This window comes from Manis javanica, chromosome 5, assembly GCF_040802235.1.
Source record: "Manis javanica isolate MJ-LG chromosome 5, MJ_LKY, whole genome shotgun sequence".
NCBI classification, from domain to species: domain Eukaryota; kingdom Metazoa; phylum Chordata; class Mammalia; order Pholidota; family Manidae; genus Manis; species Manis javanica.
Window position 1 is genome coordinate 42,998,343 of NC_133160.1, and position 72,089 is coordinate 43,070,431.

The following is a 72,089-nucleotide window of genomic DNA, read 5'->3' on the forward strand; positions in this document are numbered from 1 at the left end:
TTGTATTTGTTGTATTTTCAAAAATATGTATGTTTTTGGGAGTAGATTTCTGCTGTCCTTTTCATGCCGCCATCTTGGCTCCATCTCCCAGTGGCAGCTTGCCTGGATGCTTTTGGTAGAAGTCTTGAGTCATACTCCTCAGGCCTTTTATCCCCATCATGGGGATCAAGAGGGGATCCAGCTTCCTTAGACCTCCTTGGCTCCATGGACCGGGATTGGGAGAGATGCCCTGACCCCATCCATATCTAGACCCAAAACTCAGCCATGCTTTGACTACTTGCCTCAAATCCAGGACTTAGGTCACTGTGCCCTTTCCTCATGGTTAAGAAGCCCCAGGGGCCCAGCTCACTCCTCATTTCCTGCACTCCAATCTCATAAAAGCTCTGCCCATTCCTTGTTCTGTCCTTTTCCCAGCCACTCATGAAACTTATCTTCCCCTGTATTCTCAATGTGTGTGAACGGTCCTTCCCTTCCTGCTCTGGTGGAAATCTGACTCTCATCTGAGGACATGGTATCCCCTGTAACCCTCTCAAGAGTGGCTGTTCTTCTTCCTACACTGGGCTGGAGGTGAGGTAAGCATCCTCCCTGCTCCTCTTTGCTGCTTCCAGATCATTCTCCACTCTCCTCCTAAAGCCTCAACTTTAGATATCCTCTATGAGTTTGTGTCACCCATGACCCCACTGTTATTGCCATCTGTTCCCCCTGAAGCACCCTGCCACCTTATTTCTTGAAAGTTTTAGCTCTTGGCTCAGAATCACTGTCTCTAGTATTATTCCTATCTTAATTCTGGGTGATTTCAATACACGTGCAGATGACCTTTCCAGCCTCTAGCCTTTCACTTTCCTGGACTTTTCCAGTGAGTTTGACCTTTAATCCCACTTCAGCCACTTTTTTTCCTGTGGTCACATCCTCAACCAGCACTTCTTAGGGTGGGTCATGGACCAGTGCTAGTGGGTGAATTTCAGTTTTCTATAGCATGTTAACCTGGCTGTGACATCCAACCATGTCATCAGTGCTTTTTGATCAATGTGTTTTATATGTGTTTTCAAAATTTTTTCCATTTGTTCTAGGAGAGAGAGAGAGAGAGAGAGAGAGAGAGAGAGAGTGTGTGTGTGACATATTGCGTAAGGGAAAGAAAAAGATCTGGTCCATCACCACAGGTTTGAGAGGCCCTGCCTAGACCTTGTCCTTACCAGTAACTGCTTCCGTGACATAGTCTCTGCTTTCATGCATTCCATTTCTGACTACCAACCCTATCGTATCTCCGACAATCATTTAACCCACCAGAGCCCCTAATCCATTAATCCTGTCCCTTCTTCACCATCTCTCGCCCTTTGTTGAATCCCCATCTGGCTTACTGTTCATGACCAGTAATGATCATCACACCCTCTCCTCCATATCCCTCCTCAACTTCATCACACTCATTTGGCAAAAACCTCAAAACTGATGAAATCCACCTCTCTTTCTGTTCTGGTTTGTGCCCGTGGATGGAGCCGAATAAACTAAAGGAAAACACTTTAAATGCATGTCAAGAGCTTCTGGTGGATCCCTGAGGCTGCCCAGGATTCTTATTATCCTTCCCTTGTCCGTTCCCTCCCCTGTTCTCCTAGGTAGCTAATTCACACCTTCTCCTTTCTCCTCACGCAGCCAACCCCTCCTTCTCTATCTTCACTCTCAATGGACACCTTGCTTCCTACTTCAGGAATCTTAGAGTGTAGCTTCTACACTGTCCTACTGCCCCATCTACCCACATTTATGTCTGCACCCACATACTCTGTTTCCATAGATGCTGCAATCACTGTTCATGCTCTTCTCTAAGGCCAGTCCCTCACCCTTGTACATCAGACCCCATCCTCTCTTGCTCAGCCAAAGAAATCACCCAAACGATTTTTCCCTTTCTTCCCACACCATCAATGTCTCTCTGTGGGTCATTCTCATCTGGACACAAGGAAGCTGCTGTTGCTCACACCTCTAAAAACAAAATGAAACAAAAACTTCTCTTAATTGCACTTTAACCATTACTTGCCACCCTATGTCTTTACTTAGCAGCTAGACACCTGTGATAGGTTGTCTGTGTTACCATCATCTGTCTCCTTCACTCTCTCTGGAACCCACTCCAATTTGGCTTTCACACCCCCAGAGAAAACCTTGGATGCAATTCCTTTTGTCACTGCCCATATAACCTCCATATGGAGAAATCCAGACTTAGTCCTTTTCTTCCTTGAACTATTAACTTTGGGCTGAACTGGTCTCTCTCTTCTCCTTCACTGCACCTTGGGACATCTGGTTTCCTTTCTGCTTCATTGGCCATTGTCTCTCAGTCACCTTTGCTGGTTCTTCATCTTCAACCATGTTTTGCTGGAGTGTCCTAAGACTCTGTCCTCGGTCTTCTTTATTTAAACTTATTTCCTTGTTGATGGCATCCAATCACTGACCTCAAACTCCATGTATATAAAAATTCCCAAATTTATATCTCCAAACAGATTTGAATGTCAAATTCCAGAGTTGTGTCTCCACATGTTTGTTCAACATCTCCATTTGTCTAGTACATACCTCATCTTACTGTGTACAAACTGAACCACTGACCTTTGCCTGCAAGGTCCTGTATCCACAGCTTTTCCCATCTCACTAAATGGTGACCTCATCCAATTGCTCAAGCAAAAACCCAGGAGCCATACTTGATGGCCTCCTCTTATACCCCAAACCTAATCCTTCAGCAAATCTTGTTGGTTCCATCCTCAAAACCTATCCAGAACTCACCTATATCTCATCATCTCTGCTGCTGCAACCCAAGAGCAAGCAACCACCGTTTCTTGTCTGGATTACAGCAGTAGCCTTCTGACTGAGCTTTTGCTTCCACCCTTGACCCCTACAGTCTATATCAACCCCGCTGCCAGAGTGATGCTTTTAAATGGTAAATTAGATTGTGCCAGCTCTCTTCTGAAAACCCTGCAGTGGACCCCATTCCATTCAGAGTAAAAATCAAAATCCTTCCTGTATTCTGCAGGGCACCACATGATTTGGTCTACCATTACTTCTCTGATCCCCTTTCTTTTCATTCTCTACCCTGACCACTCCACCCTAGCCTCACTGCCTTCCTTGTTATGCTCCAAACTTATCAGGCCCTTCCCAAAGCCTTTGTAACTGCTGTTTCCTCTGTCTGGAACACTCTTCTCCCAGATGCCCATAGGGCTCCTCTTAGCTCTTTCACATCTTTGCTCAAATATCACCTGCCCAATGAGGCTACCCTGGTAATCATATTGATGATTGTGATCTGACTGCCTCTCCCCACTGGCATTCCTAATCCCCCTACCCTGCTCTGCTTTTCTCATCACTTTCAAACACAAAATGCAAGCTCTCTATTCATGTCTATATGCATTGTCTCTTTTCTCCACAAGAGTCCCTTAAGGCAAGACTTTTATCTATTTTGCTCATATACATATATCCCAAGTACCTAAAACAGTACCTGGCACATAGTGGCACCAAAATTTGTTGAATGAATAAATGAATGAATGAGTGAGTGAATGAAGTCAGGGCTGAGTGAGAAATCACCAGGGAATTCTTATTTGTAGAATCAGTCTATCCATGAGGTTGGGAAATATGAGAAGATGAAGACTCCCACTTGTAAGCAGTGTCAATCTAAGGAGAGGAAAAAGCTCAAACAGTTCACTAACCATGATCTCATGTCATGAGAATTTCTGATGTCCAATATTATGTCCTGATGCTTTTTCAATATAGTTCTCCCACAAATACCACCACAGAGAACTCACTTCATTCAAAGATGAATAATGAAAAACTTAAAACTAATAACAATAAAAGAAGAAATGAGAAAGGATCACAAATACAAGAAAAAAGGATGAAAATCACAGAAAAAACAAAAAGGCAGATGAAGAGTTCTCTCCAGAAAAATGTTACCCAGGAGTAGATGAAAATTTGACCATTCATATTGTCATGACTTGTAACCCTCAATGAAGAAATCTCTTCTAAAAGTTAAGAATACAAAGTAGAGCCATAAGACATTAAGGGGGCTATAATTAAACAGCAAAAGAAAATGAAGAGACTGACATCAGTAAATTGGTAGACTAGGAAGCTCTACTTCAGGAATTTTACTTCTTACTTCAGGAATCTGACTTACCCACAGAAACATTGAGAAAACAGCCAGAATCTGTCTGAATAAACACCATAGGAGCTCTAGAAAACAATCAAAGGTTAACAGCAACCCAGCAAACACCCAATCAAGAAAAAGCCATCTTCTAAATGGTTGGAAAATTTTATGGAATAGGTAAATACATGAGCAAATATAAAGTTAGCATTATAGTGCAATATGTTCTATTTTATAATTATATTAAACTATAGTATTTCATGTTTTATAATCATAATACTATAACTCCAGTTTTTATTTTCTACAGAATTTAAGATACAAATGCATAAAAATAATTATAAACCCATGTTAATAGTTATAAAATAATGTAAAAATGTAATTTGTAATATCAAGAACATAAAGAGTGGGGATAGACCTTTATAGGAATAGAAATTTTATGTGCAATTAGGTTAAGTTGGTATCAAGTCAAATTAAATAGTTATAAGATATATGATGTAGTCCCCAGGGTACCACAAGGAAAATATTCATAGAATATATACCAAAGGAAATAAAAAGGGAATAAAAATATGTCATTACAAAAAAATTAACTAAACATAAAAGAAGGTAGTAATTGAAGAAATGAAGGAAAAAAATTATGAGACTCACAGGAAATGAATAGCAAAATGACAGAAGTAAGCCCTTACTTATCAGTAATTACTTTAAATATAAATTAAATGGATTAAACTCTAATCAAAAGGCATAGGTTGACAAAATGGATAAAAGACATGATCAAACTACACTATGAGACTCACTCTAGATCTAGACAAATAAATTAAAAATATAACAATGGAAAAAGATCTTTGATGCAAATAATAACCAAAAGAAAGCAGCAGTGGCTGTATTAATGTCAGACAAGATAGATTTTAAGTCAAAAACTGTTACAAGAGACAAAGAAGGACATAATGATAAAAGGCTCAATTCTCCAAGAAGACATAACAGTTATAAATATATGTGCACCAAACTTCCAAATATAAGATGGAAAAATTGGAAAAAATTACTGGTTAGAGAGAAAGAGACATTTCTACAATAAGAGATTTCAACTTTTAAAAACAATAGATCAATAAGGAAATAAATGACTACAAAAATGCCATGAATCAATTAGACCTAAGAGACATACACAAACTACTCCACTCAAAAATAGCAGAATACACATTTTTCTCAAGTGACTTCCTGAACATTCTCCAGGGATACCATACATTAGGCTATAAAACAAGTCTTAATGAATTTTAAGAGATTGGAATCATATAAAATATCTTTTCTGGTCATAATGGAATAAAGCAGAAAATCAATAATAGAAGGAAAACAGGAAAATTCACAAATATATATATATGGAACAACATGCTCTTAACCAATCAATGGGTGAAAGAAGAAATCACAAGGGAAATAAGAAAACACCTTGAGACAAGTGAAAACAAAAACACAACATGCCAAAACAAGTGAGATTGAGTGAAAGTAATAAAAAGAGGTATATTTATAGCTGTAAATGCATACATTAAAAAAGAAGAAAGATCTCAAATTAATAACCTAAACTCACATTAAAAAGAAGGGCAAAGTAAACCCAAACCTAGCATAAAAAAAGGAAATAATAAAGATTAGAGCAGAGATAGACAAGATAGAGAGCAGAAAAACAATACAAAAAAAATCAATGAAACCAAAAGTTGGTTCTTCAAAAAGGTCAACAAAATAGACAAATCCTTAATTAGACTGACTAAGATTCAAACCACTAAAATTAGAAATGAAAGTGGGGCCATTACTACCAATTTTACAGAAATAAAAATGATTACAAGAATACTATGAATATTCATATACAATAGATCAGGTGTCCTAACTGAGCTGAAATGGACAATCTAATCCGAGAAACATACAATCTAACAAAACTAAGTAATGAAGAAATAGAAAATCTGAATAAACCTAAAAAAGGAGATTAATCAATAATCAAAAGCCTTCCAACAAAGCAATACCCTGGACCAAATAGTTTTACCGGTGGATTCTATCAAATATTTAAAGAAGAATGAACACTAATGCTTCCCAAACTCTTCTAAATACTGAAGAAGTATCACTTCCTAATTCATTTTATGAGGCCAGTATTATCATGATACCAAAACCAGACAAAGACATTACAGGAAAAGAAATTTACAGACTAATATCCCTAATGAATATTAATGTAAAAATTACCAATAAAATATTAGCAAACTGGATTCAGGAGTGTATTTAAAAAGATTATATACTTTGACCAAGTGGGATTCGTTCAGGAAATGAAAGCTTGGCTCAATATGCAAAAATCAATCAATGTAACACACCACATTAATAGAATGAAAGAAAAACCAACGTGATCAACTCAACTGATACAGAAAAGCACTTGACAAAATTCAACACCTTTTGTTGATTTAAAAAGACACTTAATATGCTAGGAATAGAAGGCCATTTCCTCAACATAACAAAGCCCATATATGAAAAATCCAGAGATAACATCATACTCGAAGGTGAAAAACTGAAAGCTTTTCCCCTAAGATCGAAAAAAAGACAAAGATGTCCACTTTTGCCACTTCTATTCTTTTGAATTACTGGCCAGAGCAATTAAGAAAAGAAAAGCCACCTAAAATGGAAAGGAAGGAGTAAAATTATCTCTATTTACTGATAACATAATTTTATATGTAGAAACCCCTAAAGATTTCACACACAATAAAACAGCTAATAAATTCATCAAAGGTGTAAGATACAAAATCAATGTACAAAAATCAGTTAGTTTCTATACACAATGAACAATCCCATAAAGGAATTAAGAAAACAATTCCATTTACAATAGCATCAGAAACAATAAAATATTTAGGAATAAATTTAACAAAGGAGGAGAAAGTCTTGTACACTGGAAACTCAAAACATTGCCAAATAAATTAAAGAGGACATTTAAAAAAAATGGGAAAACATCTCTTGATAAACTGGAAGACCTAATATTAAAATGATATTACCTAAAGTGGTCTGCAGATTCTATGTAATTCCCATCAAAATCCAGTAACATTCTTTGCAGAAATAGAAACACCAATCCTAATATTCACATGTGATCTCAAGGGACCTGTAACAGCCAAAACAATATTGAAAAAGAAGAACAAAGTTGGAGTGCTCAGATGTTTTGATTTCAAAACTCCCTATAAACCTACATTAATCAAAACAGTTATGGCTGGCATAAGGACAGACATATAGATCAATGGAATAGAATAGAGAACCCAGAAGTAACCCCTCACATATACGGTCAATGATTTTCAAGAAGCGTGTCAAGTTCACAACAAATGATGTTGGGAAAATTGGGGGAAAGGAGAATCTTTTCAACAAAAGATTCTGAGAACATTGGATATCCACATGCAAAAGAATAAAGTAGTAACATTACCCTATATCATAATCAAGAATTAAGTCAAAATGGATTAAAGACTTCAGTGTAAGAACTAATATTGCAAAAATTCTTCAAAAAAAACCTACGGGAAAATCTTCATGACATTTGATTTGGTGATGATCTCTTGAATATGTGACATCAAAAGCACAGAAAAGTGACAACAAAACAAAAAGTAGATAAATTGGACATAATTAACGCTGAAAATTTGTATGCACCATAAAATTCTGTGTGACTTCATTAATAATTAAGGAAATGTAAATCAAAACCAATGAGGAAGCACTTCAAACTCTTTAAGATGGCCATTATGAAAAAATAGGAGAAAGTCAGTTGTCACCTTCCTAAGCAATTTGCAAAAGCAGTTTTGACTGCCTTTTGCCCTACGTGCTAATGGCTGATTTTAGAACCTAAACCTTGAGCAGATAGGGCCCAACAGGGATATATATATACATTTTTTCCCAACAGGGATATTAACTGCCTGTTACAGCTCACTACAGGGCCATACATGAGGCAGGGCTCTGCATTTACTTTTTAAATAAACACAGTGGTGCAGTGCTTTATGGGGTGCCACATGGAGAGATGTTTCATGTTTCCGCAATCATTTGGTGATGAGATTGCAACGTTTACACACAAGCAGGACACCGTGCCAATTCAGCCAACACCCTCCACCTTCTTCCTAAACAAACCACTCCCCCCCTATCTCTTTCTTTCTTAGCCTCATACAACCTTCTAACTCACTACCTTATGCCTCTGCCTTCCCCTGTTATGCCTCTATTCCACTTTTCACCTATGGCTCTTTGTTAATACCTCCCACTAGAGAACTACGATTAATATTCCCTAAGACAGAAGTGGCTTGGAAATCCAGCTCTCCCATAAAGCTGTGAGGACCTGGCCCTGATTCAAGCCCACATAACACAAGCCAAATTACACACTCAGTGGTGAAGGCATTTTCTGAAAGCCCGCCCCTTTATGAGTTCGGGTGGAACAAGCATTGTGTGACCCCATTGTTCAGACACGTGGAGATGACTGTACTCCCCTCCAATTAATTTTCACTTCTTGGTTCTTCTCCAAGCCCCTAATTTCCAACTGTACTTCTTTTTGCTGTTTCCTCTTACTTAGAATGGGCTGAAGGGAAGGGCAGAGGATAATATGCTATTCCAAAGAGTCCGGAACTTTATCCTATAGGAATGCGGAACCGCTGAGAGGTTTGTACGGTCAGATTCAAAGTTTTGTCTTAGAAAGTAAGTCCAATCTGATGGCAGTGGTTATGTCTCCTAGAGATCTTACATGGGAGGATTGATTGTACAATGAACTTCAAAGGGACTTCAAGGTTTGAAAACAACTCAGCGAGGGCGGGGCATCTTGAAACTCTCAATCTTGCAATATACCTGAGTTTGAGCTGACTTACTCCTGCGGCTTCCTGTTTTAATGTCACCACCAGCCCCTTCTCCAGCTCCCATCAGAACTGATGCTGAAGGGACAGGAGCTGAATGACCATCGTCCCCTCCAGAAGAGCAGTGGTCCCTCTGGGCACAGTGGGGTCAGTCCCAAGTTAAGGGGGCAGGAGTTGATGTGATCTCAGGATACCAAGACACTAGAATAAAGGCAGATACACAGGGTTCAGTAAGGAAATGTAAATCAAAACCAAAGTCCTGACCTACAAAACAAATAGTATTAAATTAGCCAAACTTCCCTTTTCTCCATTGTAATAAACATAAAAAAGGATATTTGTATAGCTCACTGGGGTCAACTTGAGTTTTGTGGATAATGATCTTTTCTTTTTTAATTATTCTGATAACAAATAGAAATAAAAAATCTATGACACTATGTAATTATGAGAAGAAAAATTAAAACAAAGTATTTGGGCAGATTTAAATATTGAATCTATATACACTTTCCTGATAACAAGTCTGTGATTTTTTAAAATAAAAAACTAGAACTTGCTTCTCTGTGTCTAACTTTTTTTTATCAATTTGTGTTTAAAATGTTTGCACATAATTCCCGATCAAGACATTTTAAATGATAACCTTTTCAGTTCTTGATAGTCATCATGGAGAAAAAACTTTCTTGGTACAAAAAGTGATGTGATTTACAAAATATAAAGCCATTTTTATAGAGTTCATAATTTCACGGAAGATTTTGCATAGAAGTAGGTCATGCATGAGCACAAAATCTCTGTGCCACTTGATTAATTTGCACAAACACCCAGTAACAGCAACCAGATCAAGAAACAGCATGAACCCAGCCTCCCAGACGCCCATTCATGTTTTCTCCCAGCAAACATTCTCCCCGGACTCCCAATAAGGTAACCAACATGCTATGCTAACTTCTGCAAGTGGAATTTATACAGATACTTGCATGTGTCATTTGGCACCCGCACACATGCAATTCCGCTGGGTCTATCTACACTGGGGGGGTGAACTTGCTGGCCATGGGGTTCACACCATTCAGCTCCAGCAGCTGCAGCTGCAGTCGTCCCACTTCCCAGTGCCACCTGGAGTGCAGAGCACTCCAGCTGTTCCATGTCTTGGTCAATTTGTGGTGTCATTATTTTTAACAATGATTCATAAATTTACAGCAGTTAAAATTATATTTAAAGATTCTAGCAGTTCTTTCATGAACAATGGTAATATTGACATTTTTTTCTGATAATGTGACTAGATTTTGAATCTAAAATCTCAATCATACCTAGTATTTTGAAATAACAAATAACAAACTCTAATCCACAGCTTGGGCACATGGTGAGAATGCTCAAGGCGACATCAGCTGGGATGTCACTGAAAGGCCCACTGGGCTGCAAATGAACAGACCCTTCCTATATATGTGAAGATGAGGATTCAGGGCCACTGCCAGTAGCAGTGACAGGAGCCCTCCCTGTCCCCCCAGGGCCAGGGGATCCCTGTCTTATGACTCACAGGGGACCCCTGGAGGCTCACTGGCTGGGATGCTCCGACTTGCATGATAGCAAGTGCCTGACTTTTAATTTACATGCTCCTAGCTAATGTCTCCACCAGAAAGCCAGGGAACTAGCAGACACATCATTGCTCCATAGCACAGAGGAGGCAACTGAGGCCCCAAAAGCTAAAGGACTGTCCCCTGTGTGAGGCCAGAATACCTGCTTCCCACCTTTTCACAGCTGTAGAACTTTGTTCACAAAGGCCAGCTTCTGCGAACAATCCCCCACTGGAGGGCTGCAGGGCTCCGCTATCAAAGGGAGGAATGGAAGAACCAAAAACAGAATTCCAAAGGGCCACTGAGTGGGGCGTATCTCTCAGAAGTTCATTTCCAAGTGAACATCCCCGTGAGGTGAATGCTATGACCTCAGAACCTACTCAAGTCCCTGTCTGTTTTTCTGTTCCCTTGTGTTTCCCTTTCTCCTATCTCTGTGTCTAGTTATAACTCTCTCCCCTTTCCTCTCCTCCCTCCCGTGCTAGTCTCTTTCCTCCCATTTTTTAAGAAGCTAACATATGGAATTGGAAGATTCTAGATATACACATTCGCCTTGTATCTAACTGAAGATATGTGTTCTGTTTTAAACTTTTAAATAAGGCGGATTTAATCTTTTAGGTCTTTTGAAAACAAAACTAAAAACCAATTTGGTCACCCAGTGAGTTTCTGGATGTGGGCTCTGAGCAAATTACCTCCAAAATGGGGATACTAACAGCACATATTTCATGCTGTCATTGTGAAGAAGTGAGTTGATACATATAGACAGTTTTTTTACCTTCTTTTAATAACTTTATTGAAATAATAAATATATCATAAAATTCAGCCTTTTAAAGTGTACACTTCAGTGGGTTTTAGTAGATGCAGAGTTATGCACCTGTTACCATGACCTAATTCTAAACATTCTCATCTTCCCATAAAGAAATCGTTAGCAGTCACTCCCCATCTCCCAGACCCCTGCCCTTGGCAAAACGTAATCCACTTCCTGTCTCTATGCTAAACATTTTATGTAAATGGAACCATACAACACCTGGTCTTTTGTGACTAGCTTCTTACACTCACTATAACATTTTCAAGGTTTTAAGGTTTGGCCATGTTTGTAGCATGTATCACTACTTCCACTTCTGTGGGTTTTTGGGTTTTTTTTGAGTGTGAGTATATGTGTATACAATTTATTTTTTATTCTTGGTGCTTTAAAAATTTTTCCTAAGATAGCTTTTTTCTCTAGCATTTTGAACCATAATTTACACATAAAAAGTGTATATATTTCAGGTGTACAATGCGATAATTTGATAACCTATACATTGTGAAATAATTACTACAATCAAGCTAATTAACACCTCCATCACTGCACATAGTGAAGATTCTTAGTATTTTGAAACAACAAACAACAAATGGACATAATACTTTTTCTGTGTGTGGGGAGAACAACTAAGATCTACTCTCTTGACAAGTTTAAAGTATACAATAAAATATTATTAACTGTAGTCACCATGCTGTACATTAGATACCAGAACTTACTCATCTTACAACTGAAATAATCAACATGTATATGAAAAGTGCCCAACCTCACTAATCATAAGGGAAATACAAACCACTACCACAAGGAGCTATCACTTCACACCTGTTAGAATGGCTGTCATCAAAAAGACAAGAGGTAACAAGTGTTGGCAAAGATGTGGAGAAAGGGGAATCCCTGTCACTGTTGGTGGGAATGTAAATTGGTGCAGCCGTTATAGAGAACAGCATGGAGGTCCCTCAAAATATTAAAGATAGAACTACCACATAATCCAGCAATCCTACTTCTGGGTATATACCCAAAGGGAATGAAATCAGGATCTTGAAGAGGTATCTGCACCCCTATATTCATTGCAGCATTATTCACAATAGCCAAGACATGGGAATAATCTAAATGTCTATTGATAGATGAATGGGTAAAGATGTGGCACATATACACAACAGAATATTATTCAGACATAACAAAGAGGGAAATCCTGCTATTATCGACAACATGGATGAACCTGGAGGGTATTATGCTAAGTGAAATAAGCCAGACACTGAAAGACAAATAAATACTGCATGATCTCACTTACATGTGAAATCTAAAAAAGGTGAATTCTCAGAAGCAGAGAGAGGAATGGTGGTTGACAGGGGCTAGAAATGGGAGAGATGACAAGCTGTCCGTCAAAGGATAAACAGCTTTAAAATGTGTGTAGCACTTTAACATGCTGTTTGCCATTAACACCTCTTCATTGGCTGCTCTGTCATATACTTTACAGTTTCTGGAAAAGACAAACCTCTTTCTCCCGCAGGGAAAAGTGAGAATTATGCCTTGCACAATGCTATTCGCTATTCCCGACGGCCTTTTTCATTCTATCATGTATTTTCCTAATAACGTGGGAATCAGGAATTCTATCTTACTGATGCGGGAACTGAGGGTCCAGGATGTGAAGGTGATCTAAGGATCAATCACACGGGAATCAAGCTGACCAGCGCCTTTCCTATCAAGAGACAAATAGGTGTCGCTTCCTGGTTTGTATGCTCTTTAAGCCAGAAGGCTTTTCGATTCTAAGAAAAATCAGAGCCTGACCAAGCATCCCACGGCGTCAAGAAGAAAGCTGGCGACTGTGTCTACAACGTTTAGTTGTGTATCTTCAAGCAAAACTCTATCTACTGGTGGCACCTGCCCCGCCAAAGGGACACTGAGGGCTGTGCTCAGTGAAGTTGGTATGGAGCAAACCTCCATGCTGTTTTTTTTCTTTTTGGTCAACACCGGATCAGCATCGCGCTCAGAAGAGGCAGGTGCCAGACAGCGCTCCGCAAAGCACGGCAGTGGGAATCCCACACCCGGGACGCTCCCACCCCTGGGGGTTTGGGGGTTAGAATGCCAAGGTTCGGCTTGGAACTCCCCACCCTGGAAATATGTTAGGGCCAGCTCCGGGCCCGGGCTCTTTAGAATTTAAACTGGAGTGTTCTAGCCCGCAGGGCAGGGAGCGCGCGCGCAACGCCCGCTTTCGGCCGGGTAGTGATGCCGCTCGCTGCTCAGCTCTCGACTGCTCCTGCCTGGCGGCGGCAGGAGACGTAAGCGGTGGCTAGGGTTCTGAGCTCGAGGGGTCGAGCCTGCCCGCGCAGGCAGAAGCGCGCGCTCGGAGGGGGTTGGGGGCCCCTGGCGGTCGTGAGCCGGCCGCTTCGGCAGGCGTTGGGATGTCGAGGAGCTCGAAGGCGGTGCTGGGTTTGTCGGTGGTGCTGACAGCGGCCACCGTGGCCGGCGTGCACCGGAGGCAGCGGCAGGACCGGCAGGTTGGTGTCACGTGACTATACATTCGGGGCTGCGCGGCGTTTTGGGCCCTGTGGCCCCTCGCGGCGTGGGTCCGATTCCTGGTCTTTCCCCTCGCTCCGCGTCTCCGCGGCTGCGCGGCTCCGTGCACTGGGGTCCGGGGGGTCTAAGGCCCTCCGCGCGGCAGTTGCTCAGCTCCCGCGAGCGCACGCCCAGGGGTGATCACGGTTCGGTTTTCGAGTCACAGCCACCTTGCTGTGACGAGGATCTCTCAGCATCTCTCCTGGTCGCTAGAAAGGGGAGGCGGGAAGGGGTTTCCTTGGGGTGCATCCAGCAAGTTGACCGCTCCACAACGCCAGGCCCAAGGTTGGGTCTCAATTCTAATGTGTTTAAATGCTGAGATTTTATCCCCCAGGATAAAGGACGCTTCCCTGCACTCACATTTCGTGTCTCTGGCCAAGGTAATTTGGTGGATGCTTTTTTTTTTTTAAGAGGAATTCGTTGCTCCGGAAACTGGATTCTGAAAACCAGCCTCCAGATTTTCTTTTTTCGGTGCTTTACTTTGTGGAAATATCCGTGATTTACTTCATCAGTGTACCGAACGGCCGGCTCTTTGTCTCTCAGTTCATGTTCTCTTTCTTACTCAAATTGGCAAACGTTTAGTGACTGATCGGTGTGCCAGGCCCCACACTAGGCACTTTGGGAAACAAACATAAGGAAGCATAGCCCTTCCTGAATCTGCAATTGATTCACATTAATGCTGAATGTTGAGTGTGAGAACTGGTAACTAGGTCGGTGCAGGTAGCAGGGTTGAGTCTATTTTGCCAGAGGAGGAAAGGAACTGGGTGGATCAATAACAGTGGTTTCTTGCATTTGGACTGTGCTGTGTGCCCGGTATACAGAGAAGAAACAGGTGAGGTCTTTGTGTTTGTTCACAACCTGTGGAAATTGGAGAAGGTGTGATGGTACAGAAATTTTTTGGGGGTGGGATGACTGATGATGACAGGGCATGGTAGTGATAGATTTCTGAATAAAGTATGGGTTCCCAGGGGTAGCTTTTGGAATAGAGGCCCGAGAGTTAACTCCTCTAAGAAAGAGAAAGAAAAGATGGTGATCCAGAAAAAAATTAAGATGGAGTAGAGGGTGGTATCTCAGATGTAGCTCTGAGGTCAGTGAAGGCAGAGATTTTCAGAGTATGGGGTAGGAATGGGTAAGAGCTTGCTTGGTTCTAAACACTAGCTACCCATCTCATGCTCCTGGGAGGTTTTACAATATAACAGTCTGGGTCCTACTCCAGACCTATTAAATCAGAGTTTCTTAGATGGGGAGTCATTCAGACTTAGGTATATTTTAAAAGCTACTCAAGGGATTCTAACAAGCCACCAGTGTTGAGAATTGAATCATTGTGTTAGGGTGGAAGAGCAGATAGCTTTACATATTTGGAAATTAGAGATAAAGAAGGGGTTGACCAAAATAACTTGTTTAGTTTACATCCAATCATTCATTTTCGACTTACTTTGAAACAGTGGGAAAGAAACAGAACAAATGATTGACAGGGCAGGTGTGTCTGAATGTTCAAGGAAGTTAGAAATAAAGCAAAGAGTATTGTTTCCCATCATTTCTTGACTGTCTACCATGTACCAGTGACTGTACTTGGCACTTTGTATACATGGTCTTTAGTTCTCATAGAAATCCAGCAAAGCCAGTAGTACTGCACAGGGAGCTAGAGTCTAGGTGTTAGAGTTGTGATAGTGAAGAGGTCTTGGTGTTTAGTCAGGAAGACAGTTACAGAAGGGATGTGTGAGGCAATCAGCATAAACATGAAACTTGGAGATAGAGTCAGTGATGGATGCAGAGCAAGTCTCTCCACCTGTGCTGAAGTCTGAGAAAGGAAAGGGGGGATCTCAGCAGGTGTGGAAGGAGTGGTTCCAGGGGATGGTGTGGGGTCATGGTGTAGGGGTGTCATGGTGTAAGGCACGCAGGACTGGAACAGCTGGGGAGGGAGGAGAGGAATGAGCATCCCCATTTCTGCCTCTGGAGATCTTGCCAAGGGTGCAGGGTTCAGGAAAGTTGGTTTTCAGTTGGGTTACCAATCCTAGGACTCCTGAATTTCCCAACTTCCTCATAATAGCAAACAAAGTTCTAGGCCTGGAGGAGGTCCAGCAATTAGGTACTTGGTGAGTTTTAAAATAGATACAATAATAATTTTTTTTAAATACCCAGGCTCTGGGTATCTTACTTTTATTTTACTTCACAAGGCCACTGTTGAAAACTTACTAGAGTATTTAGTGACGTATAAACTATAAAATGTTAATTATTAGTAATGACTGGGTTGATTGCTTTAAAAAGTCTCATCTTAGGTGCCAACTCCATGGTGTGGAATTTTCTGTCTTTTGTGCTTATCCAAGTAATGACTGCAGATGGGGCCTTTAGTTCTTCCACTAGTAGTAGCCATCTTTTTTTCCTTCTCTTACTATTATGTAATTGATTGGTAGTTCTGTATATAATTTTTACTTTTTCTCTTTACATACCAGAAGCAGCCAGCTTATTTTCTTTCATCTTTACAGTTTGTTCATATTTTAGTAATCTTTCCTCTTTGATGTTTATTATTCAGCTAGGATAATTGCTAAAAGGATGGTAGTTCGTTCATAGTGTTACTATAGTAACTCGTCAAGTATTTAAAGCCTTATATGTCATTAAAATTTTTTTTAAAGAAATAGAGCTTTATTTTCTCCACATTTTGACTGTATTTACTAAATTCTTACTTGAATTTAACAATATTATAACAGGATGAGGATAGGAAAGAAATTTTGCCATCTCAAGTGCCTATAAAAAGATTCTCATAAATATTTGTAATGCTGCCTTCAACAACGTGAAAACTGTTTGCCATGCTCCCAAAAATAGCTTACGGGCTTTCACCTTTGTTAGCACCATTAATCTATTTATTTATTTACTTGCCTTTTATTTATTTTTTATTTTGGTATCATTAATATACAGTCACATGAGCAACATTGTGGTTACTAGATTCCCATATGTCATTTAAATTTAAAATTCAACATGGAGTTTTTTCTTTCTTAATTGTTATTTCCCATTAACTTTTCTATGCTTAATGTTCAGGAATTTAAGAGTATGGTAAGAATTCATTTTAGTAATAACACTATAATACACTACCAAATTAATTTTATGGTTTCTTTATTATATTTTACATTGATACAGAAAGTTAAAATAGTAATTGGGTATTTGGAATCTAAAAGTTTTGAGTATATGTAGGTAACACTGTTAGACTTGAATGGCACAAGGATGGGAGCTGCCTTTTCTGGGAGTTACCTAAATTCTGTTTCTTACATTTTTAGAGGCTTCATGACGGAGTGATCAGAGACATTGAGAGGCAAAATCGGAAAAAAGAAAACATTCGTCTTTTGGGAGAACAGATTATTTTGACTGAGCAACTTGAAGCAGAAAGAGGGAAGACATTATTGGCAAAAGGATCTCTAAAACGTTGACTTGAAGTGAATGTGAAATATCAGTGGGACAGATAGTATTGAGTCTGCATGTGTGTGTGTTTTGATGGAGAATAGCTTAGTGGGATTTTCAGACTTTTTTTGTTACTGTTCTTTTAAACCTGAACAAATGAAAGGACAGTGAATCATATACTCTGAGTTACTGCTTTAAAAGTCTCTTGTATCTTTCTGAAGAACTGGGCACACACTCTTTTGAAGAGTTTCTATTTTTGTGTGATCCTGATAGGAACCTCTTCAAGCGTGGTCCAGAGTTTAGGATTATTAATGAAAAGCACTGAGACCCTGTGAGAAAGAAAGGATGGATAGTAACATCCACCTGAGTAGTTTGATAAGCCGACATGATGATGAAGCCACAAGAACGTCTGCCTCAGAAGGACTGGAGGAGGGTGAAGTGGAAGGGGAGACTCTCCTGATTGTTGAATCGGAGGACCAGGCATCTGTGGACTTATCTCATGATCAGAGTGGGGACTCCCTCAACAGTGATGAAGGAGATGTGTCCTGGATGGAGGAGCAGCTGTCCTACTTCTGTGATAAGTGCCAAAAGTGGATACCAGCCAGTAAGGAGTTTTTCAATTCCTTTATTTGTCAATTGCTATGTGAAGGTTTGTTTTTTTACCTGTGAATGAATCATGAATGTAAAATAGACTTTGATAAAAAGATAATTATTCTATTTATTATATATTTTAATTAGTTTAGTTGATTACAGATTTATATGAAACACACATTTATGCTAATAAAAATTACTGTCAATCCCTGCCATGTTGTAAAATTAATGTTTTAAGTGTTAACACAATAAAAATTAAAAATTGGAAATCCTGTGTTCCTTAAAGAATTAGCCATGTTTTTCTACCAATATCATGTTGTGGAGTTGGGACCAAATACTCTGTCCAGTGTAGAATTAAAGTTCAAGTTCATAAAAATTACTCTGTTAATATTTAACTTACACAGAAAACTATTGCTGTTATATGCTGAAGTAAATTGGAATTAGCAGATTAGAAGTATACTGTGCCCCTTTTCTAGGACTGTTCGTGTGTTCTACTTGCTGGCCACCTTGATCTGCTAGCAAGAAATACATACACACATATCCCCCCGATATTTCAGTCTTTCAGTTCAGTGTTTTCAACTGCCAGCTTCCTTGCTCTCAAGGAGTACACTTTACCAGCCATCATGAGTGTATCAAAACAAAGAATTTTCCATTAGTCAGAGAATAATGGAAAGTGAAGACATATATACTGGAGGAATTCTTTGTGTAAGAGATTTGTAACTAGGTCAGAGAAATTTTTATTTATACATAATTTTATAATTATGAAGTGGGTTGTTTACTGGTGTGTGCAAATGCTTTTAAGACATTCAACTGTTCAGACTAATGGTTACTACTAACAAATTAATCTGTAACACTTTCACAAAAAACAAAACCTAGAACTTAACTATGTACTAGCTAGTTTTTGCTTTGGGCTGTCTCTTTGCTTGTTGATTCAGGGTCCAGCCTGAAAATCTCAGTGTTTTTCCCCTTGTTCTTGCAGGACGCATTTTAAACTGCCCTCCATGATCAGGCCCTGCTAACTTTTCCAGTCTATCTCCTTAGTGTCTTCCTAAACCACACACATAAACAGAACTTTGCAGTTAGATTTTAATCCTCCACAAATTCTTTTTTTATCCCTGGGTCTTTGCATATTTTAATTTTTTAGAATATGTACCTCTGTGGCCACTGTACCCTCTCCCATACACATAAACACCCCTCTTCCCTGGCCAATCCCAGATACCCTTCAGGTCCCCTTTCCTACCTTCCTGATAGGGGCTGGGCACCCTTTACGTACCTTCACACTGATCTACAGCACACATCATATTTCTCTGCAGTGATTGTCATGTCTCCCGAGCATCAGCAGCACCTGGAACTTTAAAAAATGCAGAGACCTAGGCCCCACTTCCAGGGATTGGTTCATTTCATGTGGGTGTACTCAGGCATATTAAAAAAAAACTTCCTGGTGATTGATACACAGTGAGGATAGAGAACCCCTGTGCTGTTGTGACTTTTTTTCTCATACGTAGCCCTCAGAATCTATAAACTGCTGAGAGCAGACATAGTCTGTCTTGGGCAATCTATTCTCAGTTCCTAGCTCAGTGCCTTATGTGATGAGAGCTCAGATACTTTTTGAGAGACTGAAGAGACCTATAGGAGTCAGGAATGTTAACAGTTGGAAAATCCAATGAGAGCAATACCTGCTTTCCCAGTCTCTTTCCTAAGGAACCATAGAACAGCCGGCATGTACTTGCTGTTAGAAAAATAATAATCTCTCCTCTACTCCCCATGCTCTCTTGGGTTGGCCAAAAAAGAGGAAAAACACATGGGAAACTTGGAAAATCTGGTTGATATCTGAGTAAACCGTTGGGTTACTGGTGCTCTAGTAAACCTATTATTTTGTTTCTGTTTCTCTCCTAGGTCAGCTGAGGGAACAGCTCAGTTACCTTAAGGGTGATAATTTTTTTAGGTTCACTTGCTGTGATTGCTCAGAAGATGGCAAGGAGCTGTATGAAAGGTTGAAGCTGACATGGCAGCAAGTGAGTAAAAGGTCTTTCTCTAGAATTGTTGAGGTTGGGCCCCCAAGGAATTTATTGGAATAAATATCTGAAGAATGAGGAGCTTATGTATGAGCTTTTGAGTTGTTCTGAGGGTCACTTTTTATTTTGCAGTGAAAATTATATACTGAAAATATGGAGAAAGGAGTAAAAATACTCACTAACTTAGTGAATTGGGTTTGGGATTCTTGAAAATCTCACACACACGATTTCATTGATATATAATACCAAACTGATTTTCATTGAAAATGAGGCTCACATTTTTCTAGCAGCTGTTTATAGAATAAAACCGTTGTCAAAAATGTAAAGATGATCACATTGGAAATAGACTTGGAGGATGTGGCTAATTGCAGAAACCAACATAATCCAGCTTTTCTGCCTTTGAACTCTGACATGTTTGAGTATTTTCTGCTTGATGGATATTTGTGTCCACATTTAACCATCTCCAGTACCAGTGCCTTCATCCAAGCCATGTGTAGTCTGAACAATAGCTTTTTACCAATTTTCAGGTTGAGTTAATTTTTTTATTTTGTTTTATATTAATATATCTATAACATGGCACTAATGTTTATGCAGTCTTTAAAAATGAATTACACATTACTCAGTTGTTGTGTTTATTTATTCAACAAAAAATGAGTGTCTGTGATGAAGTAGGCACTGATCCAGGTCTAGAGATTTACTGTGATGAACACAACAGTTACGACCCCAGCCCTAGGCAGCTGACCTTCCAGACATTTATTTTAGACAATAAGCAAACAAGTAAACAAGTTAGTTACCCATAGCACATTTTTGTTATGAAGGAAATAAACAGGGCAATGAGAAGAAGATTTTAGATTATCCGAGTTTAGTCATTTAAGGTGTTTTGTGTAAATTATAGTGGCTTTAGCAGTCTCAGGCTATTATTTTAATTATCTATGCTTTATTAGGAGATGTCCTAATGATATCTGTCAGTGGTGAATTGAGGGGGCCTTTCTTGACTTACCTGGAAAGATAAGTAGAAAATGAAACGAATGTTGTAATTGGGCTATTTTTCTCAAAGTGTACATGGGATATACTGTGTCTAGGCAAGGTCAGGTTAATATTAATAGATTATTCTGATGCATACATACACAGGCAGATTTGCATTCTGCCTGCAAGCAGCTTCTCATAAAGCTGTAAAATGGAAGAAGAGAAAATACATAATCTATTTTTAAGAATATGAGTTTTGTGTGGAAGCTCTTTTTAGTAGAAAAACTGGCTTTTGATTATATTGCTCTGAATATGTAATATTGGTCAGTTTGCACGTTTAATGGACTACCACTACTTGAAAATTATTTTTTCACTTCCAAAAGACATATTAATGGTGGATAATACGCTGGTGTGATGAAGTGATAACTTCGATCTGACACATCTGGTTCTTGTTAAAGTACTGACAAGTGCTTTTTGTTGCATCTGAAAAACTCAGTCTCATGAAAGACAATCAGTTGGTCTTGCATAGATTCCATTGACGTCACCAAATACTTAATATACTGAAATGTGAGTTTCTGTCTCCCGACATCTTTAATTTTGTATTTGGTAATTTACCAAAGTAAAAAGTAGACATGCTTGTTGTATTACAGAATACAGAATACAAATAGCAAAGGTCTCTTTCTTCCAAGGCCCCTTTCTCTGTCCTCTCCTCAGTGACTTGTGATCAAGTTTAAAATGTAGGAAGAACTTCATCATGCATTTGGGAAGGATAGGGTATTTTTTACATTCTTGTCCTGGATGCTCTTTCTCACATTGCTCGTAAAGAAATATACCATGATCTGTGCTCATTCGGTTCCTGAGTGTTCTTCCACAGTTGCCTGGGAAGACCCTGCTCTTCTGGGCCAGCCCTGAGCTAGGCCTGGGGGCACATCTGGTTCACAGAGCTGGCCTGCTTCTGATGGGCTTGGTCTGGTAGTGGGAGATTCTTTTAGATCACAAATTCAAGGAAAGGCAGAAAACCATGTCCTTCATGAAGCTGGGTTTGTAGTTTGCTCATTAAGTATTAATAATAGAAAAAGTTGTTTTCAACTAAATATATTTAACTTTTTAAAGTCATGAAGTATTTCAAATACACAAAAAGGTGCTGGCATTAACAGATACTTATGTATCTACCCCTGAGATTGAAACCTCAGGACTCTGAGAGTAGGCAGAAGCTCATTTCAGTCTTTCATTAAAGTATTTCTCAAACAATAACTTTTAAAAGTGTTTAAATATAAGTAGCATAAATTTTACCATTTAATTATTTTTAAACATACAAATCAATGCAAAAGTAAGTTGAGGAATTTGAAAAATCTGTTGATGAGGTCATTTGTTTGGTAGATCATCTACAGGTTTTACGAGTTTAAGGATGGTGGAAATTGAAGTTTGGGTGGTGGAGTCATCAGAATTAATGGGCCCTTTTGAGTCATAGGTTTTCCAATTGGACCAAAAGTTCTGACTGAGCACAGGAGTTGGTAGGGGCATGAATCCAGTTTACTACACTCCATAAACCTTTGTGATACTCCTTGTGGAAAGAATTATTCTGTCCCCTTCTCATTTTCAATGGCCTGAAATCAATCATTATTTTTATCAGGTTGAAAATACAGCCTTGCATAGCTTGTACAGTTTTGTCCATTTATGTAAAATTATAAATAACAAAATTGCATATAGATGTAAAAAATGGCTGGAAGGACAGTCACTGAAAATGTTAAGAATGATTATTTCTCGATGGTAGATTTAAAGTGATTTTTACAACTCCTTTGCTTTTTCTCTTCACTAGTGATGCCCTACAGTAAGCATGTGTTATTTATATGTCTAGAAAATACTTCCTCATTTGGGGCCATGATTTCATTACTTATAAAATAACAACATTGGACTAGATTAGGGGTTTTCACAGGCAGCAGTTGGAGGTGTGTTGGAGCCCTCTGAGAATGGGCTTTCCAGTTCCCTGCCCCTTGCCTAATGCCAATTTCATTTAAAGAAGGGTTTCCAGGGCTAAAAATGGTTAACCACTGAGTAGATGGTATCTAACATACCTTCTAGCTTTGACATTCTGAGAGTTTTTTGTTTCTGCCCTCTAAAGAGCTTAGAAAAGTAAATATGCAGGGTGACTTTCAAAATATCTAATAAAGGGTAGGCACCTTCAGTCAGGAAATGCCTACAGTGGGCCCTGGAGGCCTCCTGATGACCAGCAGGTTATACTTACTTAGTGCTTGCTGCATTGTGGGGATGGATGGATCCTGGGACCCAGGCATAGGTTGCTTAGGAAGTGGTGATTTATCACAATCGTTTCAACTACACATCAGCCCTGTATGTGTGATGCTTAAGGACAACTGCATGTAGTCAAGTTCGTTCATGATATTCATCTAATAAAAGCAAAAATGGAGTAAAACTCCATATGAGAATACAGTGAGATGCTCTCCTTGCTTTTTCCCTCTGCTCCCCACCATTCCTGCTCAGAATATAAAGGAAACTTTTTCCCCAAAAGTGAACACCCCAGTTGTGCTCTTCTCACAGCCCTTGTTCATTTGTATTTCAGGTGGTCATGTTGGCGATGTACAACTTGTCTCTGGAAGGAAGTGGGCGTCAAGGGTATTTCAGGTGGAAAGAAGATATCTGCGCTTTCATTGAGAAACATTGGACTTTTTTGCTAGGGAGTAGGTAATATGATTTTTAATAAATTTGTATTTGAGTGAAGATGTAAAGAATGAAGTACATGAGATTTAAGACAGCTCAATACAGCTCTTTAGAGAATTAGAGTATTTACTTGGAGCAATGACAAAGAATTTTTTAATTCCAGAAAATGTTACTTTTTTAAGTTAAAAAATTTAGGGAAAATCAAAGTGGAAATGTTTCCTTTTAAAATGTTAGTTTCCTTAGTTCTCTCCTCTGACTTCCAGAATAAACTGTTGGTTTCTACTGAGCATGAAAAGATTTTGAAGAGATACTTAGAATGTTAAGAAATAGAGTTTGATTAAATGAGGCTGTTCTAATAGTAGGATGAGTAAGTTATTTAATTTGAGGAGATAGGATTTTAAAATGAGTGCTTTTTAGAAGGTCAGAGGAAGAAAAATAATGGCAGCTATTGACTGCACCCATTTTTTTATTAACTGAAAGGTAGAAACCATTTCCTACTTCTTGGTAGTACAGTACTTAGCAAAGTATAGGCATATTAATATGCAGATGGCTTATTCATTCATTCTTTTCATGATAATGCTTTGATTTTACTGCTGAACACACCTCCTTGGCAGCTTCTTTGGCTCATCAGACTTTGGGATGCCAGTGCACAGCCATTGAGACCATATGCTTTAACTGAAAAGGTCCATGTGGATCTAACATGACTCTTACTGCTATTAGGGATTCGTGAGTTTGCAGCTGCATTGGTGAATTATTTGAGATTCTAATTGTTAGTTGCCATCTGAAGTTCTGTGTGAGGCTCATAAATCTTGCATCATTACATCAGTGTAGGCATGCTGCAGGCTTGGCTGCTGCTCTGCTCATGTTGGGTCAGAACTGGGGGTTTGCATCTGTCCTCACTCTGAACTCATGGCAGCCTCTCTTTCTTTGGGTGCTGACAAGTCCCAGCTCTGCCAGCAATGTTGAGGGCTCAGGGACAGTGGACGGGAGGTGTGACCTTCTGAAGGCTGGCTGTGAGGAATAAATAGGATAGTTCAGTGCTTTTTTACAAAGGGTTATTTTTGTTCTTGAGTTATTTAGTGGTACTAAGAAAAGAATTGACAGTATAACTGATTCATTTTTTTGAAGAAAGGAAAGCTGTTGTCTTAGTGCAATGATTTAGCACTATTTATAGACCTTATTATACCCCATTTATAAGGGACAAGAAAGAGAAAAAAGGATAAAATTAGATCTTGGAATGTTTTAATGATCTCCCTGTGCTGTTCTGTTTAGTGGATTGTCTGGAAGAAATTGGATTTAAGTTGCCCATTTTTAAGGGTTTTGCTCTATTTTAACACAAGTTGTACAGTTGTTTCATTTGTTCATTTCCAGAGCATGTTAGGAGAATAATCAGCTAAGGCTCTTTTCTTTTTAATACTTCTACTGAAAGGCATTAATTACTTTCCAGCTTTTATGTAGTTTAATTTTAACCATTGAACTAGTGGGTTTTGGGCATATTAGTATATCACTTGAATTATCATTTACTTATTTAAATCATCACTTAAAAAAAATCATTCATTTTAAAAAGAAACTTCACACCACCATGGAAAATGGAAAATCCATATCATTTGCCATAAATAGAATTAAACTATAAAAATAAGTACATTAAAAATAAAACAATGCAACCTAAGTGTCCATCAGTAGATGAATGGATAAAGAAGATGTGATACCTATACACAATGGAATATTATTCAGCCATAAGAAGAAAACAAATCCTACCATTTGCAACAACATGGATGGAGCTAGAGGGTATTATGCTCAGTGAAATAAGGCAGGTGAAGAAAGACAAGTGCCAAATGATTTCATTCATCTGTGGAGTATAAGAACAAAGCAAAAACTGAAGGAGCAAAACAGCAGCAGGCACACAGAACCCAAGAATGGACTAACAGTTACCAAAGGGAATGGGACTGGGGAGAATGGGTGGGAAGGGAGGGATAAGAGTGGGGAGAAAAGAAAGGGGGCATTATGGTTAGCATGTATAATGTGGGGGGGGTGTACAGGGAGGGCTGTGCAACACAGAGAAGCAAGTAGTGATTCTACAACATCTTACTACACTGATGGACAGTGACTGTAATGGGGCATGTTGGGGGAGCTTGGTGATAGGGGGAGTCTAGTAAACATAATGTTCCTCATGTAATTGTAGATTAATGATATAAAAATTAATTAATTAATTAAATAAAACAATGCTATAAATTACAGCCCAAACCTATGACCTATAAAGGCAATCCAAGGCCCTCTTTCTTGATCACAGAGGGGGACTACATGTGTTAATGAGTATTTAGGGCAACAAACTTTCTCCTTTATCTGACCAGAAGGAGCAAAATAAAATTAAAAATTATTCTTTGACTCCTTGTCCTTCAGTTTCCTGCCTCAGTGCTAATCTTCACTTTGGGAACTGCTTTAAACATCAGTGATTTAGAAAAGCCACCTGAAACCACTCTCCTGAGGTGGTCACCTCGTGCTCAGACACCTCTTGTATAAGATACACAGACACACCACATCCCAGAGAAGCGGCCAGCAAATAGCACACACTGTTAAACTGTTTTCATTGCTAGTAGATTTTAATTCTGCTCTCCTTAAAACAGACTTTAAATTCTTAACAGTGATAACCATTTCTCTTTTGTCACAGGATCTAAGAATGCTATACTGTGTAATGAAGTTCTAAATTTGAATACATCTTCTTTCAGATGTTTACAGGTTTTTCTTTTTGCCTCTAATGTTTTATTTAAGTTTAGACCTGTGGAGGTTTACATAGGGCTAATCTAAATAATGTTATGTACCTACTGTAGAAACAAGTTAAAGAGTATATAAAAGTTTAATTAACTGCTGCAGTTTAATTGCCTTTGCCTGTGTGATCATTTAATCTGCCCTTATAATCCTGGCCTTGAATTCTTCCAGAAGGTATAGCTTTGATTAGTGAAGAATAGTTTGAATACTTTTGGCTATTACCGTATTTCATTGACTTTAAGATGACAGTTTTTCAAATTTTGACATCTCTGATGGCTGGATACAACCTGCAAGTGATGGTGTGTTATAATTTAATTGATAGCTAGTTTCTTTCTTGTTCATAAAATGGTTATCTTAATATCAGTGGATCTTACATTTGATAAAATATAACAAAACACATTCATAGTATTTAAAATTTTTTAACTGTATGACAAGGATCCTAGGAAGATGGCAGAGTAGGAAGAGTCAGAAATCTGTTTCCTTACCTAGACAGTAACTGCAAAGGCAGAATCTGTTTGATGTAATAATTTTGAATCTCTAAAGTCTTTTGAAGGCTTTCAACTTCCAGGGGGAAGGCTTAGAAGTTAAATTGCAGTTAATTTTGGTCAATTTCAGCACTAGCACAGTAGCTTCTGCTAGTCCCACTCCTTCAGCTTGGTAGCAGGCAGCTGTGCCCATGTTTCCTGAGCACTTTGCACACAGCTATGGGAGCCGGGATAGACAAGAGGGTCTTGTACTCCAAATAGCAGGAATCTACTCTGATCACTGCTGGCTGCCTCTGAACACAGAAGTTCACACACATACCACACGTACTGTTGCAAGTCTCTCCCCTTCTGGCTGAAATAACATTAAGGGGACTTAAAGGGTCCCTACTTTCCTAACCCCTCTTCATTCTCCTTACCTCCTTTTTTGGAGCCAGACATTGAAAACTAAGACATTCAAAAGGAACGACATATATAGGGTACAATATAATGATTTATATGAAATACATATTTGGTCATTCAGAGAACCAAAATGTATTTCTGTGATATATTTGGTCTTCATCTGCAGTTCCTGAAAATGCTTCAGAGTCATAAAGGTGAAATGGATGTCTTGTTATGTTAATAAGGTGACTTTTGGTAACCCAAGGGCAAGGGCTTGTTGCCAGGAGGACCAACCACATCATTAGAGGGTAGGAACTTTCAGCCCCCACCTCCTCAACCTCCACAGAGGGAAGAGGGAAAGGGAGCTGGAAGTTTAATCAGCCAATGGCCAGTGACCTGGTCAATCATGATTATTCAATGAAGCCTTCATAAAAACCCATGAGAACAGCATTTGGGCCCTATTTTTTTAATCTTGTTTTCCTATTTGGACAGCTTCCACATTTGAGGAGCCAGAACACCACATGCCACTGAGGCAGGCCCCAAGCTCCATGAGGATAGAAACTCCTTTATGTGGGACCTTACCATGTTTATTTCTTTATCTGGCTGTTGACTTGTATCCTTTATTAAACTGGTAAATGTAAACATTTCCCTGAGTTCTGTGAGCTACTCTAGCAAATTAATCAAATCTAAGAGAATGTCTTTGGATTTCCTATGTGCAGTAGGTGGGTCAAAAGCACAAGACCAGCCTGGGGCTTGTGATCAGCATCTGGAGTGGGTGGTGAAGGGCAGGCTTGTAGGGTGGAGCCCTTAACCTGGGCAATCTGATGCTGTCTCTAGCAGATAGTATCAGAATTGAGTTGAGTTCTCTAACATCCCACTGGTGTCCAAGAAATAGAATTGCTTGGTGTTGTGCATGGGGAAACATCCCCACCCTAACCCCAACACACATACATTGGAACTGGGTCCAGGAACTCTAAAGGAAGGGGAAATTAGAAAGTCACCGTGCATTCCCAGGGGAAGGCACAGGCTCAAAAATGACCTGAGAAGACTGGGTTTATACCTCAGGCTGATCTTTGGCACAGAGATAGTCTGCAACAATCAAAAAAGCAAAACTTATAAACCTTAGGGAAGGAAAATAATCTGATATCCAGAGTAATTACATTAGATTCACATGTTCAATTTTCAACAAAAAAAAATTACAAGGCATACAAAGGAACAGGAAAGTATGGCCTATTCAAAGGAAAACAACAACCCTAACTACCTCTGAAAAGACCTAATGGTGAATCTATTAGACAAAGACTTCAAAACAACTATCTTAAAAATGCCCAGAGAAATAGGCAAGATGTGGAGAAAGTCAAGAAAACAGAAATAACAACAGAGATAGAAAACTTAAAAAGAATCCAAAGGAGAACCTGGAACTGCAAAGTACAGTAACAAATGGAAAACTTGATCAGATTCAAATGCAGATTTGAGCAGGCAGAGAAAGATTATGTGAACTTGAGGATAAGTCTGTGGGAATCACAATGAGGAAGAGAAGAAAAGATTGAAGAAAAGTGAGTAGAGCCCTCAGGGCCTGTGGGACCCCATTAGCCGGACCAACATGCACATCATGGGATAAAGCATGTGGAAGGGTCCCCCTTGGTCACACTCTTTGGGCAAGAGGAGTGGGGCTTGGAAAGGTCAGAAAAGGTGAGAATGTGGTAGAGGTAATCTGAGACCTATACATTGGGGGTGAAAGCTAAGGTGTCATTATCCCAGGAGTCTCGGTTTTGATGTCTGTTTATTTTTCTGTATTTGTGTTTTCTAATACATCTTTACCTCAAAAATGCTTTTTTATTTTGCCTTCTTAGGGATATATTTCAACTGTGCTAGACTGGACTTAATATGAAAGACTGTTTTTTAGGATTTCTGGTAATAATTTATGTTTTCAAGGTGGAAAAAGAACAATTCCCTTTAAAAGAATTTTCAACAGGAAGCTGTTGAAAGCATAAAACACTTTACATATTTTATAAATACATTCTTGTGTAGTTATCTTTTTTTAAAATTTTTATTAAATGATTGATATACACTCTTATGAAGGTTTCACATGTAGTTATCTTCAAATGCTTTTTTTTGGACAAAGTTGGTTATTCCTCCAAGGTTCCACTCTCTTTTGCTATGTAAAGGCAAACAGGAGCATACCTCCAACTCCTTGGGTAAAATGAACTATTTACCAGGGCTAATGATTCTCTTGCTTGCTTTCTTGTGAGTTGTATTCACATATGAAAACAACTCAGGTCAACAAAAATTAGCCTGCAGAAATCTGTAATCACGATTGTGAGAAGGGTTTTATGAACTTTGTTTGAATTACTTAATTCAGTTCCCACATCAACGTTGTGAGGTAAATGCTCTTATCCTGATTTTAAAGATGAAACAGAGGCAGCTCGAAGGTTGTAGAGACAGGGTTTGAAGCCAGACAAGACTCCAGAGCCTCTATTAACTCAGGCTGTTCCTTTAAAGATTGGAAGTTCCGTAGCATATCACAGGCTTGGAGTCACAGAGTATATGTAGAATGTTTTTTCTGTATAATGATAGAACTGAAAAGCCATTGATTTTTAAATTCTTGGACTCTCCAGAAAAAAGACTTCGACCTGGTGGAGCACTGTAGCAGGTTGCCTTAGCGTGGGAAGTCCGATGTACTTCCGTTCAGGTGCCCAGGAATTTGGAGAACCAGGATGGTGGAAACTTGTTCACAACAAGCCCCCAACAATGAAACCTGAAGGAGAGAAGTTGTCTGCCTCTACTTTGAAAGTCAAAGGTACTGTTGTGATAGCAGTCAGTACAAGAGGTGCTAGCCAGATGGAAGGCAAGGCAGCTGATCTTAGGGGATGGCCCTGCTCTTACCAGGCAGAGCTTGTCTGCTGCTCTGGAGCTGTTCTGCTGGTCAATTTTATCATGATTTATTTTTAATTTAGTGTGCTATCAATACATACTATACAAAAGATACTATTTCCTAATCAAGTTATCAGTTTTATGAATTTCCTTTGGTATCTGAAAGGTTCTCTATTTTCAATCTGATTTTCTTTTTAAACTTTTTATTATGGAAAATTTTAAACATACAAATATGAAGAGGGTAATATGGTGAATCCCCATTTACCTTTTACTTCACTTCAGCAATTAATTTGTGTTTTCAAGGTGGAAATAGAACAATTCCCTTTAAAAGAATTTTCAACTGTCTGTCTCTCTGCTGCCCTCCCTCTCTCTGCCTCTGTCTGTCTCTCTGCTGCTCTCTCTCTCTCTCTCTCTCTCTTTGTCTCTGTCTGTCCCCCTACTCTCCCTGCTCTCTCTCTCCTCTCTCTGTCTCTCTGTCCTGCTGCTCCCTCTCTCTCCCCACCCCCCTCTGGGGGCAGCCATTTTCTCCTTCAGATAATAAAATCTCTTGCGTGGGCTCCTGAGTCATTCTGGGTAAGGAGGGTCGCGGCGAGATACCCTTTCATTGGTGCCGTGACTTCGGATGAGGCTGTCCCATTGACTTTGCTGTTCCTCCGGGAACCTGAGCTGCTTTGGGAACCCTCACTGCCCAATCCTCCTCCACGGGCTCACCGTCCATTTCCCCAGTCACTCGTCTTCTTGCCCAACACCTGCCTTCGATTTGGATTACCAACCCCTCTCCAAAGAGGATGATCCTTATTGAACCTGGAACACACCATCGCCACTGCAGACCAAGGGTTCATCTGAGGACCGCCCCCCATCAATACAAAAATGAACTTTATCGTCCCTAATCCAGCAGACTAACCTTCACCCCTTCCCAAATCCTCTACCACTTATAAAACAGAAAAGGGAGGAATGTAAGAATACAGTAATTTATCCTCCATTTGCCCCATTGTCCCAAGCACATAAGCCTGTGAGAATTATGCCTGGGCTTGCCTGGGGCTTGCCTGGGTTTACCCCGCCTTATCTCTAAACATCCCGACCCTCCCCCAAAGCAACAGGCCGAGCGGATCCGCCACAATAAAAGGCACCACACTGCTTCCCCCCCTGCCCTCTCTGTCTCTGTCTCTGTCTCTGCTGCGCGCTCTCTCTCTCTCTCTCTCTCTCTCTCTCTCTCTCTCTCTCTCTCTCTCTCTCTCTCTCTCCCTCTCTCTGTCTCTCTGCTGCTCTCTCTCTCTCTCTCTTTGTCTCTGTCTCTCTGTCCCCCTGCTCTCCCTGCTCTCTCTCTCTCCTCTCTGTCCTGCTGCTCCCTCTTTCTCTCCCCACCCCCCTCTGGGGGCAGCCACTTTCTTCTCCTTCAGATAATAAAATCTCTTGCGTGGAAAAAAAAAAAAAAAAGAATTTTCAACAGGAATCTATTGAAAACATAAAACACTTTACATATCATTTTATAAATACATTCTTGTGTAGTTAGCTTGAAATGCTTTTTTTTGGCATTTGTTCTTGCAATTAACTTCTTGCAATCTCATTTTATCTAGACCCCTGGGTACTTTCCCCCAGTCCTTCTTCCCTTGGATTATGCAGAAGGAAATCCCAGGCTTCAAACTTTCATTCCTAAGTATCTCAGTATGTATTTCTGAGAGATAAGGGCTCCTTTTTTTTAAAAGTCTGATCATGGTGCCATTTTCACATTTCACAAAAATTAACTAACTCCTTATTATCAACATTGATCTGATCTTTTTGTCTATAAAGTTTGAATGTGCTTCTAAATTTTTAAAAATACAATTAGAAAAAAATGAAATAGTATTGAAAAGTACAAAGCCTGTAAATTCCCCCACTGAACCCACCCTCTTGCTGCAGTTCTGCTCCCAGAGTAACTACTATTGTCTCTTGTGAATGCTTTTAGAAATTATCTCTGTATATTTAAACATTTTTACTTAAAACAACAACATAAATGAACTCACACTATAATACATCTTCTTTCTTTTCACCTTTCAGGATACCTTGGACATCTTTCCAAGCAGTACATATAGATGTATGCTGTTTTCTTTTATTTCATTGCATTCCATTGAATATTTATTATGATAATATAACTAATCCTGTTCCCTGTTGATGGACATTTTGGTTATTTTTAACCTTTTTCTGTTGTTTTAAACAATACTGCAATTGTACACATATGTGTATATGTGCAAATTTTTTGTGATAAATTCCTGGAAACAGGTTGTAGTATCAAAGGATATAGTAATTCAAAATTTTAATTGGTATTGCCAAATTACCCCCAAAAAGTTGTAATAAAATGTATATCCCTTAACAGAAGCATGAAAATATTCATTTCCCTATACTTTTCCTGAGTATTATCAGACTTTTATAATGTTTACCAATTCCGATAGGTGAAAGATAGTACTTAATTGTTGAAATTTGCATTGTAACCTCTTTTCTCTTAAGAGAGTGCTAAACCCTAGTTGAGGGCATTCATCAAACATTTCTCTATTTTGAGCATGGTGGTAGGTACACAATAATAAATTAGCAAAAGAAAATCAAGTTGAATAATTATTTTAAAATTTGCATATTCTTTTCTGGCAGCCTCAAAACCAACTTTAGATCCCATCATTACGGTTGAGGGACTGAGAAAACGGGCAGGTCGTAATCCCGTGGAATCTGCCATGGAGTTAAAAGAGAAAAGGTGCCGTACTCAGGAAGCGAAAGACATCAGAAGAGCCCAGAAGGAAGCGGCAGGCTTTCTGGACAGGAGCACGTCCTCGACCCCTGTCAAGTTCCTAAGCAGAGGCCGCAGGCCAGATGTGATCCTAGAGAAAGGGGAGGTGATTGACTTTTCATCCCTGAGCTCCTCCGACCGCACCCCGCTGACAAGCCCATCCCCTTCCCCTTCCCTGGACTTCTCTGCCCCCGGGACCCCAGCATCGCACTCAGCCACGCCTAGCCTGCTTTCAGAGGCTGACCTGATCCCAGACCTGATGCCACCGCAAGCCTTGTTTCACGGTAAGGCTGACCTGCTGGGGTCTTATTTTACCTGTGGGCCCAGATATGTGTGTGTGTCACCCTGTGGGTGGCATGCTCTGCATTCCAGCCTGTGTCTTGATTATACTCTTTTGCACAGATGATGATGAGATGGAAGGTGATGGAGTCATAGACCCAGGGATGGAGTACATCCCACCCCCAGCGGGCTCAGCCGCTTCTGGAACAGTGGCCGGGGGCAGAAAGAAGGTCAGGGCCCCTGAACAGATAAAGCAGGAGGTGGAGAGCGAGGAGGAAAAACCCAACAGGATGGACATTGACAGCGAAGACACGGATTCCAACACATCTCTGCAAACCAGGGCTCGAGAGAAGAGGAAGCCTCAGCTGGAGAAGGACAGGCGACCCAAAGGGCCCAGGTACACGCCTGTGAGCATCTACGAGGAGAAGCTGCTGCTCAGGAGGCTGGAGGCTTGTCCTAGTGCTGTGGCCATGACGCCAGAAGCTCAGAGACTGAAACGGAAACTGATTGTCAGACAAGTGAAAAGGGATCGGGGATTACCACTCTTTGACTTGGATCAAGTTGTCAACGCTGCTCTTCTGTTAGTTGATGGAATTTATGGAGCCAAAGAAGGGGGAGTTTCCAGGCTTCCAGCTGGACAAACTACATACAGAACGACCTGTCAGGACTTTAGAATCCTTGACCGATACCAGGTGAGCCTTAGCTGTGTTCTCAGACTCCTGGGTGTGGAGTGGAGCTGGGGCAGACAGCAGCAGGGAAGGAACACGGTTGTGCTGTGACTTTTAAAAACCTGAGTGATTTTGGGAGAGAGAAGAAAAGTGATCTGGGGAGAGAGAAAGTGGTTTTGGAAGAGAGAAGGGCATTGAAGACAGAACCTAGACATTTTCTCTGTATCTTAGTCCTTGGCGGTAGCTGTACATGCTTTGTGTCATAGCTTTGATTGTCAGATTTGAGACTGCACCAGACCTGGTGCTGAGCAGGATCTAAAGACTTGTAAACTTCTGTGTAGGGACGAGACACGTAGAATTAGCAGCCAAGGGATCACTGTGGTGTCAGTGTTGCTCAAGGGTATTCAGTGGACCCAAATTTGTGAGTGCTCCTGGGAACAATTAATTCTTGTCAGAGCTGCCAGAATACACCTTCCCACAGCAGAAACAAGAGGTCTTATTAGTTCCCTATATCTTTGCTGACTTGCTTCTAACTGTTTTGTTAATGTGATGGCTGTTAAGTGAAATCTTGGTTTTTATTTGCATTTCTTTGATTACAGATAAGGTTACATTTTTCATGTTTCTTGGTAGTTTTTCTGTCTGTGAATTGCCTGAATTCTTTGCACATTTTTCTGTTTTCTTCTTTGGAAACTAGTGGGCTCCTTTCTCTATTGCCAGTGTTCTGATGTTATTCTATGAGGTGTGAGGTATGGTGTACTTTCATTGTGCCGGACCTTTGGTGTGTGGACCCTTTCAGTTTAAAACTCTCCTGCTTGAGGTCTGTAGAGTCTTAATTTCCTGTCTTCTATTTTCTCTGTTCTGTCTTTTTAGGGCTCCCTATGATTTGAATTGGACTTTATAGACCAAGGGATGGCAAACCTTTTCTGTAAGGGTTAGATAATAAATAGTTTCAGCTTTACAGGCCACACAGTCTAAGTTGCATCTACTCAGTTCTGCTGTTATGTGAAAGCAGTCTTAGATAAGTCATGATGAACAGGCATGGCTACCTTTCACTAACACTTTTTACTAAAACAGGCCATGTTTGGCCTGTGGGCTGTAGTTTCCCAAGGACCCCTACTCTAGGTGGTTCCCAGTAATTTTATTTTTTTCTCCAATTTCCCATCTTGCCTTTCCTGGGAAGTAATAACCTGCCTGCCTGCATCCTAGGAGCATGTGGAGAGGGCCCAGGAGCCAACCATTTAGCTGGTAAGTTTGCACTGAGTCCCCTTGTTTTCAGGACAGTACTCCCATCCTTGACTCTATGAGGTGCCTCTGTGTCCAGAACCTCTGTGATGAGTCTCTCTAAGCAGTCGAGTCTTTTGCCCATGGAGGAAACTATTGTTTCTGGGTATGAGTAGTGGAGGTGTAATTGGAGGCTTTCACCCCCTAAATAAAGAGTCTCAGTCCTTAGTCTTCCTGCCCACCTTCAGTGTCTCCAGGACCTGATGCTTCTGACTGCTGTAGCTTCTGAGGTCCTGGTGAGTAAGTCATCCTGCTAGTGGCCTGTTCTCCCTGCTCAGGTTCAGCTCTCTGGTTTAAGCCGTTTGCCATTTATTCAGCTGCTTTTGCTCCAGTCATCTGTTCACTTGTTCTTTGTTCTTGTGGGTTTGTCTTTTTAATCCCTGTGCTTTCCTTTTAAAATTATGAAATGATTCATAACTATAGAAGAATGCATAGAATATATGCATATAGTTCAGAGATTAATAAAGTAAATGCCTATGTATCTGTTTCTTGGGTTAAGGAACAGAGCATTACAAACACGTTAGAAGTTTCTCTGCACTGTGTACTCCCCCAGAGGGATCCAGTCTCTGACTTTATGTCTATTCCCCTAAGTAATATACTTTCAGTTTTTAAAAAACTAAGTAGGAAGTACAAATCTAGCTATGTAAGGAAATCACCACTATTAGATGAAGGCTTCCAGAAGATAAGCTGGACAGTGTTTGTGGATCATTGTTGTGATTGAATTGTGTTCCTCAAAAAGATAATAGTGGTACCTGTGACTATGACCTCAATTGGAAATAGGACCTTTGCTGATGTATTTAGTTTAAGATGAGGTCATACTGGAGTAGGGTAGGCCCTTCCAATATGACTGGTGCCCTTAGAAGAAGTGACACAGAGACACATAGGAGAAGACTGCATGAAGACTGAGGCAGCAATCAGAGTGATGTGTCTATATACTAGGGGATACCAACAATTGCCAGTGATACCAGAAGTCAAGAGAAAGCATGGAATGTGTTCTCCTCTGGAGCTTCAGAGAGAGCATAGCCCAGCTGACACCTGACTTCTGGCCTGTAGAACTGTGAAAGAATCCATTTCGGTTGTCTTAAGCTGCCCAGTTTGTGGAACATTGATACAGCAGCCCCAGGAAACTCTTACAGTCATGTTCTGGCTTCAGCATCCATGACCCCTCTTGGGGAAGTCAGTGGTCAGGGCCCTTAGTGAGTCCTGGGAAACACAGGCTTACCACGGCCCTCCTGTGCATCAGGCAGGGCTGCAGTGTATAGTGGCAGGGTAGAAGAAATCCAGGAAGGGGAGTGGTGGCCTCTACTTCTTGCCTCGGGGGTGACATCCTTCCCTCCAGGTTGCTGGAAGTCAGAGCAGTTATTTGTGGGGTGGGTCTTCTCAACTGGTCCAGGGAGCAGGTGTGGAGAGAGTAAGAGGATCTTGGAGTGGGTGGGGAAGCTAAGCTGAGCACAGATGAGATTCTGGGCCATAGAGCCTGAGTTTAAAAGATGGCGCAGTGTGGCCGGGGCTTAATAACAACCTCAGTATGTCTGCCCCTTGAGTGACACTCGTCACTGTACCAGCTGCTCTGCATCTGTGATACTCAGCAGTTGTCCTCAGCTCTCTCTTTACTGAGGACTCACCTGCCTCCTTAGTTTTGAACCTTCTGCTTCCTGTGCCTCATCTTTACCTTTTTGTAGGTGTACCCCATTGTTTTAGTGGAGCACATCCTTAATGGCTTACTGAGGAAAGCCCCCTGGGAAGTAAAATTTGAGACTTTACGTGTCTGAAAAAGCCTTGAACTTGCAGCCAGAATCCCAGGCCAGCACTGGGTACAGCTCAGAGCCAACTTAACAGCAATACTGAAGCAAGCAGACAGTGGAGCAGTGCGCTCAAATTCTGAGGAAAAATGAGCTTGAACTGGCATTCTGTACACAGACCATCATCTAGGTGGTCCTCTGCAGAGGACCCCAGTGTCTCTTCCTTGAGGTCTTTCCTCCTGTGCTCGTCAGAGACCCTTTAGAGGAGTCTTCCTGTCTCAGAACCCTGGTTGCCACATAGGGGAAGGGACCTGAGCCTTCACCTTGTACGAAAACTCAGCACTATGTGAGCTGCCCTAGAGCCCCTGTTAACACCTGCTCTGGAGATGAGGCCTCCAGACCTGTGGGGAGGGCAGCCACCTGGCCTCAGAGAATTGAGGTGGGTTTTGGGGATCTCACTGCTGTGCCGCAGCTTTTACTTGGCCCTTATATACTGCCCCATTTATTCCCAGCTCCAGAGGAGTCTGGCACTGCTATCTGGATTTTAGGAGGATTCTGCAGTGCAGATTGGGATGGTTCTCACTTTACCCAAAAACTGCTTGGGATTTTGGCTTTAAATCATTAACTATTTGTCAATCTGCTTCCCAGTTGCTGTTGTTTCTTCTGATCTTTCTGTTCCTTTGTGCTTTTTTTTCTCATTACGTCTGATTTCTGCAGTTATAGTGGGTTTGGGGAGGGAGTAAAATTGTATGTAATGTTTAATCCTCTGTGTTAACCTGGAATTTTAGTATCATTTTAATGCAGTTACACAGCGAAGCAGCTGTAAATGCATTTGTTCAACCCATTCTCTTTCTTATTTTCTGATAAATATAGTCAATAGCTGTAAACATCCCTATAATATTGCTTTAACTGTAACTGGCGACTTTTGAAATGATGTGATTTTACTATATTGGTCAGTACTTAGCATTTTGTAATTTTTCTAATTATTTCCTCTTTAACCAGTTATTTAGTGCTACTTTTTAGTTTTTAGATATATAGTAATTTTTAAGGTATCTGTTAGTAATTCATTTAATTTATAGTCAAATTATATTGTGGTCAGAGAAAATAAGTCTATATGATGTTGATTCTGTTTTTAGTCTTTTTATAGGTCCTAACTTAAGACATGTATTTTTTTCTCTGTTCATTTTTTATTATAACTGTGTGGTCTTCCCTCTAAACAGAATACCTTTGTGATGTGCTCATCTGTCTTTTTTCATTTATGTTGCTTATTTAGAGAACAGTTAACCACACTAAATTGTTTATTTACTCTTGTTTCCCATTGTTTCTTCCAAGATTAATTTTTTTGCTAGATTAGTACTTCTAACAGTTCTTTAAAATATGGTCTTTTTGAGGTTAGTTTTCAAGATCTGTATGCCTATGAATATCTTCATTTCACTCTTGCACTTAAATGATAGCATAGCTGGGTATAAAATTGCAATTTAGTGTTTTCTTTTCAGCATTTTGAAATTATTGCTCCATTATTGTCTTGCATATAGTACTGCTCCTGAGAGCCTCAGTGTCATTCTTGTTTCTTTGTAGGTGGCCTTTTTTATTCTCCCATGCCTGTGATGCTTTCAGAATTTTCTCTTTGTCTTTGGTCTTTAATTATGTTTGCACATTTAAAGTGTTTTTTGCTCTCATTTATCTTGCTTGACAACTTTTCATTTTGGACTGCAGGTATCCTATGTGTTCTTGACATTTATCCTACTTGTTCCCTGAGTTTCCTGGATCTGTGGTTTTTGTGTGGTGTCTAATTAATTTGAGGATATTTTTCCTCAAAATGAGGAAACTGAGGAAGGTCATTATTGCTTCAGATAGTTTTTCTGTTCCTGTCTTCCCCATCCGGTATTCCCATTATGAATATGTTACGTCAACCTTTTGTAGTTGTAACTGTTTTTGGATATTCAGTTCCATTCTGGTTATTTATTCTTTTTTTCTCTTTGCTTTTTAGTTTTGGAAGTTTCTATAAATATATCCTCAAGCTCAGAAACTTTTTCCTCAGCTGTATCCAGTCGAATAATGAATTTATCAAAGCTGTTTTTCATTTCTATTAGTGTTCTGATCTCTGGCATTTCTTTTTGATTCTTCATTAGACTCTCCATCTGTCTGCTTAAATTGCCCATCTCTTCTTACATGTGGTCTGCTTTGTCTATTTGAGACCTTAACATTTTAATCACAGTTGTTTTAAATTCCCTGTCCAGTATTCTAGCATCTCTGCCATTCCTGAGTCTGGTTCTGATGTTTGCTTTGTCTCTTCCCACTGTGTTTTTTGTGTTTTACCATACCTTGTCATTTTTGTTGAAAGCTAAACACAATGTACTGGATTAAGGGAACTGAGGAGGCCTTTTGTGGTGTGGTGGGAAATGTCCGATAGTCTTTAGTATCTGTGCCCCTGGGCTGGGAACTTCACAGGTGCTTCCCAGTGTTAACCCGCACTGAGGTGGGCCAGGATGACTAGAGGGAGCTGAAGTTAGGTGTTTGCCTTTCCACATGTTGGTTAGCCTCTGATAAAACCCCAGCATGTTAGACTCTAGCAAATAGTTTCCCTGAGGGCAGGCCTTGTTAAGAACAGAGTGCTCTGGCACTTTTCACAATGCCTGCTAGTTTCCTCCCCCTGCTGGGAGCTTGAGGGGATTTTTCTTGTCCCTTTATCATGAGAACCTGGTAGAGCTCTGGGAGGTCAAGCTCAACAGAAGTGTGGGGTCCCCTGGAGTATTTTCTGTCAGACTGGCCCCACACTGAGCCTCCCTGTCAGTCGCAGTTTGTTTTCCTGCCTCAACATTGATTCCTTGGAGTTTGTGTTCATGGTTTTCTACCCCAGTAAATTATGATTTTCTGTGTCTGCCTGTCTGTCTCTCAGTTTTTGGGGTAGTGGTTTGCCCTGTGACTTTAATTCTCTGCTGCATCTAAGAAGAGTTGTTGATTTTCAGTTTGTTCAGCTTTTTATTTGTTAAGATGCAGTGACAACTTCCAGACTCCTTATATGCCAGACTAGAAACCGGAAGGCCTCTTACATGCTTGTTTAGTTTGGGAAATTCTCCATTTCTTCTTCAAATATATTCCTCTCCTGGACTCTTAATTTGGATGTTGACACCATTATTTCTTTTATCTTTTCTTTTCCTTTTTGAAGAGATTTTCAGCCTGACCCTAACATCATTCATTCAGTGCTTTAAGTGACCATGTATTTAATATCTAGTAACAAATGAGAGGCTTTGTAATGACTCAGTCTTGTTTCCAGGCACCCTTATTACCTTACAGCCTATGTATTTATTTATTTGTCTTTTTGAAAACAGTTTGATTGAGGTACACTTCACGTACCATACATTTTGCCCATTTAAAATGTGCAATTAAGTGGTTTCTAGTATATTCAGGTTGTGTGACCATCACTATAATCAATTTCAGAACATTTTCATCACCCTCAAAAGAAATCCTGAACTGTTCAGTGGTTCCTGCACAACTCCCCCACCCCCCATGCCCACCCCATTAATCTACTTTCAGTCTCTGTAGATTTACCTATTCTGGGCATTTCACATAGATGGAATCAATATAATATGTGGTCTTTTCTGACTGCTTTCTCTCTGTTAGTGTAATGTTTTTAGGATGCAACCTTGTTGTAGCATGTATTGGTTATTAATTTCTCTTTATTGCTAAATAATACCTGATTATAGATATACCACACTGTGTTTATCTGCTTGTAAGCTTATGGGCATTTGGGTTCTTTCTGTCTTTTGGTTGTTATGGATAACACTGCTGTGAACATTCAAGTACAAGTTTTTGTGTGGATGTGTTTTCATTTCTGTTGGGTATATCCTTAGGAGTGGAATTTGCCCAGTCAGATGGCAGCATAATGTTTAACTACTTGAAAGCTGTTTTCCAGAATGGCTGCACTATTTTGCATTCCCACCAGTACTGTATGAAGATTCTCATTTCTCCACACATCCTTACCAATCCTTGTTATTATCTGTCTTTTTGATAATAGCCATCTTAGTGGGTGTCAAATGGTATCTCATTGCAGTTTTGATTTGCATTTCTCTGATGACTATTTATTGTACTTTTTTTTTGGTATCATTAATCTACAATTACATGAGGAACATTATGTTTACTAGACTTCCCCCTTCACCAAGTCCCCCCAACGAACCCATTACAGTCACTGTCCATCAGTGTAGTGAGATGCTGTAGAATCACTACTTGTCTTCTCTGTGTTGCACAGCCCACCCTGTGCCCTCCCCCCACATTATACATGCTAATCGTAATGCCCCCTTTCTTTTTCCCCCCTCTTATCCCTCCCTTCCCACCCACCCTCCCCAGTCCCTTTCCCTTTGGTAATTGTTAGTCCATTCTTGGGTTCTGTGATTCTGCTGCTGTTTTGTTCCTTCAGTTTTTTCTTTGTTCTTATACTCCACAGATGAGTGAAATCATCTGATACTTGTCTTTCTCTGCCTGGCTTATTTCACTGAGCATAATACCCTCTAGCTCCATCCATGTTGTTGCAAATGGTAGGATTTGTTTACTTCTTATGGCTGAATAATATTCCATTGTGTATATGTATCACATCTTCTTTATCCATTCATCTACTGATGGACACTTAGGTTGCTTCCATTTCTAGGCTATTATAAATAGTGCTGCAATAAACATAGGGGTGCATATGTCTTTTTCAAACTGAGATGCTGCATTCTTAGGGTAAATTCCTGGAAGTGGGATTTTGGGATTCCTGGGTCAAATGGTCTTTCCATTTTGAGCTTTTTGAGGAACCTCCATACTGCTTTCCACAATGGTTGAACTAGTTTACATTCCCACTAGCAGTGTAGGAGGGTTCCCCTTTCCCCACAACCTGGCCAACAGTTGTTGTTGTTTGTCTTTTGGATGGTGGTGATCCCTACTGGTAGGAAGTGATATCTCATTCTGGTTTTAATTTGCATTTCTCTGATGACTAGCAATGTGTAGGATCTTTTCATATATTTGTTGGCTGTCTGAATTTCTTCTTTGGCTAAGTGTCTGTTCAGCTCCTCTGCCCATTTTTTAATTGGATTATTTGCTTTTTGTTTGTTGAGGTGTGTAAGCTCTTTATATAATTGGGATGTCAACCCCTTATGAGATACATCATTTATGAATATATTCTCCCATACTTTAAGATGTCTTTTTGTTCTCCTAATGGTGTCCTTTGCTGTACAGAAGCTTTTTAGTTTGATATAGTTCCACTTGTTCATTTTTGCTTTTGTTTCCCTTGCTTGGGGAGATATGTTCATGAAGCAGTTGTTAATGTTTATGTCCAAGAGATTTTTGCCTATTTTTTTTCTAAGAGTTTTATGGTTCCATGACTTACATTGAGGTCTTTGATCCATTTCAAATTTACTTTTCTGTATGGGGTTAGACATTGATCCAGTTTCATTCTCTTACATGTAGCTGTCCAGTTTTGCCAACACCAGCTGTTGAAGAGGCTGTCATTTCCCCATTGTATGTTCATGGCTCCTTTATCGTATATTAATTGACTGTATATGTTTGAGTTAATGTTTGGAGTCTCTATTCTGTTCCAATGGTCTGTGGGTCTGCTCTTGTGCCAGTACCAAATTGTCTTGATTACTGTGGCTTTGTAGTAGAGCTTGAAGTTGCGAAGCGAGATGCCCCCTGCTTTATTCTTCCTTCTCAGGATTGCTTTGGCTTTTCAGGGTCTTTTGTGGTTCCATATGAATTTTAAAACCATTTGTTCGTTGAAGAATGTTGTTGGTATTTTGATAGGCATTGCATTGAATCTGTAGGTTCCTTTAGTCAGGATGGCCAATTTGACCATATTAATTATTCCTATCCAAGAGCATGGGATGAGTTTCCATTTGTTAGTGTCCTCTTTGATTTCTCTTAAGAGTGTCTTATGGTTTTCATGGTATAGGACTTTCACTCCTTGGTTAAATTTATTCCTAGGTATTTTATTCTTTTTGATGCAATTGTGAATGGAATTGTTTGCCTGATTTCTGTTTCTGTTAGTTCTTCATTAGTGTATAGGAAAGCAACATATTTCTGTATATTAATTTTGTTGTAATCCTACAACTTTGCTGAATTCTGATACTAGTTCTAGTAGTTTTAGAATGGAGGCTTTAGGGTTTTTTATGTACAATATCATCTCATCTGCAAATAGTGACAGTTTGACTTATTCTTTACCAATCTGGATTCCTTGTATTTGTTTGTTTTGTCTGATTGCCATGGCTAGGACCTCCAGTACTATGTTGAATAACAGTGGGGAGAGTGGTCATCCCTGTCTTGTTCCCGATCTCAGAGGAAAAGCTTTCAGCCTCTCATTGTTCAGTATGATGTTAGCTGTGGGTTTATCATATATGGCCTTTATTATGTTGAGGTACTTGCCCTCTATGCCCATTTTGTTGAGAGTTTTTATCATGAACGGATGTTGAATTTTGTCGAATGCTTTTTCAGCATCTATGGAGATGATCATGTGGTTTTTGTCCTTCATTTTGTTGATGTGGTGGATGATGTTGATGGATTTTCGAATGTTGTACCATCCTTGCATCCCTGGGATGAATCCCAGTTGGTCATGGTGTATGATCCTCTTGATGTATTTTTGAATTCGGTTTGCTAATATTTTGTTAAGTATTTTTGCATCTATGTTCATCAGGGATATTGGTCTGTAATTTTCATTTTTGGTGGGGTCTTTGCCTGGTTTTGGTATTAGGGTGATGCTGGCTTCATTGAATGAGTTTGGAAGTATTCCCTCCTCTTCTATTTTTTGGAACACTTTAAGGAGAATGGGTATTATGTCTTCTCTATATGTCTGATAAAATTCAGTGGTGAATCCATCTGGACCAGGGGTTTTGCTCTTGGGTAGTTTTTTTATTACTGATTCAATTTCTTTGCTGGTAATTGGTCTGTTTAGATTTTCTGTTTCTTTCTGGGTCAGTCTTGGAAGGTTGTATTTTTCTAGGAAGTTGTCCATTTCTTCTAGATATTCCAGCTTGTTAGCATATAGATTTTCATACTATTCTCTAACAATTTTTTGTGTTTCTGTAGGGCCCTTCATAATTTTTCCTTTCTCATTTCTGATTCTGTTGATGTGTGTAGATTCTCTTTTTCTCTTAATAAGTCTGGCTAGGGGCTTATCCAGTTTGTTTATTTTCTCAAAGAACCAGCTCTTGGTTTCATTGGTTTTTTTCTATTGTTTTATTCTTCTCATTTTTATTTCTTTCTTCTCTGATCTTTATTTTGTCCCTCCTTCTGCTGACTTTGGGCCTCGTTTGTTCTTCTTTTTCCAGTTTCAATAATTGCGACTTTAGACTATTCATTTGGGATTGTTCTTCCTTCTTTAAATAGGCCTGGATTGCTATATGCTTTCCTTTTAGAACTGCCTTCGCTGCATCCCACAGAAGTTGGGGCTTTATGCTGTCGTCGTCATTTGTCCCCATATATTGCTTGATCTCTGTTTTAATTTGGTCGTAGATCCATTGATTATTTAGAAGCATATTGTTAAGCCTCCATGTGTTTGTGAGGCTTTTTGTTTTCTTTGTACAATTTATTTCTAGTTTTTTGCCTTTGTGGTCTGAGAAGTTGGTTGGTAGAATTTCAATCTTTTTGAATTTACTGAGGCTTTTTTTGTGGCCTAGTATGTGGTCTGTTCTGGAGAATGTTCCATGTGCACTTGAGAAGAATGTGTATCCTGCTGCTTTTGGGTGTAGAGTTCTGTAGATGTCTGTTAAGTCCATGTGTTCTAGTTTGTTGTTTAGTGCTTCTGTGTCCTTACTTATTTTCCATCTTGTGCACCTGTCCTTTGGAGTGAGTGGTGTGTTGAAGTCTCCTAGAACAAATGTATTGCGTTCTATTTCCTCCTTTAATTCTGTTAGTATTTGTTTGACATATGTTGGTGCTCCTGTATTGGGTGTATATATATTTATAATGGTTATATCTTCTTGTTGGACTGACCCCTTTATCATTATGTAATGTCCTTATTTATCTCTTATTACTTTTTTGTTTTGAAGTCTATTTTGTCTCATAAAAGTACTGCAACACCTGCTTTTTTTCTCCCTATTTTTTGCATGAAATATCTTTTTCCATCCCTTGACTTTTAGTCTGTGTATGTCTTTGGGTTTGAGGTGAGTCTCTTGTAAGCAGCATATAGATGGGTCTTGGTTTTTTATCCATTCTGTTACTCTGTGTCTTTTGATTGGTGCCTTCAGTCCATTTACATTTAGGGTGATTATTGAAAAATATGTACTTATTGCCATTGCAGGCTTTAGGTTCATGGTTACCAGAGGTTCAAGGTAGCTTCATTACTATCTAGCCATCTAACTTAAGTCTCTTATTAAGCTATTATAAACATAGTCTGATGATTCTTTATTACCCTCCCTTCTTCTTCCTCCTCCTCCATTCTTTTTTTTTTTTTTTTCCCTCTTCCATTCTTTATATGTTAGGTATTCTATTCTGTACTCTTTTGTGTGTCCTTTGACTGATTTTGTGGGTAGTCGATTTTATTTTTTGCCTTTAGTTAGTATTTGGTTGGTCTGCTTTCTTTGGTGTGATTTTATTTTCTCTGTTGACATCTATTTAGCCTTAGGAGTGCTTCCATCTAGAGCAGCCCCTTTAAAATATCCTGTAGAGGTGGTTTGTGGGAGGCAAATTCCCTCAACTTCTGTTGTCTGGATATTGTTTAATCCCTCCCTCATATTTAAATGGTAATCGTGCTGGATACAATATTCTTGGTTCGAGGCCCTTCTGTTTCATTGCATTAAATATATCATGCCATTCTCTTCTGGCCTGTAATGTTTCCGTTAAGAAGAATGATGATAGCCTGATGGGTTTTTCTTTGTAGGTGACCTTTTTTCTCTCTCTGGCTGCCTTTAATATTTTGTCCTTGTCTTTGATCTTTGCCATTTTAATAATGATATATCTTGGTGTTGTCCTCCTTGGGTCCCTTGTGTTGGGAGTTCTGTGGGCCTCCATGGTCTGAGAGACTATTTCCTCCCCCAGTTTGGGGAAGTTTTCAGCAATTATTATTTCAAAGACACTTTCTGTTCCTTTTTGTCTCTCTTCTTCTTCTGGTACTCCTATAATGTGAATATTATTCCGTTTGGATTGGTCCCACATTTCTCTTAATATTGTTTCATTCCTGGAGATCCTTTTATCTCTCTCTTCCTCAGCTTCTCTGTATTCCTGTTCTCTGATTTCTATTCCATTAACGGCCTCTTGCACCTCATCCAGTCTTCTCTTAAGTCCTTCCAGAGATTGTTTTATTTCTGTATTCTCCCTCCCTACTTTGTCCTTTACGTCTTGCATATTTCTCTGCAGGTTCATAAGCATGGTTATGACCTTTATTTTGAATTATTTTTCAGGAAGGTTTGTTAAATGTATCTCCCCAGGCCCTCTCTCAGGTGTTGTCTGGGTAATTCTGGACTGGACCAAATTCTTCTGCCTTTTCATGGCGATAGAGGTAGTTGTAGGCAGGTAGCACGTGTGTCAGCTGGGAGAACACAGTCCTTTCCTGTTTGCTGGTCGCCTTGCCCTTCTCCGCTGCCTGTGTCAGTTACCTGCACTCCTGGAACAGCTTCCGGATTAATCCCCTATGCTGTTGTGGGCGGGGTTGCCGTCAGGGTAGCCCAGAGCCCTGCGGGGTGTGGCAGGCATGCCAGGTATGCTCTCCTTCAAGAGCAGCACCCCTTCGCACCTTGCCCCAGTTTCTTCTGCCTGCACCGGGCAGCTGCGTACTGGCGGCGGCCTTTGGGTCTGGCCCGGGCAGCTGCGTGCTGGGAGGAGATTCTGGGCAGCTGCTGGGGGCGCGGCCACTCCCGGGCCCCTTGGCTGCCAGGCACTGCTCCCAGGCCGCTCCACCACTGGCTCGTGCAGCCACTTCCGGGCCACTCTGCTGCCACCTAAGGGGTGTGCGGCTGCTCTCAAGCTACTGGGCCACTGTGTCGGGGGCCACGTGGCTGGGGGAATGACTGGCAGGCTGCTTATTGCTGTGAGGGGCTTCAGAGCTGCACTGCTGTCCAGGGGTTAGGGTGCCTGGAGTTCCTCGGGATTCCCAGCTGCTGGGCTGAGTGTGCCAGGACGATTTCGTCCAGCTGTTAGGTCCCTGTCCCTTTAATACTTTCAAAAAGCATTCGCTTTTCTTTTGTCCCAGGGGAGCTGTTTGTGGGGGACCCGCTTTCAGATTTTGCTTTTCCATTCTAATATCCAGCACACTGTGCACTGTGTGTCTGTGCTCCCAGTGCAAATTACTAGAGCTAGTTGTTTAGCAGTCCTGGGCTTTCACTCTCTCACTGCTCCAACTCCTTTCCTCCCACCGGGGAGCTGGGGTGGGGGGAGCGCTCAGGTCCCACTGGGCTGTGGCTTGTATCTTACCCCCTTCATGAGATGCTGATTTCTTGCAGATGTAGATGTATCCTGGTTGTTGTACTGTATCCACTGGTTTCTCTTTTAGGAATAGTTGTATTTGTTGTATTTTCAAATATATATATGGTTTGGGGAGGAGATTTCCACTGCCCTACTCATGCCACCCTCTTGGCTCTTCCTCCCCTATTTATTGTTCTTTTTAAAAATTCTTGGCTGTCTGGTAAATTAATTCTACCTTTTCCAGTAGAGTTTGTTTACTTTGTAATCTTTCTTTTTTGTGTTTCTTATGTACACTCTTGATTTTCTTTTTCTGTGGATGCATAGTCCCTTAGTCTTATAGTTTATACCTGGGGGAATAGGGCAAAAGCCTGGTTCCTACTTTTCACCCTCTTGGCAAGTTTTGTAAAATGTGAGCTTCTGGGTTCAGCCACTTCCCACTCTCACCTTTTCCCATAATCAGGCAAGTTCACCTCTCAGGACTTCTGGCCCCAGTGCTACTTTTTCCCTCCCTCTGCTCTTATTGCCTGAAGTCATGGAGTGCCCAGAGGCTGTGCATGGTATGTACCCTCCACCACAGGATCGCTTCATCTCTGCTCTTAATACTACCCCTCTAGCTGATGCTTGCTGGCAAAGTCAGTTGGCAGAGATCTACCCAGAACAGAGGTTGGGAGAGGAAGTGGCCTAACCAGGTTGCTCCCCCATCCCCATCTGTCGTGCAGAGCCTGCCTCTACTTTCGGCCACCCTTTTCTGCCTCGCCTATTCCCAGGCATCTGGTCTTCCTTGGGACTTCTCTAAGCCTTAGGTTTCCATCTTCACTCTCATTTTTGTGGGATCTCCCAAGTTGGGTGTGAGCAACAGACCCAGCAACCCACCTAATACTCCATCTCATTGACAAGTAGAAGTTTGAAGAAACTCAGTTAACATTTTTTGAAGTTATTTGACTTTGAAATGCTTTTCCCCCCACCATTTTGTCACTCAACACACCTAAGTTGAGTACTTAATATATATGTGCTAAGCACTGTATTAGCAGTAAATTAAAATGCCCATGCCTTGTAGAGCTGACTCCATGAATAGCAAGATGACAGTTCTAACTCATTGAACCAGCAGGATCATTTCTTGCGAGGGGAGTGTGGGGGGCTGAAGAGGGAGGGTGGAGGACAGCAGTACTATTCTGGATGGGGTGGTCAAGGCAGCCTTTCTGTAGAGGTAACACTTGAGCTATGTCCTGATCCACAGGAGGAGCCAGGATGAAGAAGGTTCAGGGCAGAAGCCCAGCCAGGCCCTAAGGCAGGAGTTGGTTTGGTGTTTGGGGCTGGAGCATAGTGGGTGGTGGAAGGTGAGGCCACACAGGTGCTGGGGGCCAGATCCTGCAGGTTACTGGTAAAGAGTTTGAACTGTATTCTGAATACAGTTGACCCTTGAACAATGGAGGGGTTAGGACACCAACCATCCACATAACCAGAAATCCTCATGTAACCATTGACTCCTCAAAAAACTGTACAAATAGTCTACTGATGATGGGAAGCCTTACCAGTAACATAAACAGTAGATTCACACATGTTTTGTGTGTTGTATGTCTTATATGTATACTTACAATAAGGTAAGCCAGAGAAAAGAACATGTTTTAAAATTGTCCCAAATCTCCAAAAATTTTTCCAACATATTTATTGAAGTGGACCTGTGCACTTGAGCCCATGCTGTTCAAGGGTCAACTATATAGAAGCCAAGTAGAAGTTGTGATCAAGAGAAGTGAATTTGTTTTTAAGAAAGGAATCCAGCTGTTTGTGGAGAGTGGCTGATATGGGGGGAGGGTGGCAGCAGGGAGACCAATGGCAGTGGTCCAGGCAGAGGTTGAGCATGTTTAGAGTAGGGTGAAAGCGGGGAGGGGAAGAAGTTGGGGTACTATGCAACATCTGTGGCATCCACAGAACTGCCCTTGAGTCATTAGCCAATGGCATGTTAGGGGTTGGTTTTTCAGTTGTCTGTTTCTATATTTCAAACCACCCCAAAAGTTAAGCGACTTAAAACAGTTATCTATTTCATATTTCTTCTGATTCTGGGAGTTGACTAGGCTCAAGTGGGTAGTAGTTCCACTCCATGCGCTGAAGGCTGGGGTTGCTTGTGGTTGCCTCAGCTGGGAACAGGGTCAGGACTGGCATGAGGAGGATGGCTTCTCTCTGGCAGAGTCCATCTCCATGTTGCCTCTAGTCATTCTTCTGTCTAGCCTGGACACCATGCAGCCAGACTGGAAGAGGGAGAAGCAAAAGCTGCCTGTTCTCTACGGCCTGGGCTCAAAAGTCCCAGAATGTGACGTGTGGGGAAAGTGAAGGTTCCTATAGCCAGGATCCTCACTGAACCTAAACCACTTCATGATGTAACTGGCCTGTTGCTAGGCTACTGCTTCCACACCCATAGGCTATAAGCTATTATGAACAGAGTCACTCTATAAAGAACTTGGCCCAGTGCGTTGGGCAGAGGCAGATACACTAGTGCTTGACCTACCGCCAGGAGAACAAGCCGGGTAATAAACCCTTTCTCCCCAGGAACAGTTCTGCCGTCATTTCTTTGGTCACATTGAATCCATAGTGAACTTGCCTGGGGCTGACACCCATTGGCAAGACATGACGTCTGCCACTTTCTGGTTGGTTAGATCCTGTCGCAGGCCTGGCGCCAATTCTAGGGGAGGAGAAGTGAACTCTGCTTGTTGATATGAGGGGCCGTGTGTACCCACAAGCATTGAAGGAATGGGCCACATTTGGAAACTGTACACCACAGCTCTGAGTTTCACTTTGAAACTTACTTTAAAGTCAAGGAAGAATTTCAAAGTTGTCCTTTGAAAGTTTTGGTGTCCAGTTTGGGAGAGTAATGAGAGCAAATTATAAAAGAAGGAATTCTTGCTTTTCTTCCAACAGTTACTTTCTAGGCTACCAGTACACTAATTCCACAAAACAACTCAGGTTTCTCAACTCCATCCAACTCTTGGCAAACTACTTACAAACGTGCTTTTTAATCTTCCATCTGAGCTCTTTGCTATGAAACCCTAATTGCACCTGTTCTGTTACTACATGACTGAGGGCCCTGGAGCAGCACTCTCTGGTGCTGACATTTCCCGTCGGGCTCCCAGGGTGAAATGCACCCTTCTGTTAGGACACCCACCTCAAGAACAAAGACCACCTCCTCGCTGAACCTCTGGCAGGGTCTCTCCACTACTGTGATTTGTTTTAGGGGTGAGAATTGACATCAGTCCTACTTTTGTCAGTTTACTCGTTGGAATAGAGACATTTTAATAAATCTCTACACAGGTGTAGTGATAACTGGCTCCTATGATCTTGTGGAGAACAGAGACTAATAAAGCATGGGCCATGTGTATGTTACCTCATTGACACTAGTGCTGGTTAGTATTTGATGAACGGATTGAAGGTATAATATAGACAAAATGAAACCTAGGGAAGCTGTAAACCCAGTGATCAATCCTGCATTTCACTCAATCAAATGACTTATGAATTTTTTTAAAAGCTTTAAATTTTTAAAGTTATTTTGCTTTTAAACTGTTAAAACTAGGATCAGTCCCTTTTTTTGTATCTAATTTTGTGCGAAGATACTTAATGAAGCTTCTCTTGAAACGTGAACTTTCCAAATAATACAAAAAGACCTGCTTCCTAATGCCAAAAAATGTCATAAGTACTAATTAATGGAAATCACACCCATCCTTTGAGTAATTTTATTTTTATATAACCAGTGTTTCTTTCTTGTAGACTGCCTTGCCGTCCAGGAAAGGATTTCGGCACCAGACCACTAAGTTCCTGTATCGTTTGGTGGGATCAGAAGATCCGGCTGTGGACCAGAGTATCGTCAGCCCTTACACTTCTCGGGTCTTAAAACCTTACATCAGGTATATGGGGAAGAGCCATGATGTCATGTGTGTCAAGAGATGAGGAATAATGTTTGTGGTTTCTGTGCCTGGTTCTCCTGTTGAGTTAATTTCAAAACCTGTGAGCAGACGTTGGCAAGGACTGAGCGGGCTCTCTGTCCAGTCTTATGCTTGGTTGTTTCAACTGCCTTTTTGTTTGCAGAAAGGATGTTCCTTTGAAAGGAATGAAAAAAAGAAAGAAAAGTTAACTGTTAGATTTCATTATGATTATTAAACTCTTTGTTTTGTTTTAAAATTTAAGGTTTATATATTTAACAGTCTCTTTGAAATGAAAAGATTGGAGATGTCTTAATGGGGCCAGTATCTGGGCTAATGAGGGTGGTTAACTAGGCAATGCCGTGGAAGCAGAGCTGACTAGGAGGCCCCAGTGCTGTCTTGCACTGTGACTGAGAGCACGTTGTCTTCGTTGACCAGACTTGTCTGCAGCTCCATGGTCACATGATCCCCCTTGCCTGGTACCGCCTTCTGGGGCAGACACAGGGAGGCAGCTGGGCTCCTGCTCCAGGTCCCTTGTCCCTAGTGCTCTCCAGCTGCCATGGCCATTTTGGACCTTCTGTCCTGGGCTCTGTCCCGGGTCAGAGCACTCAGGGTTGAGCTGGGATGCTGTCTCTGTCCTCACTCTGCTCGTTGAGGCTCCCCACCCCAGGCAGAGTTCCTGGCCAGTACAGACAGGTTTGGTCTGATGAATGTTAGAACAGTTAGAACAGTTTAAATTTGATACCAGAGAAGAATTGTAGCTGTTATCAAGCTAGCTGCCATATGAAGGAGCACAAATTAGTTTCAAATTTCAAGCAGATCTCAAAGAGTTTATGTGAATCATATGGCTAGGAAGAATACTGAGTACCTCTCTTAACTTGAATTTGTTTACTTTCTGTGGTCCTGGAGGCGTGATTACGAAACAAAGCCACCCAAACTGCAGCTCCTGTCAGAGATCCGCTCCCACCTGCACAGGAGTGACCCCCACTGGACGCCTGAGCCCGACGCACCTCTGGATTACTGCTATGTCCGGCCAAACCACATCCCCACAATAAACTCCATGTGTCAGGAGTTTTTCTGGCCCGGTATGTTCCCCTTCCCAAACTAAGCAGATCAGTTTTCTGTATAGTTCACTTAAATAATTTTTAGAGTTACAGTATGTCATGTGACTCTAAACCCTTTACTCATATGTTTGCATTTAGTTTGTCTCTACTAACATAGAAATATTAAAATATGAGCACATCTTTCTTTCCTAAGATCAAGAGGAAGCCAACAATTAAAGTAATGAACAGTGTTTTTGTTGGTTTCTCTTTCCTGTTTGTCTCTGCTTCCAGAGTAAAAGATTCATCCTGTTTTGCTTCTGCATATGTTTAGATACCAGGTAATGTCTATCAATGATACAGACTGGTAGCCTGGGTGTGTTTGGGTGCTTGATTTTTGCTTAATAACTGTGTATGCCTTATTTATTTAGCTAGTCCTTAGTGAGTGTTGGTACAGCCAAAATATGTTTTTAAAAAGCCAAATACCCCTATCACAGATTGAAAATAAAAGTAAATCCGGTAAGAGTCACTTAATCAGCTTTATTGTATTGTCTCTCTGAAGACCAAACTATCAGTCAAAGGAACACATTTTCCTTGCTAAGTATAAACATGTTCCTTGTGGATCTGCTTTCCACCTGCTTTGAAAAATAAAGGAAATATTGCCTGTCTTCCAGATGTTAGATGAGATTCCCTAGGATTGGAGCGGGGTCATCTTTATTGTCTCTGAGCACCATGTAATAGTGCATGTGGTGGTGGTGATGGGCTCATTCTTTCGGGAGTGGAAAGGGACATTCCGTGGAGTGCTTGTTTCCTGCCCCTAGGCCAAGTGCCTCCGTACATTATGCATGGATCCACTCTTTATTTACCCCTTTTTGTAAAATGTAGCATTTTTACAAAAGAGTCTATAAATTGTACATGTGTGAGGTAAAGAACACAATAATAAGGGCACTCGGATTCTTTACCCACCCCGCAGTCTGGGTATGCTCTCATCTCACACAGTGCGGACTTACAAGGCTGAGACTCTTAATGCACCAGCCAGCGCAGGCTGAGTTCAAGGCCAGTGTGTCCGGTCCCGTGCCTGCTGCTCTCTGCTACCCACCCTATCCTGCCTCTCTTCTTTTAACATATGTACTTAGCAAAGATGATAATTTTGATATTTTCCAAAATTCACTTTTATTTTTATGATCTGAATCTGAAGTGTCTATGCTAGTATCTTTGTCTTCAGTTTTGGTTTTTAGGCCACAGGTGTAGCTGAAGGTACCAACTAAACAGCTCGGTGTTCATTAATCCCAAAAGGCCACGCTCTGAATCCCTGACTGTCTCTTTCCTCAGGTGTCGATCTGTCTGAGTGCCTGCAGTACCCAGACTTCAGTGTGGTCGTCCTGTATAAGAAAGTCATCATCGCCTTTGGCTTCATGGTTCCCGATGTGAAGTACAATGAAGCTTACATTTCATTTCTGTTTGTCCATCCTGAATGGAGAAGAGCAGGGATCGCGACTTTCATGATTTATCATCTGATTCAGGTAAGTCATCCATGCTCATCATCTCCTGGTTTGCCTCAGCTCCCTGAAGACCTGGAGAGGGGATGAAGCCGCTGGGCTTCCCAGGCACAGCCCAGTGGTGTGCGTTGCCTCGAGCCACGTGAAAGAAAGCCAGTTGTCATAATGCATGAGGCCATTAAAACACAGAGACAAAAATATTTTGCCCCTCTAAAATAGGACTGCCATCAGACTCAGGTTTCAGAGAAACCAGTTGGTGAACATGTGTAGTAGATAAAATGAGAAAAAAATTCCCAAAAGCAAGAGCCAGAAGCACCATGTGCCGTCTGTTTTGGTAACTGCGGCTGCTCTTAGAGTTGCCACAGCACGACTCTGAGAAGTGAAAGTGGAACTCTGATTTTTAGTTTTGTTTTTGCTTTTACTGAGGCATGACTGACAAACACCATTTTATTAGTTTTAAGTGTACAACATAACTATTTGGTATTTGTATATACTACATAATGATCGCCACGGTAATCCAGTTAACATCCATTGTCATAATAGACAAAAAAACTTTCTTTTCTTGTGATGAGAGCTTTTAAGATCCATTCTCTCAGCAGCTTTCAAATATGGAATTTAGTATTATTGACTATAGTTTACATCTCCCTGACTGGTTCTATGAATAGAAGTTTACACCTTTTAACTCCTTTGCTCATTTCACCCACCCACTGTGTCTGACGACCACCAGTCTGTTGTCTGAGTCTATTAGTTCAGTTTTTTGTTTTTTGGTCTTAGATTCCACATATAAATGAGATTATACAGTATTTGTCTTTCTCTGTCAGACTTATTTCACTTTTCATAATGCCCTCAAGGTCCATTCATGTTATTAAAAAGGCTTTAAATATTGTGGGGAAACTGTATCAATCAGTGGTATGTAGTATCACTGCTGATTGTTTTAAATTTTGCTATTACTGTATAAGCTCTTATGGACTTGCTAAGACTTGATTCTAATACTGAATTATAATTCATCCTTTGATATATCTGTTTCTCCTGAAGAAAATACACCAAATATTTATATACTAACCTCAGGAAAACATGCACTGATCCTCCCCGGCCTCCCTCAGAATTTTCTGGTAACTTTAGAAACTGTTTGCTGTGGAGGATTATGTGATGTGCGCAAGATTCCTTTCAAACAGAGGATCAAGATGGCAAAATGTTGTTCCTCCAGTTTTTAAAGAAACTTGCTCAGCAATTCCCAAATGTTAGAACCTTAAAATCATTTTCCTTGAAATTGCTTTCTTGTCTCCTCCCTTGCCAATTAACATATGTGCTACCTTGTGTTGTCTGCAGATGAGACCTTCTCAGTTATTCATACATCTCTCTTTCTCTGCCCCACCCCTCCCTGGCTCTCAGAAGTGACCTGTGTTCATCTTCCAGCCTATCAGAACACCCACAGGATTGCCACAGGATTTCTGCCTTTTCCTTCATTGGCAAGGGCCTGAGGGCAGGGCAGGGATGAGGTTTTGATGTGTGTGCATGATACAAGGCAGGAAGCGCCCTTCCTGAGCACTCACCATGTGGGTGGTGGAGCCTCATCTGTGTATGCAGTGCCTGGCCCCCAGCCAGACCACAGACCAGCCAAGACACAGTGCTGCTCAGGCAGTGGCACCGGGTGATGGCCGTGGTCAGGCCCTGCATGTCTACAGTGTAAAGAACATTAGCGTCACTGCATGAAATGCATTTTATACGCTCAAAACACACTCTTGTCCTCGGTATACTAGTAGTTTTTTGTTGTCCTGAAAATGCCTTTGGATGCAGTATGTAAATTAAGCAGAGAAAAGCAGGTAGCTGTTTAACTTTGACAGAGGACCTTTAAATAGAGGCCTTGGGGAACCATGGATTATAAAATCTCAAGGACCCTATTCACTTCAGATTCAGTGCCTTTCTCATTAAAAAGCAAATTCTTAGTTTATATGGCTTTGGGGGTGCTTTATTCTGTGTAGGTAATTAAAGAATCTAAGAACCTGTGTTGATAGAACTGTTACTCTTTCCCCTAGGATTAGATCAATGATAAATACAAAAATCCCAGTTTTGAGATGCTAATTATGTCAGTTTGGACGGTTGGAAGGTGGGCTTTAGGATTCAGAAGGTCTATACAGGTTCTTCAGGATTATAATGAAGCAAAAGTCATAATATTTCATATCTCGCCACATAATTTATTATCTTTTTTAGTAGGTCTAGGGAGGGAATTTTTATAAGTTTGCAGATGCAGTATAACATCTAGTTTAAAAAGCAGAGCTTCTCATTTTGTTCTGTATCTTCAAGATTGCCATAGTGCTTGGTGTTGATATGTTTGACTTATTTAAGCATAATTGCACTATAAATAATGCAGTTGATGATAAAATACCCCCATGGCCCTTGCTTCATAGAGAGAAAATCACCCAGAATACCATCAACCTCCTTAGTCTTGACGAGCATGTTAGTGACTGAATCAGCAGAATATCATTCAGTTACCAGCTGTTGCTAGGTGTTGCAATGTCTCAGCTCCGGTCCTGATTTCTCCAGCTTCCATAACTAGCTACCTACACTTAAAAGAGTTTCTTCATTTTCCCTCAGGCTTTTTCATTTTCATCTTGTATTTTTCCACTCCTGACAGACTTGCATGGGCAAGGATGTAACCCTTCACGTCTCGGCAAGCAACCCCGCTATGCTGCTATACCAGAAGTTTGGATTCAAGACTGAAGAGTATGTTTTAGATTTTTATGACAAGTATTACCCCTTGGAGAGCACAGAGTGTAAACATGCCTTCTTCCTGAGGCTCCGACGCTGATGTGAATACAGCTCTTCACGGAAGGACACGTGCTGTCAGACTGGGCTTCATGGGAACCTAAAGGCAGTTGCTCCTTTCACTGTGTGTTCTCATCTTCTCTGGGGTTAGCCCTTCATTCTGCCTCTCTCACCTGAGATGAGAACAGCATTGGGCAGTGGGATGAGGTGTGAGCAGCCCTTTGGCAAATCACTGTCCAGTCCTCTCTTCAGCCATAGCTTGGGACTCCACAGTGAACCAAAACTGAAAGATGCCATGTCCTCCTTCTACCTGACAGTTTGTAAGAATAAAAGAGTAGCTACACCGATACGCTTTGTGGGAGGGGAAGGAATCTGTCCTAACTTAAAGGATGACAGAATGAGATGGTATCAAAGATTCATGTGGCCCAGAGGCACCCTCCTGTTCTGGGAAGATGAGAGACCAGGAGAAGATTCCATAAAGGGATACCAATCCTTCTCCCAGCTGTTAAAGTTGTTCATTGAATCCAGGAGGGCTTATGGGGCATGGAGGTTCTGTTGTCTGTTACTGATTTTGGTCACAGTTAAAATAATAAACTAAATATTTGGTCTGTATGTTGCCTCACCTGTTCTGCTGGTAGCACCTCCCGCCGGGGGCTTTGGCCTGGGGTAGAGAACCTGCTCTCCCTGTGCCTGTGAAGCAGCTCTGGGGTTGGAGTGGCTGAGCAATCTGCCGTGTAGACAGTGCTGCTGGACAGAGGTGTGGGTGGTGGAGAAGCACCACCGTGGACAGAACCTGCATCATCTGCAGGATGGAGCTGTTTGGCACCTGTGGGTATGCACATGGACGGATCCAGCAGGTACATTTCCAAAAGTCTCAGATGTTCTCAAATAAAAATCTTTCCTTGTAACAATCTATGGCCAGAAATTCAATGTAATCAGTTGGCTTTCAAACTCTCTTTAATTAAGAGCAGTAGTTCTTAATTTTTTGGGACACAGATCCCTTTGAGAATCCAAAGAGAGCTGAACATGCTCTAGAAGACTGTGCACATTGAAACTTTTGTATCAGAGATGTGTGGACCATGGTGAAGAGCTTTGTTCTAGAAGCTGACCTCGTGGCCAGCTGGAATCCCTTTGTGCATGGAGACGTGTCACACCTCCGTGGGAGGGTGGTGTGCCTGTTTTCTGTTGGAGCAGACCGTGCTGCTGTGGGTGAGCAACTAGGACTTTTGTCCCCTTTCATAATTTCTTTTTCTTTTCTTCTCTCCCTCCCTCCATGCCTTTTCTAAGAGTTTTATACCTTTTAAAGATTTTTATTGACAAAATGGATTATGACCCCAAGAAGTAAAATTAGGAAAGTGACATTTTCCAAACCTGGAAATCAGCTTGTGATTGTTGTATGTGAACGTCAAGCATTTTGTGTTGCAAAAGGTGGCCAAAGCAATTGTCTCCTAACTTCAAGGAGCCAAAGAATTCTGTGATCGCCTTAACTGATTCTTTGTTTTACATTTTTTAATTATAAGGCAACAAAACCCCACCCACCCATATTCAATAGTTTTACAAAGATTTTACCCTTTTTTTCTTTGCTGAAATATTTTAAAGTAAATCCCAAATACCATATAATTTCACCTCTACTGAGGTAGATGCTTCTAAAACATGAATGTTTTCTTATATAACCTCGTTGCCTTTTATTCACCTAACATGGTGGACACATTTTTGGAGTTAGCTAATAGTCAACATGTAGTCATATCTTCCAGATTGTCTCAAAAATGCCTCTTACAGTTGGTTTGTTTGAATCAGTATCCAAGCAGGGTTCACACGGGAGACTGATGGTCCTGTCTCCACAGTCTATGCACCTAGACTTGCCCTGCCCCACCCCAGTTCTGCCTCCCATTGGGGCAGGGCCATTTCCCAAGTTGGGCTTGGTGGCCGCAATACTTGGAGCAGTCATTGGTTGGTGTGCTTTCTCTCTGGCCCTCTTCTGAGCTAGCACTATGACAAACCCTTAACCAGTCCTTTAAAGGTGGTACTTAACAATGCAGAGTGGGGGCTGAGTTGTGAAAGAACATTCTCAAATTACTGTGTTTGGGGGAATTTTCATTTATAATTTATTTTGAAATTTCAGAATTTCAGGTAAGGAGAAGGGCTTGCTTTTCATTTTTCAGAAGCAGGCATGAGTTTAAAAAAAGCTGAGGAACCCTGTCTTCAGTTGTATCTTCCTGAGGAGTCTGGGTTGTTTTAATCTGTATCCAGGCATCCTGAGGAGGTAGCCTATGGACACCAGTGGGCCTCGAGGGCCCCATGCAGGTAGGAGTAAGACCCAAATTAATTATGTCCTGCTTACTCAGAGCCCTTTTCTAGGGAGGTTGAGCTCTTTGCAGCAGGACATTTTAGAACCAAAACTGTAATTTTGAATTTTCCAAATAGTTACCATACTTGCTGCAAAGTGCTCATCATCTAAAAGCCACACAGCCTTGGGACCTTTCCTATATCTATCTCTGGTAAGTGGGCTTGGTATCTTTACCACAGCTCTAGGGAGAAGGGTCTCAGTTCTACTCCGCAAGTGTTGGGTTGTGTTATACACTATGATTAAGGATATCATTCTGTTATCTACTAGCAGGAAGTTGGAGTAAAAACAGTATTCCTCAGTCCTGAGAATGGCTATGGGGTGATTGTAAAGCTCCTCATTGGTACACACATAGATGGTTGTGAGTTCATTAAACATACTAAGTTAATAGACTTAGCAAATAATTGTATTTCACCTTGCTCCTCTGTAAGGTGGGCTTGATGATACCTCCCTGGCAAGTTTTTTTTTTTTTACTAAGGTATGATTGATACACACTCTTATGAAGGTTTCACATGAAAAAACAATGTGCTTACTACATTTACCCATATTATCAAGTCCCCACCCATACCCCACTGCAGTCACTGTCCATCAGTGCAGCAAGTTGCCAGAGATCCACTATGTCCCTTCTCTGTGATACACTGTTCTCCCCGTGATCCCCCACACCATGTGCATTAAACACAACACCCCTCAGTCCCCTTCTCCCTCCCTCCCCACCCACCTTCCCACACCCCTCCCCTTTGGTAACCACTAGTTCATTCTTGGAGTCTCTGAGTCTGCTGCCATTTTGTTGCTTCAGTTTTGCCTCATTGTTATACTCCACAAATGAGGGAAATCATTTGGCATTTGTCTTTCTCCGCCTGGCTTATTTCACTGAGCATAATGTCCTCCAGTTCCATCCATGTTGTTGCAAATGGTAGGATTTGTTTCTTTCTTATGGCTGAATAGTATTCCATTGTATATATGTACCACATCTTCTTTATCCATTCATCTACAGATGGACACTTAGGTTGCTTCCATATCTTGGCTATTGTAAAAAGTGTTGTGATAAACATAGGGGTGCATATGTCTTTTTGAATCTGAGATGTATTCTTTGGGTATATTCCAAGGAGTGGGATTCCAGGGTCAAATGGTATTTCTATTTTTAGTTTTTTGAGGAACCTCCATATTGCTTTCCACAGTGGTTGAACTAGTTTACATTCCCACCAGCAGTGTAGGAGGGTTCCCCTTTCTCTGCATCCTCGCCAACATTTGTTGTTAGTCTTTTCGATGCTGGCCATCCTTACTGGTGTGAGGTGATATCTCATTGTGGTTTTAATTTGCATTTCCCTGATGACTAGTGATGTGGAGCATATTTTCATGTGTCTGTTTGGCCATCCGAATTTCCTCTTTGGAGAACTGTCTCTTCATATCCTCTGCCCATTTGTTAATTGGGTTATTTGCTCTTTGGGTGCCGAGGTGTGTAAGTTCTTTATACATTTTGGATGTCAACCCCTTGTTAGATATGTCATTTACAAATATATTCTCCCATACTGCAGGATGCCTTTTTGTTTTATTGATGATGTCCTTTGCTCCCTGGCAAGTTTGTAGCAGTAGGCACAAGGCCAACAAAATCACTAATGGAAGATCCTGAGCTCAAAGCCAGGGAGCCTGGTGTCAGAGCCTAAAGCCTTCCCTGCTCTGGCCCAGCCCAGGGGAAGGGAAGTGTGGTGCAAAATAGGAAGTATGAAAGGGATCAGTGTATGCTTGGCTTACCACTATCCCCAGTACCCAGAACTACTTGGTACAGGACCAGTTCCCCATAAGCATTCAGTGAGTGTGAGGATGAAATGAACATCTTACTGTGTGTGTTTGGAGTTTGGTGGGGTGAGAGACCTCAGTAGCAGCTCTATTGTTTTTTCACTTTCCAACTCTCATATGCACAGAACCTTTGTTACTATATGAAAATCAACTCAAAATATGTCACATACCTAAATGTAAGAACTAAATGTAGAACTGCTAGAAGAAAACAGGAATAAATCTTCATGATCTTGGGTTAAGCAATGGTTTCTTAGGTACAATACCAAAAGTACAAGTGATAGAAGAAAAATTTGATAAATTTGACTTAATCAAATTAACATTCACACTTCGAAAGACACCATCTAGAAAGTGAAAAGACAACTCACAGACTGGGATAAAATATTTGGAAATCATGTATGTTAAGGTACTTATATAGAGAGTATATAGGGAACTCTTATAACTTAACAATAAAAAGATGAACAACTACCCACATGGGTTCACTGGTGAATTCTATAAAACATTTAAGGAAGAAATGATACCAATTTTTTAAATAATCTCTTCCAAATGATAGGAGCAGAGGGAATGCTACTTAACTCTTCTATGAGGCCAGCATTACCCTAACAATAAAACCAGACAAAGACATTTACAAGGAAAAAAAACAATTATCTCTCACGAACATAGATATAAAAATCTTCAACAAAATATTAGCAAATCAAATCCAACACTTTATAAAAAGACATATACCATGACCAAGTGGAATTTATCTCAAGTATGCTAGATTGGTTTAACATTAGAAAATCAGTGTAATCAGGCACATCAACAGATGAAAGCTGAAAAAATCATATGATCATAGAACATGATACAGAAAAAGCATTTGACAAAATCCACCAATTCAAGGTAAATATTTGCAGCAAAGTAAGAATAGAGGAGACCAACTTGATAAAGAATTTCTACAAAAACCTACACCTAAACATCATACTTAAAAGAAACTAAAAGCTTCCCAGCTAAGATCAGGAATAAGACAGGGATGTCCTCTATTACCATTCCTTTCAACATTTTACTGGAAGTCCTCGCTAATGCAGTGAGACAAGAAAATGAAATAAATGGTATACAGATGGGGAAAAAAGATAAAACTGTCTTTGCAGATGTCATGATTGAAGGGTCCCCACCAGTAAGATGGCAAACTTCCGGCTTCTTTTCGGGGTCCTCAGTTCCCGCCGGCGCCACCTGAAGCCCAATCACCTCTCGCCCCCCTCCCAATCCCAGCACCTAGCCAACAGCCACCAGCCCCGTAGAAGTGACACCTCAATCAATTCATGCCCCTTCCTATATAACCCAGCACCTTTCCCTAATAAAGCAGAACTCTCCGGTGAATTGCTGCTATGTGTCGCTCCTTTCCTTTCAATGATAGTCTAGAAAATCTAAAAGACTTGACAAAATGAATGGAATTAATAAGTGAATAGCAAGATTACAGGATTCTAGGTTAGTATACAAAAGTTACTTTCCAATATGCCAACAATGACCTAGTGGAATTTGAAATTTAAACTACTGTTTACATTAGCACCCCCCAAAATTAAATACTCATGTATAAATCTAACAAAATATATACAAGATCTATATGAGGAAAATTATTAAACTCTAATGAAAGAAATCAAAGAACTAAAGTGGAGAAATATCCCATGTTTGTGAGTAGGAAAACAATACTGCCAAGATGTCATTTCTTTCAAATTTGTATAGATTCAATGCAATTTCAAAAATTCTGTCTATATTGACTGATTCTAAAGTCTGTAGCCAAAAGACCTAGAATAGCCAAACCAATATTGAAGGAAACAAAGAGGACTCACACTCCAAAACTTCAAGACTTACTAACTATAAAGCTACACTAACCAAAACATGTGGTACTGGTGAAAGAACAGGCAAATAGATAAACAGAATGGAATAGAGAGCCCAGAGATACACCCACATAAACACAGCTAAATGATGTTTGGCATAGGACCACGGCAATACAGTGGAGAAAACAGTCTTTTCAACAAATGGTGATGGAACATAAAAATAAATGAGTCTAGACAGACCTTACACCCTTCACAAAGATTAACTCAAAATGGATCAAAGACCTATATGTAAAATGCAAAACTATAAAACTAGAAGATAACAGAAAATCCAGATGACCTTAGGTTTAGTGATGACTTTTAAATACAACATCAAAGGCACAATTTATGAAATTTCTTTGATTTGATAAGCTGGACTTCATTAAAATTAAACTTCTGTGGAAAACACTGTCAAGAAAATGAGAATCCACAGTCTGAGAGAAAATCTTAGCAAGGCACCCATCTGATAAAGGACTGTTACTCAAAATACAGAGAGAACACTTAAAACTCAACAATAAGAAAATGAATGACCTGATTTAAAAATGGACAGAAGACCTGAACAGACACCTCATCAAAGAAGATGTACAGACAGCAATCACATGAAAAGATGTTCCACATCATACATCATTAAGGAACTGCAAATTGAAACAACAATAAGATATACAAATACACACTTATTAGACAGGCTCAGATCTAATATACTGACAACACCAAATGCTAGTGAGCACGTGAGACACAAACTCTTCCTCGTTGCTGGTGGGAATGCAAGTGGTACAGCCGTTTTGGAAAACAGTTTGGCAGTTTCTAAGAAAAATAAAACACACGATACAACCCAGCACTTGTGCTCCTTAGTACTCCCAAATGAGGTGAAAATTTATGTTTACACAAAACCTGCACATGTACCTTTATTCATAATGCCAAAACTCAGAAGCAACCAAGATGTCCTTTAGGAAATGAATGGATAAATAAACCGTGGTACATCCAGACAATGGAGTCTTTTGCAGTACTAAAAAGAAACAAGCTATCAAGCATGAAAAGACATGGAGGAAACTTTAAATACGTATTACTAAGTGAAATAAACCAATCTGAAAAGGCTGGATGCTGTATGACTCCAACTATATGACATTCTGAAAAAGGCAAAACTGTAGGGACAATGAAAGCATCAGTGTCTCTGGGTGTTAGCAAGGAGGGAGAGATGAATAGCAGAGCACAGGATTTTTAGGACAGTGAAAGTTGTGATAGTATAATAACAGGTACATTATAAATTTGTCCAAACCCATAAAATATGCAACACCAAGAATAAACTCTAATGTGAACTATGGACTTTGGATGGTAATAATGAGTCAATGTAGGTTTTCCTGTAACAAATATACCACTATGGTATGGGCTGTTATTGAGGGGAGGCTGTGTGTATGTGGAGGCAGGGTTATGTGGGAAATCTCTCTATTTTCTGCTCGATCTTGCTGTGAACCTAAAACCACCCTAAAAAAAATATTTTCAAGTAAAAAAAATGACAATCCAATTTGAAAATGGGTAAATAAGTTGAAGAAACAGTTCTCAAAGAAGATACACAAATGGCCAATAAGCATATGAAAAGATGCTCAGTGTATTTAGTCATTAGGGAAATTCAAATTATTCTCCCTGGGATGGCTATAGTCAAAAAGACATAATTAGTGTTGGCAAGGCTGTGCAGAAATTGGAGCCCTCATACATTGCTGGTGAGAAAGGTGCAGTCGCATTGGAAGATAATTCGGCAGTTTTTCAAAATGCTAAACATGAAATCACCATATGACTCAGCAATTCCTCTCTGAAGAAATGAGAGCATATGTCCACACAAAGTCTTGAACATGAATTAATTGCAGGGGTGTCCACAATACCCTCCAAACAGAAACAACCTGTATCAGCTGATGAATGGTATATGCATACAATGGAATACTACCCAGCCATGAAAAGGGGCACAGCACTGATAAGTGCTGTACCACGGAGGAAACGCTATGCATTGAAACACTGCAAAGCACTCTGCTCAGTGAAAGAAGCCAGACACAAAAGAACACGTATGATTCCTTCCATGTGAAATACCCAGAAAAGGCAAGTCTATGGAGAAAAGAAGTAGATTAGGATTCCCCAGTGTGGGGGTAGGAACAGGGAATGACTGTAAGTGGGTATGAGGTTTCTTTTGGAAATATTCTAAGATGGGATGGTGGTGATGGTTGCACAACTTCGTATAAATGCTAAGAATCATTGATTTGCACACTTAAAATGGGTGAATTTTCTGTTATATAAATTATACCACAATAAAGCTGTTATTTTTTAAAAAGGGAGAAGGAAAAGCAGAAAAAAGAGAAGGCCCCAAGTCCTTTTTGCCCCAGTCTTCTCCCCTTGCTGTGTTTTCTATCAGAGAGAAGCACCACCAGCCCATATGTTACCCAAACTAAAAACTTGAGGCTTGATTTACTCCATCCGCTTCCTCCTAGCCGATCAGGACCAAGTGCTGCCCTTCAGCTTTGTTTCTTCACTCTGACCCACCCCTTCCCACCACCTTCTCTTGGCATCTCTTGCCTGAGTTACTGTGTGAGCCTTCCTATTGTCTTCCGACTTTCAATCCATCTTCCATCCTGCTGCTAGGTGGTTGTGCATCTTTTAAAAAAAATCAGATGCCTTTTTTAAAAAAGAAAGAAAGCAATTTTATGCTTTAAAATTGCTTTCATTTTGGGGGTCAGTTTATTTTTTAATCACAGCATAACCGTGGTACACATGAAGTTTCGTGTCCTGTTGGTATCACTTAATGTTACATCACAGTCATTTTTTTAAGTTGCTAAGTGGTCTTCATGACCAACTTTCAGTGGCTCTATTATTTAGTTTTTCTTTTATTGGTCCTGAATAAAATGTCTGCTTTTATAAATTACATTGCAGTGAACGTATTTGTGCTTCAGGGTTTTTTCCATGGATTGGATTTTTCTTCTGGACAGATTCCCAGAAATGGAATTCTTAAGTCAAAGGATGTGTGAACATTTTCACTGCCCCTTACTGCTGACCTCATCATTAATGTATGCTGCCTGTCTCACCTCAAAACTACCAGGACTAGACATTATCAAACTATTTCTTGCTAATTTTTAAATAGGCAACAATCCAGCACTGTGGAAGGTTACCTGTGCCCCTCTTACTCAGTGTTCTTCAAGGTCACCCTTTTCTGAACTTTATCCCCATAGAAGAATTTTGCTCAGTCTTGACTTTCATAGAAATGGAATCATCCCACATCCCATGCTTTCCAGTATCATAATCATTGTTAATTTGCACTAGTCTCTTCCCAGCAAGGCTGGAGGTCCCTGAGGGTTGGACTAGGACTTACATCTCTGTGCGTTCCCTTTCCCTAGGCTAACACGGCACAGGCTGCAAAGTGGCTGTTCCTTCCATGAAAGCCAACCTGCCTCCCCATGGCGTGGGATGATGGCTCAGAGCACAACTGCCTGCATTCAAATCCTGACACTCTCACTTACTGCTGTGTGACCTTGGGCAAGTTACCTAACCTCTCTCTACCAAACTAGGGAGAACAATAGTACTTGCTTTAGAGGGCTATTGTGATAATTAAGTGCATCCATACATATATATTTTTTTTATTAAGGTATGATATACAATCTTATGCTCAGGTTTCACATGAGCAACGTTGTGGTTGCTACATTCCCCCCTGTTATCATGTATATGTCCCCACCACATACCGCATTACAGTCACTGTCCATCAGCATAGTAAGATGCTATAGAGTCACTACTTGTCTTCTCTGTGCTATGCTTCCTTTCTGTGCCCCCCTATATTATGTACAGTAATCATAATGCCCCTTAATCCCCTTATCCCTCCCTTCCCACCCACCCTCCCCAACTCCTTTCCCTTTGGTAACCACTAGTCCATTCTTGGGTTATATGAGTCTGCTGCTGTTTTGTTCATTCAGTTTTAAAGTGCATCCATGTTTATGAAGTTTTTCCAAATGTCTGGAATGTAGTGAGGCTATAGAAGTGTTTGTTAAATGATGACATGAAAGAATATCTCATGTCAGATAGAATGTTTTCTATCTCAGCAGGTTGAAGGCTGAACTTAGCCCTCTTTTTTTCACTGCCATCTCCTGAGTCGAGGGTCAGCAAACTCTGGCCTGCCTGATCCCAGATTTTGTAAATAAAGTTTTATTGGCACACAGCTGTACCTGTTGGTTTGTGTATTATGACTTCCTTCACACTACAATGGCAGAATTGAGTGGTTGCAATAGAGACTACAAAGGCTGAAACATTTACTGCCTGGGCTTCCCCAAAGTTTACTGAGTCCTGAGTGTCCCTAACTCTCCATCAACAAGGCTATGCTGTAGCTGTAATGCAACAATCTCTGACATGGAAAACCAAGCTGCTGTGGATGCCTTAACTACCCTTTCTACTCAGCAAGCCCTTTGACTCCCCAAGGATTCCTTGTTCTTCATTCTAGTCCTCAAGAGTCCCTGGTGGCCCTTTGTTTGGCGAGGGGCATAGGTTTGAACTGTCATCTCTTAGAGTGGAGAAAGATGAGAGAGCAGACACCCTCTGGGAACTAAAGGTCCACCCAGACAGACAGCCGGCTCCCTCCCTGCCACAAGGGGCACGATCACAAAACAGTCCTGTTTGAAGTAGGTTATTAAGTGTTGCCCTCAGGGCAGAGCTCTGGCAAGCCTACTGGCTTGTCTAGCACTTTCTACTAGGCCTGTGGTGGAGATTACTCAGGAAGACACCAGAGAGAAGATAATGAGATACAACTTATTATGTAAATCTGGGGCTGGTTTTAGCTGGTTTTACTGAGGCATCACTGGGGGCCTGGCAGAGAGTACCCATGATGTTAGTCCTGGCAGCAGACCCACTCACAGTCCACAAGATCACTTAATAGCCCACTGCCCTCACAGACTCATTCATGATTTCACCCCATTTCCTGGGTCCTACTGCCAATGGAAAAGAAAAAGGGAAGAAGGCAAACCATATTTGAGGGGAGGCATGCGGGGGAAAGGATAGAAAACCTCAGCACTACTGTAGGAAAAATACACTTAAACATCACTGGGGGTAGGAGTGTACATTGGAATCACCTTTCTGGAAAGCAAATTAGCAATGTATATCAGAAACTTTGAAACAGCCATGGCCTTTGACCAAGTATGCCAAGTTATACTCATAAAATGACCCCCTATTCATCTCCTATTGCCATAATCATGCTGTGTAACAAACCACCCCCAGACTCAGTGATTTACAATAATAAGCAGTTTTCTTGCACATAGATGTCAAGAACTGTGAAGGGTCAGAAATTATCCTATTTCCAAGTTAACAAGTAAGCCTGCCAGTTTGATGACAGTTGTTAGGAGACATGAGCCAAAGATAAGACAGTTTTTTAATGTCAGTGATCATAGTAGCCAGAGTATCAGAATTTGCATCAGTTCTTCAAGTTCCAATTCTCACAGCAACACAATTCGGGCCAGGTGATACCTGCACACACAGTGGGTTGCACAAAAATGCACAAAAATCAATTCACACATTGGAGGCATAAATGTAAAAGGCAAAATGATAAAGCTTCCAGAAGTTACTGTTGAGGTATGCAAAAAATATTAACCATAAAAACATTGATTGATTGGACTTCACTAGAAATACATTTGGTGCAGCTTGATATCCTTTCCAAATTTGCTGGTGGGGAATAGGGATTCTGAGCTATTTCAGAAGTTGAAGAAGTATAAGGAGAGGCCATCTGGATACACTAACAAGGCAGGACCAGCAAAACCATAAACTGTCTCACCTTGGTTTCTTGACTGTCACACAACCAGAGTACGGGGGAGAAAGAAATTGCAGATGGAGTCAAAACACCCAAGTTTGAGACCTGGTTCTATTATTAACTAATTGTTTACTAGCTTGTATCCTGAAAATCTATTTAACCTTGCTAAACTTCAGTATTAGTATGTAGCTCTGGGATTGTTGTTAGGATCAAGGAGAACAATGTAAGAGCTCGTGATACATTGTTAAACTCAATATGTGAATAATAATAATAATAAAGAATATAAGCTGTCCCCTTCCTAGTCACTCCATCCAAATAGGAGTGTTGCTGGCTACAGATAATGGCAGGTAGCAATTATTAAGTGATGACTCTGTGCTAGGCACCACTCTACACTATTGCATTTACTGACCACTTTTTAGAGCCACCCTGGGAAGTACTATTATCATCTCCATCTTATGCACAGAGATGACGCTGAGGCACAGAGAGGTCGGTAGAGGGGTCAGCACTCCACCAGGCAGGCTGGTTTCAAAGTCCAGGAACAGAAATGGTCACTCTGGATTCACTGTGCGTGCCTCCCAACCCCAGTACAGGCTTGGACTCCAGGGACACTGTGCCTTCCTCTCTACAGACAGTCACCCAAGCTGGGGAGATAAAGTACAGGCAGGGATGACAGAAACCCCTCACTGAGATCTTACTGTGTCAAAGCCCAGTATGTTAGGTGTCCACTTACATTAACAGGAACGGTTTAGGGTCTCCACACCACAGCATGACCACCCAGATTGACATAATGATCTGAAGATAGAGTAAGTCAACAGTACAGATTCCTGAACATGCTTTACGCAATGAGGATTTTTCAGCCAAAGAACAAACCATGGCAAAAAGAAATGTTGATTAATTTAGTGGAAGAAAAGAAAAGCTCCATCTTTATGTACTTATTTGGAACCACCTAAAAAGGACATAGTAAGCCAAAAAAAAAAAAAAAAAGATTTGAAGAAGTATGTGGTTTGCTATTATCTAGGCTGAAAGACATACACAAATGTAGTATCTATGACTCATACTTATTATTTTGGTCTATGTTACACACATACACATGCAAATAAGCAGAATGATGCCCCCACGAGACATCCAAGTAAAAACCTTTGGATATGCTATGTTACATGAACGGTAAGAGAAAATTAAAGGTTGCAAATGGAATTAAGGTTGCTGATCAGCTCACTTTTAGATGAGGAGATTATCCTCAACTGACCAAAGGGCACAATGTAATCACAAGGGTTTTTTAAGTGAAATAGGGATACAGGGTACTTAAAATTAGAGTGAGGCAGCACAGGAGAGACTCTGCCCACCACTGCTGATTTTAAAGGTGGAGGAGAAGGGCCATGAGCCAAGGAATGCAGACAGCCTCTGGAAGCTAGAAAGGAAGGAAACAGAGTCTCCCCTGCAGCCTCCAGAAGGAACACAGCCTTGCTGACATCTTTTTAGCTCATTGAGACTCATTTTGGACTTCTGGCTTCCAGAACTAGAAATTATTAGATTTATGTTGTGTTAAGCCACTAAGTTTGTTACAACAGCAACAGGAGTGCACTATATATATATGTGTGTGTGTGTGTGTGTGTGCTTATACTATTTCTGGAAAGACAACTGTTGACACTGTATTGTTAGTTGTCTCTGAGGAGGGGACATGGGTGGCTATGGTACAGTGATACAAGGGAGATTTTTCACTACATAATACTTTATACTTCTTAGCTTTGAACCATGTGCAGTTATTATCTGTTGGAAAATCAAATAGAAATTAAAAAGAAAGAAATCAATAAAACCATTAAAAAACATACATTGTAAGTTCATCACCATCCAGGGCATTTTGGGAAATGCCCATGTGGTGCTGGTGGTCTCAGTGGTGGCTCAGAGGGCAGCAGTGTTAGATGCCTGCAATATGACTAGAAGACACCTGGTTTGACAAGGCAGTCGGAAGGAGATTAGCAGTAATTTAACTTAAACCTAATGACTCACACTTGAGAACTTCCCACCCCAGGTTTCTAAAGTCATTTCCAAGAGACCAATAAACTCACCAGGCTGGGACAGAAGGTTATGAGGCAGGATTAGCCCGAGATGAGATCAAGTAACAAAAACCATCCAATGTGTCTTGGTGTTTGTCTGTCCCTCTTCACATCTGGGGAGGCCCAGGCAGCAGGAGAACATGTAAACTGACCCGGACCCATCTCCTCCCAGGGGCACAAGCATCTGGAGGTGACCGGATTAACCTAGCGGTATTAACGATATTTCCTTCATGGGTATATTTCCAGAAGGATATCCTGGGGCCAGTCTTCTCTTTGTATCAATCTTAACAGTTCAGATCATGATGAAAAAATGGCTTAACACCCCAAGGGGCATGCTTCAGGGCCCCACAACAGTGTAAAGTCTTAACAAAATGTGTCATCATTTTAAAAGCTCTGAACTAGGCAAAGCAACAGTAAATATTTTGCTTTCCTGGACTTGGCAATTAGAAGCAAATAAACTCTTATTTAGATTGATTACTAAGCTCTTAAACTCTTGTTAAGATTGAAATGGGCTAAAATGGTTCTGAAGTCCTTATGGGTGCTTATGTGCTTCTCTGCCTATCATCCTTGCTGTAAAAACTAGCAGCCTGTAGCAATTAATGTAAAGTTTTGTTTTTCTTCCAGCAGCTTTATTGGAATATAATTTACATGCCATAAAATGTACCCATTTTAAGTGTACAGTTCAATGGTTTCAAGTATATTTACAGAGTTGTACAACCATCACCATCATCCAGTTTCAGAACATTGTCATCATCCCGAAAGGAACTTTGCAGCTATCAGCAGATGAGAGGCACTCCCCGTGCCCACCTCTCCCCTGCTCAAATAATATAAGGCTTTTGACTAGTCCTTTAACACGTTCCCAAACAGTTTTTAATTAAACAGCACTGTGATTATGACAGTATTGAACAAAACTTCCATCTGAAGAAGACAGAGGTGGAAGGCCAGGCGGGACGCCTCAGAGAGACCTGTTTCTTGGGTGCACTTACATCATCAAGTAGCTGTTCAACCAGAGACTCTTCCTTCCCCTGTGGCTTTGACTTCCCTCAGCAGGAGCCTGTTTTCAGGCTGCAAGATTACAAAATGTGGTCATTTCCACTGCTACAAAATATTTCTACAGTCCCAACCCACTTGCCCAGGTTCAACCCTCAAGGCAAACACTCCCTCTCCAGGGTTAGTGGTCAAGATCTCAGTTACATGGGACAGGTGAGCATGAGCATGTGTGTGCACACACCTGACACATATGGTCTTCAAAAGCCAGCAGCACAAATATCCACATCTAATGGGAATCCTGCTGGCCTCTAAAGCCCTGCCTTTATTTCACATTATTAAGTAAGGAATGTAATGGGAAACCTTACAAAAGCCAGAAAGAGCTCAAAGCGCACACCCCATAGTAATGTTAATATGAATATTTGAAGGTAAAGACAAGTTCTAGGATCTTCTGTGCACACTTTTTATAAATTGCTTACTATTGGCCTAAGGGTCCCTGTGTCAGTTCTGGAGTTGTGAGGAGAGAGGGTGAATCTCTAAACTTCTTGTTCAGAAAGAAAAACATACTCATTTTCATTTATACATGAGCTGGCATTTTGAAAATAGGCAACTGAGGATTTGGATTAAAGTGGCAGTCTGAGAGGTAAGACAGAGGCCTCCTCCTAAAACTATATATAATACAAAAATATAATTAATACAACTAATCCTGAAATAGCAACAGGAAAGAAGGCTGCACCAGACTACACACACCTGGAGAAGAGAACAGACCTCACAGAACAGGGTAATGTAGCAAAGCCCTGATCCAGCAGGATGCAAGCCCATCCCCCACCCCAACTCACCAGTGGAGAGGAAGAGAAATGGAGTGGGGAGGGAGTAGAAGCCTGGGACTGCTGAACACCAAACCCTGGAGATTTGCTCTGGGAACACAAACCTACATTGCATGGTGCTGTGGTGATTAGTGGTGTTGGAAAGCTAAGACAGGCAGAATACCTGGAGAGACTGAGATTCCAGCCACTTGTGGAAAA

At 40.7% G+C, this 72,089-nt stretch overlaps 2 protein-coding genes across 2 annotated transcripts; both read left to right on the forward strand.

Moving 5' to 3' along the window:
• Window positions 1-13,560: 13,560 nt before the first annotated feature.
• PET117 (PET117 cytochrome c oxidase chaperone) lies at window positions 13,561-17,280 on the forward strand. The gene is made up of 2 exons (XM_017664116.3): window positions 13,561-13,772; window positions 17,103-17,280. Exons 1-2 carry the CDS (start codon window positions 13,677-13,679, stop codon window positions 17,250-17,252), a joined length of 246 nt encoding a protein of 81 aa, XP_017519605.1. The 5' UTR covers window positions 13,561-13,676; the 3' UTR covers window positions 17,253-17,280.
• Window positions 17,281-17,566: 286 nt separating this feature from the next.
• Window positions 17,567-56,886, forward strand: KAT14 (lysine acetyltransferase 14). The gene is made up of 10 exons (XM_017664114.3): window positions 17,567-17,827; window positions 19,711-19,829; window positions 23,374-23,495; window positions 29,716-29,897; window positions 32,594-33,010; window positions 33,129-33,697; window positions 50,818-50,954; window positions 51,879-52,054; window positions 53,342-53,532; window positions 56,144-56,886. The coding sequence occupies exons 1-10, from the start codon at window positions 17,569-17,571 to the stop codon at window positions 56,315-56,317; spliced, it is 2,346 nt and encodes a 781-aa protein (XP_017519603.2). The 5' UTR covers window positions 17,567-17,568; the 3' UTR covers window positions 56,318-56,886.
• The last annotated feature ends 15,203 nt before the right edge of the window (window positions 56,887-72,089 follow it).

Excerpts from the sequence above, each read along its gene's own strand:
- KAT14 (XM_017664114.3), top strand. The coding sequence starts at position 17,569 with ATGGATAGTAACATCCACCTGAGTAGTTTGATAAGCCGACATGATGAT. Across the intron at positions 29,898-32,593 it reads CTCTACTTTGAAAGTCAAAG|CCTCAAAACCAACTTTAGAT; the intron begins GTACTGTTGTGA and ends CTTTTCTGGCAG. Across the intron at positions 52,055-53,341 it reads TCAGGAGTTTTTCTGGCCCG|GTGTCGATCTGTCTGAGTGC; the intron begins GTATGTTCCCCT and ends CTCTTTCCTCAG.
- PET117 (XM_017664116.3), top strand. The coding sequence starts at position 13,677 with ATGTCGAGGAGCTCGAAGGCGGTGCTGGGTTTGTCGGTGGTGCTGACA. Across the intron at positions 13,773-17,102 it reads GGCAGCGGCAGGACCGGCAG|AGGCTTCATGACGGAGTGAT; the intron begins GTTGGTGTCACG and ends TTACATTTTTAG.